This window comes from Hyperolius riggenbachi, chromosome 2 (assembly GCF_040937935.1).
Source record: "Hyperolius riggenbachi isolate aHypRig1 chromosome 2, aHypRig1.pri, whole genome shotgun sequence".
NCBI lineage: Eukaryota > Metazoa > Chordata > Amphibia > Anura > Hyperoliidae > Hyperolius > Hyperolius riggenbachi.
Window position 1 is genome coordinate 38,729,196 of NC_090647.1, and position 71,907 is coordinate 38,801,102.

The following is a 71,907-nucleotide window of genomic DNA, read 5'->3' on the forward strand; positions in this document are numbered from 1 at the left end:
GTAGGTTAGATTAGGTAGGTGCCCCCCAGTATAGTATAGATAGGTAGGTGCCCCCCAGGGTAGGTTAGATAGGTAGCTGTCCCCCATAATGGAGGGGGGAGCCGGAGCCGCTGGGAGGGTAGCCCGACCTCTCTCTCCCTCTCCTGGGCCGCCCTCCGTGCTCCCCCCTCAGATGCAGAGCGCAGCAGCAGCAGCAGCCAGGGAGGAAGCGCTGTAAACAACATACCTCCCTGCGTTCCAAGCGCTGCTCTCTCGCCGCCGGTCTCTTCCTCTCTGCCTATACGATGATGCACACGCTGGTTCCTGTTAGCCGGAACTGGTGTGTGCATCATCGTATAGGCGGCAGAGAGGAAGAGACCGGCGGCGAGAGAGCAGCGCTTGGAACGCAGGGAGGTATGTTGTTTACAGCGCTTCCTCCCTGGCTGCTGCTGCTGCTGTTGAGCTCTGCATCTGAGGGGGGAGCACGGAGGGCGGCCCAGGAGAGGGAGGGAGAGGTCGGGCTGCCCTCCCAGCGGCTCCGGCTCCCCCCTCCATTTCAGCGCCCACCTCCCAACAGCGCCCCGGGCGGCGGCACGGGCCGCACGGCGCTAAAAACGGGCCTGCCTCTGCCCCTGCTTATACAAGTTTAAAAGCCATTTTTCTTTGATTTTTTTCAAATCAATATTCTCAAAAACTACAAGTCTAATTTGAGAACTTTTTTTTGACTTGTTCCCATGGAAACAGAGAATCCATGCCGTTTGTATCGGCGGGTCATTCGTAAGTCGGGGACTACCTGTATCTATAGAAGTGATTATTCTGAGAGCAGGACCAATAGAGAGCCAATATTGAAGTTGAGGGAGCGCCCTCCTGGCCCAAGGGCCCCGATGCGGCCGCAACCTCTGCACCCCCCTATTTCTACGCCCCCTGAATGCGTAGAAGTAGAAGTGTGAAAAGTACCAAAAAGAAGCAGAACGTTTGCCCCCCAAAAAATTACCCAGAATAAGGAATGTGGCTTCCAATATGATTCGTTCAGGTTTTATTACCAGTAGATGAGGAGTACAGGAATCCAAAAAATTCACGAATGGGGCCATAGCAGATCTGTGGGGTCTTCTCTTCACAGCAGACAGCAGATAATTCCAGGCATGCTGGCTTCTGTATGAGACGAGACATCAGATGGGTTGGATAGATACAGCTACTGTGATAGCCAGGCACAGCGAGTGCTTTATGACATTTTCCCACCAGCTTAGCCTGAGTAATACCACAAGTAGCACAAAATTACTATAAAAAGAAGCAGAGGAGGTGTTGGGCTGAGGAGCCCACACAAGCAGTTTCATACCATATTTGCCCTGCGTACCGGGCGCAGGCTGCTACTGTCCATTTACTAGTGATAATTGAGCACACATTTCGCATAATCGTAATTTGGTATTGTAATTCACGATAACAATGCAAAAATCGTAATGTGAAATTTCTGGTAAAATTGTAATTTATTTTGTAAACATATTTAGGAACCTTTTTTTTTTAATTTAATTTTTTTGCAATCTTGCATAATCTTCGCGAAATTTCGTGCCGACGGGTAATAAGCAAAGCCCTCATACATGCCATCGTCACCAAAATTGCTACGTATTGTATGGGGAATAGTGGGAACCAGGTAAAAACAAAAATTAAACATGCAGAATGCGGAACTATTTTTCCTTTGCATTTTTAAAATCAATTTACTCAAAAACAACAAGGTCTTTTTGAAAACTTTTCTTACCTTGTTCCCACCCTTCTCCTTAACCTTCCTGGCGGTAACCCCGAACGTGGTTCGGGGTAAGCCGCGCAGGAGGTTATCTCAGGCCCTGCTGGGCCGATTTGCGTAATTTTTTTTTTGCTGGACGCAGCTAGCACTTTGCTAGCTGCGTCAGCACACCGATCGCCGCCGCCCCGCGCCGATTCGCCGCTATCCGCGCCGCCATAGAACCCCCCCCTAGACCCCTGCGGTGCCTGGCCTATCAGCACCAGGCAGCGCTAAGGGGTGGATCGGGACGCCCTTAGACGTCACGACGTCCATGACGTCATCCCGCCCCATCGCCATGGAGACGGGCGAAGCCCTCCAGGATTTTCTAATTGCCTATAGCCGGAGGCGATCGGAGGGGCTGGGGCGATGCCGCTGAGCAGCGGCTATCATGTAGCGAGCCCTAGGCTCGCTACATGATTTAAAAAAAAAAAAAAGCAAAAAAACGGCAGCGCTGCCCCCTGGCGGTTTTTAATATACCGCCAGGTAGGTCAAAGAGGAACTGTCGTGAAAATCTTAAAATTAAAAACACATACAAATAAGAAACACATTTCTTCCTGAGTAAAATGAGCCATAAATTACTTCTCTCCTATGTTGCTGTCACTTACAGCAGGTAGTAGAAATCTGACATTACCGACAGGTTTTGGGCTAGTCCATCTCTTCATGGGGGATTCTCAGCATGGCCTTTATTCTTTATAAAGACTTTTATGCACACTATTTTGGCAGTTGGACGGAGCAACTACAATTTACTAAGTGCTTTTGAAAATAAAGAAAACCGTGAGAACCCACCTATGAGAAGATGGGCTAGTCCAAGACCTGTCAGAATTCTACTACCTACTGTAAGTGACAGCAACATAGGAGAAAAGTAATTTATGGCTCATTTTACTCTGGGCCTCTCCAAAACCACAGCCGACAATTTGTCAGGCTGTGGCTGGCTTGCGCCTGCGCAGTAGATCGGACCTGATTGGGATCAGCTATTTCTGCCTTAGCCTGAACAGAGAGCCGCTACTGCACCTGCGCTGAAGCCGGGAAGGTAAATATTTCAGGGACATCTAGCGCTGCCGCCGTGGGACACAGGAGGACGGGGGAAGCCTCGATAGGATCCAGAGGCTTCCCCCTCCCGAAGTAAGTACCCCCAAGGGGCACTTTTTATGTTACAAATTCTCTTTAATCAGGCACTGAAACGACATATAGTAGAATGCAATAAATTATTCAGGTTACCCACAGGCGTCCTACGCGGTGCGGCTGCACTTGTTCATGGATGGGAGTGCAGTTCCGAACTTCAAGAGGGTCCCATCTGGATTACAGTGTCCCCGAGCCAGTATACCTACGCCCGCAGGACTTCATCTAAAGTCCCAGGGAAGCAGATATAAGTATGCTGCTGCGATCGCCCGCTGCAAACACACTCATGTTCTCGTCTCGTCGCCATCTAATTGGTGGCAAAAAAAACAAAACAAGATATAGATCATTTTGTAGGGATAAAGTTATTGGCAAATGAAAGGGGGGAGTGCTAGAATGTGAAAAATGCTCTGGTCCATAAGGAGGAAAATCCTTAGATGTGAACTGGTTAAAATTTATAAAATGTGAATACAGAACTTGGAACTGGCCAAACAGTAGTGTCCTGCAGAAAAAAAAAATATTTTTACTAATTTTTCTTTGAATTTATTTTAAAATTCATTTCCTCAGAAATTACAAAATCTTTTTGAAAAAGTGTTTTTACCTTTCCCCTCAGAATCAGATTTAACATTTTCGGGCAGGCCGTATTGGCGGGTCCTTTGTAAGTCAGGTGATTGTTAAGGCTCGTACACATGTCGGATTTTCGCAAACTACCCGTCGTTTGGACGTTTGAACGACCGGTCGTTTGCACGTCAAATCGGGCATGTGTACAGTCTGTCGTTCAGCTGATAAGACTGGACTTGAGCGATCCGTGTGTATGTACCTTAAGGTACAGACTAACCAGCAAGCTCATGGTGACCCAGAACTCATTGGAGTGTGTAAGGGACTACAATGGTCCTAAAAGCCCCCTTACTAAGATGTTAAGAAAAACAAAAATTTGCTTTCCTAAAACAGAAAGAATTTGCGATAATTCAGGTTGGAGTGAGCTCGAGATGTCTCCCAGAGCACCACTGCTGAATATATGCAAACTAACCATTGTACCCTTAGAAGCTAAACACACCTCCAGAACCGCTGGATTGCAATGATGTGTCAGCTTGTTAAATTGTACAGAGCCATAATAATCCAACATGCATACAGACTGTTTCGGATTGTTTGATCCTCATCAGTGCATGGCATGGATTAATTTGGCTCTATGGAGTAGGGCTGTCTGTATGCATGTTGGATTATTATGGCTCTGTACAATTTAACAAGCTGACACATCATTGCAATCCAGCGGTTCTGGAGGTGTGTTTAGCTTCTAAGGGTACAATGGTTAATTTGCATATATTCAGCAGTGGTGCTCTGGGAGACATCTCGAGCTCACTCCAACCTGAATTATCGTAAATTCTTTCTGTTTTAGGAAAGCAAATTTTTGTTTTTATGTACCTTAACTCAGTGTATGTGCCTTAAGTATTTGTTTACACACGTGATGCCGACTTAGTAGCCGGATATAAGCGTTACCAGTTGCTATGGTATTGTGGAGCGTTAAGTCTACATCCCCTAGTGACGAGCGGTCACATGATGTGACGTCATGGTGACCCTGAGGATTCAGGAAGCGGCTGTGGGCGAACTCACTCGCAGAGGAATACCACTGCCAGCACATGGTGAGATTCTGCACAGGAGCGCATATTTTTGCATATAGAATGAACGGTTTACATTCTGGTTTGCTCTTTAGCAGTATAATATATTCGGTTGGGGAGGAACTGGCCTGTTATGGGATAGTCTCATTTGCATGTTAGGGGCTGCAGTTCTCCTTATAGTCAGCCTGGCCACCGTCTGTGTTGATTGGCTAAGGGAACTAGGTGCCGATTGGTGCTGGGGTTTTGAAGGCACTATTTAAAGACATGGGGCCTGATTCACAAAGCGGTGCTAACAGTTAGCACGCTGGTGAATGGCCCTTTATCACGCCTAAACTCAGTTTAGGCGTGATAAGTTTAGGCGTGATAAGTTTAGGCGTGATAACTATAGCACCAACTGGGTTAGCACCGCAGTGCACAGCTGATCAAAAGTTTTGCGCTAGCAAAGTCTGGTGCACTTCGCTTAGAGTTTAATGGCGCTGCTTTGCGTGCGGGACTTTGCGCGCGATCTAAACTTATCTAAACTTATCACGCCTAAACTTATCATGCCTAAACTTATCACGCCTAAACTGGCTTTTCACCAGCGTGGTGCAATGGTTATCACGCCTAAAGTCTCTAACTGGGTTAGCACCGCTTTGTGAATCGAGCCCATGGTGAGTGTGTGTTATGCTGGGCATACACGGGTCAATCCGGCGGCCGATTAGCCGCCGGATTGACCCCCGCCGCGTCCCTGCTCATCCGCGCATGTGCGCGGATCGATTCCCGCTCATCCCCGCTGGCGCTTCTTATCACCCGCTCGCAGGAGTCGAGTCCTTCGTGAACGCGGGTGGACAACGTCCACTTATTTTTATTGGAGGGTGGACATCGTCCACCCTAGCACCCCGGAGGGGAGCAGTGCAGTGGAGAGGAGCGTTGGGCAGAGCAGCGGGGAAGGGCGGACGTCTCCCCCCCCCCCTTCCCTCACCTTGGGGCTTCTCTCCCTGGCTCTCCCCTCCAGAACATTTGCGGCGGTGGCTGGCAGCGGGCGGGACTTACCTCCTCCTGTTCCGGCGAGTTGACGCTGTGCGTGCCGCTAGTCTGGTCTAGTCAAGACCAAAGCAGCGGCACGCACAGCGTCAACTCGCCGGAATGAGGAGGAGGTAAGTCCCACCCACTGATGCCCGCTGCCACCAACCACCGCTGCAAATATTCTGGAGGGGAGAGCCAGGAAGAGGAGCCCCAAGGTGAGGGAAGGGAGGGGGGGGGGAGACGTCCGCTCTTCCCCACTGCTCTGCACAATGCTCCTCTCCACTGCGCTGCTCTTCTCCTGCTGGGGGGACACCTGGCTACCTATTTTGTGGAGGCCTATAGACTGGCTATACTGGGGACACCTATACACCTGGCTACATATACTGGGGACACCTATACACCTGGCTACATATACTGGACACATATACACCTGGCTACATATACTGTGGACACCTATAAACCTGGCTTCATATACTGGGGATACCTATAAACCTGGCTACATATACTGGGGACACCTATACACCTGGCTACATATACTGGGGACACCTATACACCTGGCTACATATACTGGGCACATATACACCTGGCTATATATACTGGGGACATCTATAAACCTGGCTACATATACTGGGCACACCTATACACCTGGCTACATATACTGGGGGCACCTATACACCTGGCTATACTGGGGACACCTATACACCTTGCTACATATACTGGGGGCACCTATACACCTAACTACATATACTGGGGGCACCTATACACCTGGCTACATATACTGGGGACACCTATACACCTGGCTACATATACTGGGGACACCTATACACCTGGCTACATATACTGGGTACACCTATACACCTGGCTACATATACTGGGGACACCTATACACCTGGCTACATATACTGGGGACACCTATACACCTGGCTACATATACTGGGGACACCTATATACCTGGCTACATATACTGGGGACACCTGGCTATACTGTGGACACCTATAGACATGGCTACCTATTCTGGGGACATCTATACACCTGGCCACCTATTCTGGGAATATCTATACACCTGGCCACCTATTCTGGGAATATCTATACACCTGGCCACCTATTCTGAGGACATCTCTACACCTGGCCACCTATTCTGGAGACAGCTATACACATGACTTCTTATACTGGGAACACCTATAGACCTGGCTAGCTATACTGGGTGTACCTATTTTGGGGGAACTGCTGTCAGATCTGTATTTTTGGGGAACCGCTGATGCCAGATTACGTGTATTTTGGGGAACCGCTGCCAGATTGTGTATGTTGGGGGACCACTGCTGCCAGATTACATGTATTTTGGGTGATCTGCTGCCAGGTTTCGCGTATTTTGGGGAACTGCTTCCAGATTATGTGTATGTTGGGGGAACTGCTGCTGCCAGATTGTCTATTTTGGGGGAACCACTGCCATATTATCTGTATTTTGGAGAAACCTCTGCCAGATTATGTGTATTTTTGGTCAAATGCTGTCAGATTACATCTAATTTTTGGGGATACACTACAGCAGAGCTCAAACTTCCCCTGGCAGACCTTTTATACCACTGCTAAGGCCATGTATATTTGGCCCCACCCATGACCACGCCCACGCTATGCTTAACCCCGCCCATTTTTTAGGGTGAGTCCGCTCACCTCTTTTTCCAGGACTAGACTCATGCTCGCTCGATTCGCCGCTATTGTCTGCCTGTGGGGATCGAGCGCGGAATTGATTCCCGCGGTGATCGGACACATTGGATATTATCAATTGAGCCATCAGGCTCGATTGATAATCCTCCCCTCGACGCCGTGTATGCCCAGCATTAGCATGACATTTCTCTTATGCAGCTTGAGAAAGGTCTATTGACCGAAACAGCGATGGTGTCGCTGTTGATGATGTCTGTTATGCTACTTATCCAATAAAGAGCTTTAATGCAACGGATGGTGCTGACTTGACTGTGGAGGTGACATAACACAAAGCATAATAGTATTACTAGATGGGCATGTGTGCTGTCCTCATGCCATTTGCTGCCACTTGCTCGCGAGTGACTCTGAAGGCTTGTACCCACATCGCCATTTTTTGTGCAATTCTTCCGATGTCTGGTGATTTTTTTTTTTTAACGGCGAGCAATCATTTCTGCGATCTCGTGACTTGGGTACATGCGGGCGATCACACCAATGCTGTTTTGCAATGTGCTGCGATTATGACCGTCATGGCAGATCTTTACGATACTTGATGACTCCCGTGCAAAGTACTGCAATCGTTTAACCTCTCATTTGTGCCCGTCGTGTGCCGTCACGTGATCCTTGGGGAATGCTCTTCGTCGGGTGGTGTCGCTGAAAGGTTCCCCAATCTACCTTTCAGTTGAGTATTCAGCTTAAAGGATACCAGATACGAATAAAAGATACCAGACAGGGGCGTAACTAGAAATCACTGGGCCCCCCTGCAAAACTTTGAATGGCGCCCCCTCCCCCCCTCGCTTTCTGCACAGGTAGGTTCATCAGTTGGCTAGTGCACACTTGAATGTGTTTTCCCCATACAGATAAAAACAGACAGCAGTCAAGCACTGCACACATTTTCTCTATGAATTACATGCATGTTTTCACACATACAGACACACGGTGTGGGGAAAACGCATACAGAAAACTGACAGACAAGTGTGCTCCCAGCCTCAGCTTATTACACTCACTCTGTCCATCTCTGATGGAGCACAACTGGCTCTGCAGACTCCTCCAGCATCACTACACTATACACAAGAACCTGCTGCACACTGAATAGGGGCTGTCTCCTTTTCTATGCATCTGGTATCCATTAAAGCCACCATGATAGATAGGCTGGTGAGAACATGACCTCTGTGTCACCCGATGACTCATCTGCTCGTGGTATATACCAGCCGGCTGACTTCCCCATTTGACTCATTTGTCTGTCTGGGCCCTGAATGGGTATAACGATTTCATTCTCACACTCTCTCTGACCCTAATTTATATATATCTGAGTTTCAGAGCGAAACAAGCCACCCCCTGAACACGCCATGGGGCACAGCTGAACTTTCCAGTCACCCCAACCGGGAAAAAATATCACACCAATGCCACATTAAAGAGAACCTGTCCGGGCAGAAATGCAAGCATTGGCAGCAACGATTTATTGTACAGTAAAAGACAAGGACAAATACTGTAACATTTATATTGCACTTTGCTCCTGACGGGTGTCGAATCGCTAGGGCTGCTGCCACTAGGGGCGCGCTCAGTAGGCAGAAGCAGTGTTAGGGAGTCTTGCCTAAAGTCTCCTACTGAATACATGCTGACTTTCTGAACAGAAAGAGCCAATATTTGAGTCCAGGCTTCCTATGTCAGAATTAGAGCCCTTAACCAGTACACTATCCAGCCAACCAGCAAGCTTTAGAACTGTCAGTCTTAAAGCTGCCACACACTACGCAATTTTTGTGGGGAGATAAACAGGTAGAGGCACGAGACAGAGATTCTGGTGGGAGAGGAGAAATGGCAGGAAGACCTCTCGCCAGGACTGCAGACATCACCAGTACTGTTTGGCAGGGACATGCTGTTAAAAGAAGCTGCTAAAATCTGAAAAGAGGAAAGGGTCAGGGGGAAGGACAACAGGGTGGGAGGGGGAGCTGGGAAAAGAGATAAGATTACCTACAATCAAGCTAATCTAAATTGCCTGGAGCTTGCTTCTCTGCTCACTACAGACGTCGGCTGTCATCCTGTATCACTGGCTTCTGCTACAGCAGACTGCCCTGCATTATTGATTAATTACTCTGATCAGGGTATATAATAGTCTATGGCACTGGGGCATTACAGCAGCCAGTGCACCTGGCTACTAATGACAGGCATCTTTGAAAACAGTAAACACATCCTGCCACCTTTCCCTGCTATTGTCCGAGATGCAGCACAGCAATCATTCTCTCTACTCACCCTGCTGCTCTGCACATTCACTCACTGCAGGTTGTGTGTAGAGAGCGAGGAGACATTGCCCACGGGACAGGAAGGGGTGCTACATCTAGTGCAGGAAGTAATACAGTCCCCTCCACTGCCTGCTGCTATTTTCCCGCTTGTTGCCCAAACTATGAAAAAAAGGTCCCAGGTGGAAGAACGCAGTGACTGAGCACCACAGCGGCACCCCTAGCCATGGCTGCACCCGGGGCTGTGAGCACCTGCAGCCTTATGATAGGTACGCCACTGGAAAAGGACAATATTTGAATCCAGGCTTCCTGTGTCAGAAGCAGAGCCCCTAACCAGTACACTATCCAGCCAACCAGCAAGCTTTAGAACTGTCAATCTTAAGGTCACCACACTTTACACAATGTTTTTACTTGATTCAATATAAATATTGTATGTAATAAAAATATGTTGAAACTTTGGCATTTTTGATCAATCAGTATTACAATCAAAATATATATGTATTGGGCAGTACAATGAGGACCTTGCTGACACCACACTGACATCACTTCCGCATATGCAGCACGGTGTCCACGGGGTACCGTTCGCCCGCTCTCACTGGTTGCCGGCGCCCGGCTGATTTTGAGTTCTGACGCTGGGCTGGCTGCTGGGACTACAGTGAGTGGGGTCAGTCACTAAATACACTGGGGGGCAGCTGTCACTACCTAAACTGGGGGGCACCTGTCACTACCTAAACTGGGGGCTCTTGTCACTACCCAAACTGGGGGCAGCTGTCACTACATACACTGGGGGGCACCTGTCACTACCTAAACTGGTGGGCACCTGTCACTACCTAAACTGGGGGGCTCTTGTCACTACCTAAACTGGGGCACCTGTCACTACCTAAACTGTGGGGCGCCTGTCACTACCTAAACTGGGGGGCACCTGTCACTAACTAAACTGGGGGGCACCTGTCACTACATACACTGGGGGGCACCTGTCACTAGTACTACATACACTGGGGGGCACCTGTCACTACATACACTGGGGGGCACCTGTCACTACCTAAACTGGGGGGCACCTATCACTACCTAAACTGGGGGGCACCTGTCACTACCTAAACTGGGGGCTCTTGTCACTACCCAAACTGGGGTCAGCTGTCACTACATACACTGGGTGGCACCTGTCACTACCTAAACTGGGGGGCAGCTGTCACTACCTAAACTGGTGGGCACCTGTCACTACCTAAACTGGGCAGGCACCTGTCACTACCTAAACTGGAGGGCACCTGTCACTACCTAAACTGGGGGGCACACCTGTCACTACCTAAACTGGGGGGCACCTGTCACTACCTAAACTACCTGAAACCCCTTCTTCAGTGTGATATCATGACCATGGCCCTGACAGTTTGCGGTCTGTGAACCTCATTGCATCGTGGGAAATCACAGCTTTTTCCAATTACCAAGCAAGCAGTATCTCCCTCAGATCACCTGACAGAACAAAAGATGTCACCACCAGTGATAAATTTCAGAATGTAAATAAGGCTGTGAACGCACGTTTCGTTTCCCCGCTCGATAGATGCGTTCGATTGACAAATTCCGTCATGTCCGATATTCCTCTCGATCCTTTTACCGTTTGATTCCTGATCCCCCCAGAAGATCTGCCAACCTTAGACCATGCCTTCATCACATCCCGACTGGACTACTGCAATGCTCTCTACACTGGCCTTCCAAAAAAGGTCTTGTACCGCCTACAGCTGATACAGAATACTGCTGCCAGACTGCTAACCAACCAACCCCGTCACTGCCACATAACGCCAGTCCTGCACTCCCTTCACTGGCTACCTATAGAATGGAGGGTCCTATTCAAGATCGGCCTACTGACATTTAAATCACTGAATAATCTGGGCCCTGGATACATGAAAGATATGTTGCAGCTGTGTAGCAATCCCCGCAATCTCAGATCCACAGGTTCTAATAATCTAGTCATACCCAGAGTCCACTTGGAAACTTTTGGTCCCAGAGCCTTCTGTCATGCTGCCCCTACGTTTTGGAACTCCTTACCTCAGCAGATCAGTACAGCTCCATCCCTGGACGTGTTTAAATCCAGACTGAAAACTCACCTGTTCTGTTTGGCATTTGCAGAATTATAACTTTTGTTGTGTGAATACTTCATCCTACTACCAATTACTGAATCTGAGAGAGCCTAAGCGCTTTGAGTCCTATGGGAGAAAAGCGCTATAGAAATGTTATTGTATTGTATTGTATAGAAATAGTAAAGTGTTGTACCGTGTTAGCCATGAGTAAAAGCAAGAAGTTTTGAATCAGGATGATACCATTTATTGGCTAACTTAGAGATGGATAAACAGTGAGCTTTCGACTTATAAAAAGCCTTCGTCGGACTGGTTCCTGACCAAAAAGGATTCTGAGGATTCTATTGATCTTATCAATTTAGATAGGATGCCTGGGAAAGCCTCCTCAGTAACAGTTAGGGCATCTAATTACATTTATGTTTGCTAAAGAATGTTTCTCCTCTGTATGTCAGTGTATATAAGCTGTGTTTTTCAGTTTTGGTCAGAAACCAGTCCGACGAAGGCTTTTTATAAGTCGAAAGCTCACTGCTTATCCATCTCTAAGTTAGCCAATAAATGGTATCATCCTGATTCAAAACTTATTGTATAGAAATGAATGGAAAAAGATAATAAAAATGGGTGGAAGATAACAGAATCGAACGCAAAAAACGTATCGTGTGTTCCCAGCATAAGAGAGAGGAAAGATTTTCCAATGGGCAAACACTGACTAAATAATCTATTAATGAATAATGTAAACAATATGCAATTTTATTCATTGTGCTATTTTCACTACAGGTCCTCTTTAAAACTGGTAGATCTCTCATTTATGCATCGATAGTCGATGGGAGAATTCCCCACCGTGGTCTGGCAGTGGGTGACCCCCCCATTGGAAGGTTGCATGAGATAGTGACTCATCTCTCTTTCAGCATTAGTGTCAGGCAGGGCTGGAGTCATATCATGAAAGTACCCAGGTTCACGGGAGGGACAATCAGTTCCCTCCAATAATCAGCAGTGTGGGGGAGGAAGGGGCGGGGTTACTGAACATTGGCATCTGTAATCTGCACTTCCTCAGACCCCCCTATCCCCAGACTGACAAGCACAGCTCACTTCTGCACTACTCAGACTGGCAGATCTTCATGTGGTTTTACCGAAACCTCAGCTACAGACTTTGAGAGACAGGAGATAAGTGTGAGAATTCACGGCTCAAACCTCAGAAATCAATATTCTCAGCTCTGCGCGAAAGCTGCGGAACTCATGATAATACATCTGACCCTTTATCAAAGGAGGATGATCAACTAGGCAACTTAGGCAGGTGACTGGGGCCTAGTCGGTGTCAAGGGGCCTCCCAACCACCTTCTCTGATCTCCCTCGACTACAGCTTACCAACGAGACCACAAGGGGCCCCAAATCTATTACCCTGCCCAGGGCCCCATTATATCTAGAACAATCTGAACCTTCATGATGGCTTCGTGACCGGTGACCATTACAGGAACTAAGGTGAAAGCAATATGGGGCTGACATGTTTAATACCTTTAAAGGGAACCTTAAGTGAGAGACATATGGAGGCTGCCATATTAAAGTGGTCTGAAAGCCAGCATTTCTACTTTGCTCTAAAAGATTCCTCACAGCTTGAAAGCTACTATCCCAGAAAAAAATGCTAGCAGAACATCACTGAAATGGTTAAACAAAGCATTTTCTCCTGCCCTTCAGCTTCAAATCCGCATCCAAACTAGAGATAACAGTATATTTTTTACTTGTTAAACAGAAATGTATCAACACTGGAATGTAAACAAACACTCTCCAGAAATTGTCTCTGCTTCAGGCACACACAGTGTTCAGAATAGCTCATTAGAAGGATATATATATATATATATATATATATATATATATATATATATATATATATATATATATATCACTTATAATAGAAAAAGAATAAAATGCAACGCCAGCTTTCAGGGCAAGAAAAACGACACTTTGGAAACTTGTAATTTGTAAACAGAAAATATTAGATGTGCACAAAAGCAAATATGATAACTGTATGAGTAACACAAAGTAAGAAAACACATTTTTATTGAATTTTATGTCAGAGTTTCAGACCACTTTAATTTCCTTTTAAGCAATACCAGTTGCCTGGCTGTCCTGCTCATCCTCTGCCTCTAGTACCTCTTAGTCATAGACTCTGACCAATGAGACAGCTAATTTTGGCGCAGCTGCGCCGATCATTTAGGCGCCTCCATAGGCCATAATGAGAATTACAGGTATAGCGGTGCTCAATGATTTGGACGCCAGCGATCGCCAGAGCTCAAATTAGAAAAATAAAAAAAGGTACTTCAGCAGCCGTCTGTAAGGGGGACCCAATAACGACTTCCCTCCCTCTGATAAAGGGGTCCATCCTTCAGATCAGGTGTTTTTGTGGCTACACTTGTTCTGGGCCCACACTTGTTTTATGACCCTTGCAAGATGGGCAAGACTGAGAAAGTGACTGCCTGGGTTTGAGAGGCCGTTGGCGATCCTCAGTACCCTAGAGTGCAGTCTAGAGTTGTAAAGGAGGCAGGGCCATTTCTTGGGCAGGGCGAGCGCACTGGGCGCAGACCTGCAAGTTGAAGAAGGGGGGGTGCAGGCAGAAGAACATAGGGAGCTGGTGACGCGCGGTGCAGCCAAATGGAAGAAGAAGATTACCAGCGCGATCACCTTACTTGACTCCTCCTAGGTTGCCTGCGTCAGACATCACGTCACCACCGCGTGAGGACACCTGATGTCCTCTAGCGGTACTGCAGGCTGTCAGTGTGCGACACCCATGGAGGAGTCGGCTTTCCAGGCTCTCTGTGCCTGTGTTTTCCTGGTCCCTGCTTCCTCCTGGATGAGCGGCTGGTCACCAGTAAGTAGGCAGATCTACTTGTGACCTGTGGCTATGTGACTCTCCCTAAAGAGTAAGGGTCTGCGAAACCCTTAGCCAAAGAAACTGCCCTGAGAGGAGGTCCGGGGGAGGAGGGGAGGAGTGATTTGCTGATGATCCTCTCCGCTAATTTGATGACCTTCTGTACTGTGTCCCGGGCATTTCTATCAGCACAGATACATCAGTGTAGTTCTGTAGTTGGAGGCGGCTTTCGGATACTTACAGACAGATGGCTTGCTTTGTGTCCTGAGATGGAAATGATTCCGGGAGATGACAGCATTCTTCTGGGCAGCATTTAATTGGCTCACAATGCCAGCTCGGACTTCTCAGCTTGTCTGACATTCCAGCATGCGGTTGATCATCCAACTCATTATTAACATCTCGCCATTCAGTGGCTGCAGACCGCATCTAATTCTAGAATCTAATCCTTTCGTAAGTGGTGGCTTATAGAAGGCTCAGTCCACAGCAACAGTTATAGACGATAAGAAGTGCCAATGGGGTGAGAAGAAACAAAACGAACGTGCAGCTATTCCCTGAAACGTTTATCACTTGCTTTAAAGAGACTCTGTAACAAAATTTTAAACCTTATTTCTTCTATCCTATAAGTTCCTATACCTGTTCTAATGTGCTCTGGCATACTGCTGCCTTTTCTAGTTGCACTGTCTCTGTAATAAATCTTATCTTCTTTCCTCTGTCGGCTCTGTCGGGCTTAGGCTGGAATGTGTGGAATGTGCAGCACTGCTTGTCATAGTCAGAAGCTATACACACCCTCTCCAAGCTCTGCATGAGTCACACAGTGAGCTGTTCTCACTCTGGTTAGAAGCAATGTTTTTTGTTTGTAAACACTGCATAAAAATGGCAATTACAAGACAGGATTGCAGCAGGGAGTGGCAGAAACAGGACAGAGGGGCCTAGGAGAACATAATGAATAGAATGGTATGCTTTTTATTGTAAGAATTTTAGAGTACTGATTCTCTTTAAGGACGTTTTGGGCAGCGCGGTGGCGTAGAAGTTAGCACTCTCGCCTTGCAGCGCTGGGTCCCTGGTTTGAATCCCAGCCAGGGCACTATCTGCATGGAGTTTGTATGTTCTCCCCGTGTTTGCGTGGTTTTTCCCCGGTCACTCCAGTTTCCTCATACATCCCAAAAACATGCAGGTAAGTTAATTGGCTTCCCCCTAAATTGGCCCTAGACTATGATACACGCACTACACGATATAGACATAGAACTATGGTAGGGATTAGATTGTGAGCCCCTCTGGGGAACACGGAGACGTGTTTTTTTTACTATACTGCAGTTTAAGGTTACTATGTTGTTGAAGGGGTTCTGTGGAATGATTAAAAAAGAAAACCTGACACTTACCTGTGGCTTCTATCAGCCCCCTGTAGCTGTCATGTCCCGCACCGTCCTCCTGCGATCATCTGTTCCCCGCCGCCGGCACCGGTGAATTATTCGTCTTTCCTTGTACTGCACCTGTACAGTAAGCTCCCGGAGACGCAAGCTGGAGCAAGCACGCTCACAGCCACGGCCGCGCAGCGGCCATCGAGTTAAATGGATAATTACACCGGGACTGGCGGCGGGGAACGGAGCATCGGAGGAGGACGGCGCAGGACATGACAGCTACAGGGGGCCGATAGAAACCCCAGGTAAGTGTCGGTTTGGGTTTTTTTTTTTATCATTCCACAAAACCCCTCAAGGGTCCTTTTCCACTAGCGGTGATTGCGATGCTGAATTGCAAAATCGCAAATCGCTAGTGATTTTAAAATCGCTACGGTTTGTATTTTAACATAGCAATCGCGGTAGATAATTTCCAGTACCGCAATTCGTTTTTTACTTAATCGCGATCCCGCCGCGGAACGATTTTTGCCGCGATTTTGTTATGTAGTGCATAGCGTAGCAAAATCGAAAACTCCGGGAAAATTTTTAACTGTTGAATCGCAATCGCTATCGTTTAGCGCTAACGCTAGCGATTGCTAGTGGAAAAGGACTCTTAAACTTCTAACAATTTTCAATACAGTGCCTCTTTAAAATGTACATAAAACGGCACTGAATATGTTAGGAACATTGCTAATTGCAGGACTAATGCCAGCATTCTATGCTCACAATTGTGATCAGGTAGGATTACCGCGATAGAAATATATTATATAATCCTACCTGTTCACAATTTATATAATATAAGACTGTAAAATGGGAAAACACTTTGCGGTAAAAACGGTTAACAATACAAGACTGATTACTTCCAGAAAACACACAATACTTTCCGATCTAATGAAAAGGTTAATAGTGATGTATTGGCGTTCAGCTACAATAGGACAGGCAGTCATTTGTTACTGAGCGACGCACTCTGGACTGCGTTCAACTGCTGCTCAACTGCTAACTTCATTATATATTAGCCGAGTTTCCCTAAATTCATTATCCTGATGAGTCACTGCAACCTGGCCATTCATTCCTCAGTTGTGCGCAATATTAGCTTCACCCACACAGGAATAAACCATCCGTCTGTTCTATCTATCTATCTGAAAGGTATCTGACAGGCTCTAAAGCTGGCCATACACTGGCCCGATTTGCCGCCGTTTCGACAGCAGATTCGATCACTGGGATCGAATCTGCTGCCAATCGTTCGCGCTAAACGCACCCGCCGATCCGATTTCCTCCCGAAATCGTATCGGTCCATCGATCGTGCCGTGTGGGAAATTACCATCGATCGCCCGCGGGTAGGGAGCGCGTCGCTAGCGGCGGCCAATCCGATACAGGCATACATTACCTGTGCTGGCTCTTCTCCGCGCTGCACCGCTCTGTTCCTGCTTCCATCCCAGCGTACATTAACTTCCTGTGTCACGCCAGTGACCAGGAAGTTCAAATAGAGGGTGCTCTATTTGAACTTCCTGGTCACGGAGTGACAAAGTGTACGCTGGGATGCGGTGCGGGATGCGGTGCGGCGCGGAAAAGAGGACCCGAAGCCAGCTTCAGGTAATGTAATGGGGGGGGGGGGATTAGGGGGGGGACAGGCGGCAGGAGCAGCTCAACAGATTGTAATCGGTTTCAGGCTGAAATCGATTCACAATCTGTTTGCAGTAAAGGCAGCCATATGATCCCTCTCTGACCAGATTCGATCAGATAGGGATCTGTCAGTTGGTCGATCTAATGGCAAATCGACCAGTGTATGGCTACCTTAAAGGTGGCCATACACTGATAGATTTGCAGCAGATTCGACCATCAGATAGATTTCTGTCAGATGCCTGACAGGAATCTATCTGATGTGTCCCACACACTAGGAACAGATTTCCAATAGATTTCAGAATTTCCATCCAGTCCGATAGATCTAATCGATCGAAAATCGCCTGCAAATTGATCGATTGGCTGATTTGATAGAATTGATTTCTAATTGATCGATTAATGGCTGAAATTGACCAGTGTATGAGTCCCTTTACTCAGATCAGACCTCTTCTCCACATCCTTTGTCTGTGGGGGTACCTCAAGGCTCTGTCCTTGGTCCCCCTCCTCTTTTTCCATCTACATGCACGGCCTTGGCAACTTCATCAACTAATTTGGTTTTCAATAGCATTATAGGCATATGATACACAACTGTACCTCTCAGGCCCAGACCTCCTGCAATCTCAGATCTGCATACGACCTTCTTTTGTCCTCCTCTAGAATCACCTCCTCGCATTCTCGTATACAAGACTTCTCACGTGCTACAGCCCTTCTTTGGAATGCCCTTCCACCACACATCCGTCACTCTCGAATCTTTGATATCTTTAAACGCTCCCTCAAAACTCACTTTTTCCGCGGCTTAGTTTCGTCGGCGGGCGCCTACGCGTTCATGTCAGCAAGTGCGACCTGTGCAGGCGCTCAGGTTGCGCTCAGCCAGGGCCGCACAGGCGCACGGCCCCGCCTACTAATAAGTTGGCAGAAACGAAACTAGCACAGGACGGCTGCAGGAGGCTGGTCAAAGCACCAGGTAAGTAAAACTCTTTTTCTTTTTTTTCAGTTAAAGGGAACCTTAACTGAGAGGGATATGGATGTTTCCTTTTAAACAATACAATTTGCTTGGCAGTCCTGCTGATCTCTTTGGCTGCAGTAGTGGCTGAATCACACACCTGAAACAAGCATGCAGCTAATCCAGCCTGACTTCAGTCAGAGCACCTGATCTGCATGCTTGTTCAGGAGGAGCTGCGGCTAAAATAATTAGAGACACAGGGTCAGCAGAGAGACAGGCAACTGGTATTATTTTAAAAGGAAAAATCCATATCCTTCTCAGTTTAGGTTCCCTTTAATTCGGGGCATAACAATAGACCCTGCAACGGAGGCAGCTGCAGGGGGGCCCAGAAGCCATAGGGAGAAGTTGCTTTTCCCTTTCCTGAGAGACTGACAACTAAGGGCACAGATAGAAAAAAAACTTTCTGCTCTCTGCACAATTGTTCTAATGACTGCATCTGCACAGCCACTGACAAGGAATCATACAAAGTTTTGCAGACGAAGATTTGTAGACAGTCCCTATTCAGTGTGCAGCAGGCTCTTTTGTACAATGCCCAGCCCCCAACCTCTCTAAGCCTCCCCAAATGCTCTGTACTGTAAAGATGGTGGAGGAGTCTTCAGAGGCAGAGCCATTCTGCTCCAACAGAGATGGACAGGGCTGGTGCACACCAAGAGCGCTTGGCTAATGTATGTGAATGGGATGGAGCACACCAGAGCGATGTGATTTTCTCCCCAAACGCAAACTCGGGTCCTGCAGCATTTCTGCTGATTTCTGAGGCGATTCTGCCTCAATGTTAAAGGAGAACTGTAGTGAGAGGGATATGGAGGCTGCCATATTTATTTCCTTTTAATCAATACCAGTTGCCTGGCAGCCCTGCTGGTCTATTTGGCTGAAGAAGTGTCGGAATCACACCAGAAACAAGCATGCAGCTAACCTTGTCATATCTGTCAAAATTGTCAGAAACACCTGATATGCTGCATGCTTGTTCAGGGCCTATGGCTGAAAGTATTAGGGCTCGTTTCCACTTGTGCGGCGTGCGTCTCGTAGACGCACGCCGGCACTGAGCAGGATCGCAGGCGAATCCCATGAGCCGTGCCATCCACGGCTATGGGAATCGCAGCCTCCGCCGCGAATTCTGTGGGGGGTTCCGGCCGAATCGCTACTGCAAGCGATTCGGCCGGCGGCGTCGTTATCCCCTATGGCAGAGTTTCCCCACGCGATTTGCCTGCGGGGAAACTCTGCAGATTTGCGGCCATTTCCGCAACAGTGGAAACGGGCCCTTAGAGGCAGAGGATCAGCAGGATAGCCAGGGAACTGGTATTGCTTAAATTAAAATAAATATGGCAGCCTCCATATACCTCTCACTACAATTCTCCTTTAAGTACAGGAAAGTGGAAAATCGCTCTGAAAAGTGCTAGATCAGAGCGATTTTCCAAAAGTTTTTGTTACAGAAGCTGTTCAGTTCCAGCTCAACTGTAACAAAAAATTAAAAATTCTACAGAAAAACGCTCCAAAAATCGCTAGGCATGCTTAGAATATCACTAGGCACGCTTAGAATCGGAGCAGTGCTTTTCAGCGCTGCTAGATTTGGGCGCAGCCGGCGCCTCTATAGACTACAATAGGAATCATTCCTATTGCAACGCTCAGTGAGTAACGTCGGCTCCGTCAGAAGATGGAGCCGAGGTTGCTTAAAAAACACAATAATTCGGCCTCCAGCAATCGCTAGAAGCCGAATTATTTCATTCCCCCACTATCCATGGCGGCCTGGAGGGGGAATAGTAATTAAAACGGCCCGGACTTGTGCAGAAGCAGGATCAGCCATATACCAGCTGTATTCTGCGCCCAAGTCTACCGGCGCCGATTTCAAATGTACTCCTTAGAATATCACTAGGCACATGCCTAGGATCGCTCTGAAAAATCACTACAAAAAGCGCTGAGCGTTTACGATTAATCTTGCGCATTTTTGTGTGCACTGGAGCTTAGTGTAATAAGCTGAGTCTTGGAGCACATTTGTCCGTTGCCTGCAGGGTCGGACTGTGACACTGGGGGCCCACCAAAGAAATTTCATCCTGGGGCCCACACATCCCATGATTGCGGTGAAAAAAGGGCGTGACCATGCGTCAGAAGGTGGGCGTGGTCATGATGTATTAAGGACAGGGTCAAATGTACATGATCTTAGCAGCATTGTAATTCAGAGACACTGCTGCCCAGCAAAACTTTGCATAGAGTCCCCTCCTTCAATATAAAGTAATGTCCTTCTTTGCAGAGGTTGCGAGCGCATCGGGGCCCTTGAGCCCTCCCTCAACTACAGTATTACCTCTCTATTGGTCCTGTGCTCATAATAATCACTTCTATAGATACTTTGAATAGTGGTAATCATTAACAGGCTATTTCCCATCCCCTTCTTGCACCTCTGACACTGTAGTTGCCATTGGCAGGTTTTGGTGCGCCGTATCAATTGTTATGTATAGATAGGGTTGCCAGGTCGGCTGATGGAGAAAACCGGACAGGGGGTGGAGTTAGGGGTGGAGTTAGGGGCGGAGTCAGAAGCGCACTTTTATGTAGAGTGGGGCTAAGCAATGGGCTTTTTAAAAAATGTTTTTTGCAGTATTTATATCGCACTGACATCTTCTGCAGCACATTACAGAGTACATAGCCATGTCACTAACTGTCCTCACCAGTACATGCACATAAGAGACCACTTTTGACCAGTAAATGCACATAATAAGAGACCGCTTTTCACCAGTAAATGCACATAATAAGAGACAGCTTTTCCCCAGTAAATGCACAAGAGACAGCTTTTCACCAGTAAATGCACATAATAAGACACAGCTTTTCACCAGTAAATGCACATAATAAGAGACAGCTTTTCACCAGTAAATGCACAAAAGAGACAGCTTTTCACCAGTAAATGCACAAAAGAGACAGCTTTTCACCACTAAATGCACATAATGACAAACAGCCAGTGTTCCCAGTATATGTAGCCAGGGATATATGTGCCCAGTATATGTAGCCAGGGGGTATATATGTCCGAGTATATGTAGGCAGGGGTGTAAATGTCCCAGTATACGTAGGCAGGGGTATATATGTCCCAGTATATGTAGCCAGGGGGTATATGTGCCCAGAATAGGTAGCCAGGGGCTATATGTGCCCGGAATAGGTAGCCAGGGGCTATATGTGCCCAGAATAGGTAGCCAGGGGGTATATGTGCCCAGAATAGGTAGCCAGGGGGTATATGTGCCCAGAATAGGTAGCCAGGGGGTATATGTGCCCAGAATAGGTAGCCAGGGGGTATATGTGCCCGGAATAGGTAGCCAGGGGCTATATGTGCCCAGAATAGGTAGCCAGGGGCTATATGTGCCCGGAATAGGTAGCCAGGGGCTATATGTGCCCAGAATAGGTAGCCAGGGGCTATATGTGCCCAGAATAGGTAGCCAGGGGGTATATGTGCCCGGAATAGGTAGCCAGGGGCTATATGTGCCCAGAATAGGTAGCCAGGGGCTATATGTGCCCAGAATAGGTAGCCAGGGGCTATATGTGCCCAGAATAGGTAGCCAGGGGCTATATGTGCCCAGAATAGGTAGCCAGGGGGTAATGGTATATGTGCCCGGAATAGGTAGCCACTAGCCAGGGGCTATATGTGCCCAGAATAGGTAGCCAGGTAGCCAGGTGCCCCCCCGCAGGAGGAGAACAGCGCAGCAGAGAGAGAGCTGGGAGCAGCGGTGGAGAAGGGGGGCAATCTCCCCCCCCTTGCCTTCCCTCACCTTAGGGTGCTCTCTCTCCCCCGCTGTCTCCTCCAATATGATGTGCTGGCTGGCTGGCTGAGGGGGGAACTTACCTCTGTGTCGGCGTGTCGCAGGCGCCGGAAGTTCGGGTCCCGCAGCCGCTGAGCCTGAGATTCGACTCAAAAAAGATCCGGATCAAAGATCCGAATCATTCATGAGCCGGACAACACTATTCAGACTGATTAGTGTTGTCCGGCTCATGAATGAGATTCTCAGCGGCTGCGGGACCCGAACTTCCGGCGCTGGAGCGACACAGAGGTAAGTTCCGCCTGCAGCCACTCGCCAGCCCTGCACATCATATTGGAGGAGACAGCGGGGGAGAGAGAGCACCCTAAGGTGAGGGAAGGGGGGGGGAGATTGCCCCCCTTCTCCACCGCTGCTCCCAGCTCTCTCTCTGCTGCGCTGTTCTCCTCCTGCGCTGCGGGGGGGGGGCTCTAAAACCGGACAACTTAATTGTCCGGTTTAGCATGACTTTTTCAACCGGACACAGAGAACAAGAACCGGACTGTCCGGTGTAAAACCGGACACCTGGCAACCCTATGTATAGAGAGCTTGGGGGCCCCATTGTAAAATTTGCATCGAGGCCTACAGCTCCTTAGCTACGCCACTGCTCTCAGCATGAGTGATTACAGCACTGAGAAGAGAATTTTTGTGCTGCAGGCAGCAATTGGAGCTCTGTCAGACAAGGAGGGGGGGGCCCACCAGAGACCTGGAGGCAGGGCCCACTGAGGGAAAAAAACTGTACTGTGGCCCAGTCCGACCCTGGTTGCCTGTATGCGTTTTCTGCACTCTATGTGTGAAAACATGCACATTTTTATCACAGAGGCGAATGTAATTGAGAGATAAAATGCCTGCAGTGCTTCACTGCTGGAAACAAACAAAATCCTTGCGCTCCCACTGCAGAAATCAGTCACTTCCACAAATCCGCTCTATCCTCTTGGTTATATGCACTGCGCTGCTCCAATTTAGGGATACAGAGAAATCTAGACAGAGAAGGAGCGCTCCATAGTGCATTACCATAAAAAAATCACTTTATTTGCAAGACAAATACATACTCACAAGATGTGCAGGTTAAAATCACTTATCAGCGGTAAGGCTAGTCGGCTTAACACCCCGGCGGCAGGTACACTCGCACTGTGGCCAGCAGCACGGTCTCCGGTGTCCCAGGAGCTCGTCTCGCAGGGGGATGAGTGGGGCCTATTCTCGGCATGCGAGTGACATCATTACGCGTTTCGGCGCTCTGCGCCTTTGTCATCTGTTAAGCGGACTAGCCTTAGGCCCCATTCACACCTAAAACCGCAAAACACCGGCGATTACCGCCAGCGTTTTGCGGGAGTGATTTTTCTGCGATTAAAGTGGAAAAATTACTGGACACTGCATAATTTTGGGAGCAATCGCGATTAGCAGTGCTATGCTTGCTCATCGCCATCGCCGGCAAAACGCTGCATGTCACGTGCAGTTAACACTAACCGCAAATACTGCCATAGGCTTACATGGGCTAGCATTTTTTTAAAACCGCTAGCGTTGTGCGCTGAGCAGGAATCGCGTGATTCCCGCTCAAGTGTGAATGAGGCCTAACTGCTGATAAGCGATTTTAACCTGCACATCTTGTGAGTATGTATTTGTCTTGCGAATAAAGCTGAGTTTTTTATGGTAAGGCACTATGGAGCGCTCCTTCTCTTGTCTAGAGTGCTTCACGGCGCTCTGTTTTGTATCTGCATAGGGAAAACACAATGAAGTGTGCACTAGCCAATTGAATAACATTGGTTCTCAGCTTACCTGTGCAGAAAGCTAGGGAAGGGAGGGGGCCCATCCAAAGTTTTGCAGGAGGGGGGGGGGGAGTGATTTCTAGTTACCCCCTTGTAAAAGGTTCACTTAAAATAATTAGTGTTGGGGTCATATCATGAATCATGGGGTATACACTTCCAGTAGCAGTAATGCAGGAGCTGGGTCTGTCCCCATCTTATTACAGCACATGAAGCTAGTGTTGGATTGTACGTAGCTGCACCATGAGGCCCCTGTACCCCCACCGCTACGTGTCCACCTCTCATCCTCTGCTGCTGGGGAGGGAGGAGGAGACCACAGGGTGGGGCTTACTGTGCATGGGAGAAGCCAGCCCAATATGATAATACAGAGGGGAGGGGCGTGACTGCAGGAGGGGGCGGGGGATTCAACAGCTGGGAAGTAAGTAATAAAAACTTCGGCAAGTTTTGAAAACTGCACTTACTGTATCTGCCAGCAGATGGCAGTCACACTTTCAATGTAATTATATCAGCAGTAGCAGAGATTCTAGTAAAATGTGTTGCTTATTATCCAATCCCCTGCAATGAATTGTCTACAGTAGGTTCCTAAAAGCACAACTGTTGCTAATAGCAACAACACCGCTTTCTCTATGCCAGTTATTATGTATGTATACATGCCTTGCCGTCCGGATTTCGGCAACGTGTGCGGGAGGCAGACCTCAGAAGTGCATACATAGACTGCACTGTCCAATGTGCACACTGCATGCATTACGGACCTGTGCGGTGCGCGAACGCATGCTGCGCGCATTTTTTGCCTAAACGCATGGCTGTCCCATTTACTACAGTGAATGGGAATCAGCCATGCAACACATGCAAACGCAGATGGCGTGCTATCGTACGCGTTGCGTTCCGATCGCACAGCCATCTCCATTTAATAATGTGAACGAGGCCTTATACTTGGGACGTTTTGCTGCATTTTTCCATCTGTTTGTAATTGCACCAATACCACACAACTCAAAGACATCAATAAAACGATCACAGGGCAATGTAGTGAATGGGGTCAGCAGTGCATGGTGGTGCAGATGGCTTGCGATCGTGCACGCTGCGTTCCAATTTGCACGGACGGACATTCTGCATTTAACAATGTGAATGAGGCCTTAGGCCTGGGACCCACTACGAAGCACTATCGCTAGTGATTTGTGATAGCGTTTGTAAGTGATTTTGAGAGAGATTTCCCCGCTCCTATACAATGGCCTCGATTCACTAACCGGCGCTAAGCCGGTTAGGAGGCCTTAACAGATAAGGACCACCCACATCGCGCGCAGCGCCACAGGACAGTCATAGTGTGCGGTGCGACGATAACGTCATTGATGCGCCATTTCGGGGGCACCCGATGTGCCGTTTTTATTTACAAGGCAGCGGGTGCGATGTTATCGTCGCACCGCGCACTGTGACTGTCCCGCTGCGCCGCGCGCGATGTGGGTGGTCTTGTGCGCGATGTAGCTTTGAGGGACTATTAGTGCCCGCAAAGCTACTTATGGGACACTAAGCGGCTGTTCACTCCGGCGCTATCACTTAGCGCCGGTTAGTGAATCAAGACCCATACATTAGAATGGAAATGCTCCCAAAATTCTGCATGTCCTGCGATTGTGATCCTGCGTAACCTCCTTGGCATTAATCCCGAGCTATGGTCGGGGCGGTAAACTGAAGCTCAGAGCGGTAATCCCGACCTCTGCTCGGGGTAGCCACCGGAGAGCAATGCGCGCAGCGGGAGCGTTTCTACATACCTCCCAGGGATCCCGACGTCGGCCGCCATTCTCCTTCCTCTCCTCCGGGGCTCTGCTTCCTGCTGGTGAGATCTCCGCCTGTCGTCATAACGACAGCCGGCAAACTCACTTTAGAGTTGCAGCGCCACCGGAGGATGGAGGCATAACTGCAGCTCAGGAGCCAGGGAGGTGAGTGATTGCAGAACTGCTGCAGATCTCCCTGGCAGCATGACTTTTCCAGGTCTTAGGGTCTGAAAGGGTGCAAAAAAATTGCACCGCTTTTAGACCCTAAAATCCGGAAAGAATCATAACGCCAAGGGGATAAATCGTAATCACTCTAGTGCAGCGTTGGCGAACCTATGGCACCCGTGCCAGACCCAGCACACGTAGCTGAATCTGCTGGCACGCCAACGCTGCATGAACTGGCCGCAGCGTCTACTAGACGCCACGCCAGTTCATAGCCCGCAGCCCCGCTCCAGCCCGCAGTCTCCCGGGAGGCAGAGCAGGGCTATGGGAAGATGGCGTCCGAAGCCATGTACTGGAGACTATTTGTGTCTCCAGTACAGGGCTTCGGGCGCCATCTTCCCATAGCCCTGCTCTCTGCCTGTCAGCGTGGGAGACTGCAGGAGGATCGTCCGGGGAGCTGCGTGCCAGAGGCTGGCCGGCAGAGGAGACTTCTGTCAGGTGAGTACATTCCTTTTTTTTGCAGATGAAATGTTGCCCACTGCGTTTATATTCTGCTGAAATGTTGCCCACTGCATTATTTTCTGCTGAAATGTTGCTCACATTGCAGTGATTTCCTGCTGACATGTTGCCCACATTGCGTTTATTTTCTGGTGTCCGGGGTAACTGTTGCCGCATTTATTATTTAACGGTCATAGTTGGCTATATTTGCTGCTTTGGGGTTACGGCGGGTATACGAATAAATAACATTACACAGTTTCTGCACACCCATGATGCGAATCCTCGTTTCACCACATCATGGCGGAAACACTGCTTTCTTATGCCTCGCTGTTACATCATTATGTTAGCTCCGCCCATACAATGCCATGTCCACGCCCATTTTTCAGTGCGGCACGCAACCCCCCCCCATTGGCACTCAGTGATAAATAAGTCGATGTTAGGTCGCAGTTTGGGCACTCGGCCTCTGAAAGGTTAGCCATCACTGCTCTAGTGGATCCTGTCCCATCCATTTACATTGGCAGAGTGTTTAGGGAAATCGCTAGTGATTGAAAGCGATCCCTAAATGCACAAAAAAGAGCTCTAGTGGGTTCCAGCCCGCAGCCAGGGGTGCATATGGTGGTGAGAGGCCAGTAGTAATTACCTATTAGTCTGTAATAATTACCTTAAAGAGAACCCAAGGAGATGAAACACATTTGTGTTTATGATAAGACATTAACCTGCCTGGCGTTCTGATAAGATCGCCAGGGAGGCTGCGGGAGGGTTTTTTTTTAATAAAAAAAAAACTATTTCATGCAGCCAACTGAAAGTTGGCTGCATGAAAGCCCACTAGCGGGCGCTCCGGAGGCGTTCTTCCGATCGCCTCCGGCGCCCAGAATAAACAAGGAAGGCCGCAATGAGCGGCCTTCCTTGTTTTGCTTCCCATAGCGACGAGCGGAGTGACGTCATGGACGTCAGCCGCCTCCGATCCAGCCCTTAGCGCTGGCCGGAACTTTTTGTTCCGGCTACGCTGGGCTCAGGCGGCTGGGGGGACCCTCTTTCGCCGCTGCTCGCGGCGGATTGCCGCAGAGCGGCGGCGATCAGGCAGCACACGCGGCTGGCAAAGTGCCGGCTGCGTGTGCTGCTTTTTACTTGAGCCAAATCGGCCCAGTAGGGCCTGAGCGGCAGGCTCCGGCGGTACTGGACGAGCTGAGCTCGTCCAGACCGCCCAGCAGGTTAAAGCAGCCCTCTTGCACAGGACACAAGGGAAACACAGAGAAATCCTCCGTGTGTGTTTACAGAGAACAGCCTAATTCTCCCTTTTCTGACTGCAAGTAAACATCAAGTGTAAATTAGGGCTGTCAGCCTGGCTGAACTGTGCTGTTCAGGTAGGCTATTATGTAGACACAAGAGGTTAACCCTTTCTGTGCCCCCAGGAAGTGAACAGTGCAGGATCTCTGTTGGTAGTTCTATAAGCTGTAACAAAGAAATGTTTTTTTTAACTTCTTGCCGACCGCTCTACGCCAATCGGTGTGAACGCGGCAGCCCCAGGACCACTCCACGCTGATCGGCGTGAAGTGCTAGGGGTGGGGATTGCAGGGGATCGCGCGTACCGATGCGCACGCATCTCCGCATGAATGACGGAGCTCCGCTCCGCCATCAGTTTCCCAGCGCCAATCGCCGCTAGGAGACTGTTAGACGGGGAAACAGCACCGTCTATTTACATGGTACAGCGCTGCGATCTAGGGCATCACTGTACAGGGGACAGCTGTGTCTCTCGGCTGTACCCTCCAGAGGCACAAAAGTGCTGTCATAGTCTAGCAGGGGGAGGGAGGGTGGGGATGTTAGAAAATAAAAAATAGAAGAATTTATTTAAAACATTTTTTAAAAAATAAAGAAATAAACACAGGAGCAGGAATCAGACCCCACCAACAGAAATCTCTGTTGGTGGGAAAAAGGGAGGGGGGGGGGAATCACTTATGTGATGAGTTGTACGGCCCTGCAGCGAGGCCTTAAAGCGGCAGTGGCTTAATTGGTAAAAAATGGCCTGGTCATTAGGGGGGGTTTAACACCTTAAGTGTCCTTAAAGTGAACCAGAGACGAAGCACCCTTGTGTATTTTACCATAGAAATCAGTGGGAACATTAGAGAAAACACTTACCATGCTCTCTGTTCCATCCTCACTGCTAAAAGTGTCTGTTATCTAGCTGAGATAAGAATCCCGGACTGAGCATTGAGTCTGGCTTTGCTATAATGACTCAGCTATAATGATTCCTGAGCAAAGCCAGCAGGGGGCAGGCTTGGACTTGAAGACAGCAAAGAACACAGTCTCAGCTATAATTATTCTGTAGCAAAGCCAGACCGACTGCTTAGTCGGGATTCTTATCTTAGAGGTGATAACAGGCAAATTAAACAGAGAACAATGTAACAAAGAGCAGATTAGGTGTTTACTGTCATGTTCCCACTGATTTATAAGGTAAAATACATGAGGTTGCTTCATCTCTGGTTCTCTTTAAGTGGTTAAAGGACAAATGTAATTAGAGGGATATGGAGGCTGCCATATTTATTTCCTTTTAACTGATACCAGTTTCCTGGCTATCCTGCTGATCCTCTGCCTCTAATACTTTTACCCATAGCCCCTAAACAAGCATGCAGCAGATCAGGTGTTTCTGACATTACTGTCAGATATGACAAGATTAGCTGCATGCTAGTTTCTGGTGTCATTCATATACTACTGCAGCCAAATAGACCAGCAGGGCTGCCAGGCAACTGGTATTGTTTAAAGTGTAACTGTCGGGCATAAAATCAATTCTTTATTTTTATCTGGTAAACAAGTAATAAGGATGCTAACCAGGCAATCCAAAAGTTAAAATCACTATTACTGTTCTTGTTTATAAATGATCATTCCCCAGTTTACCTGACTCTCATTTGGTACGTTGCCACAAAAAGGAAGTTGCAGGGCATGCTGGGTTGTCCTTTTTTGCTTCTGTACATTAGTTAAGTCTGAGGGGAACTAAAGAAGCAAAAAAAGACAACCCAGCATGCCCTGCAACTTCCTTTGTGCGGCAACGTACCAAATAAGAGTCAGGTAAACTGGGGAATGATCATTTACAAGAAAAGTAATAGAGATTTTAACTTTTGGATTGCCTGGTTAGCATCTGTATTACTTGTTTACCAGATAAAAATAAAGAATTAATATTTTTGATTTTATGACCGACAGTTACACTTTAAGGAAATGAATATAGCAGCCTCCATATCTCTCTCTTTACAGGAAAAGGTTATTATGCTGTTGCTTATCTTTTATAGTTAGGCTTCTTGCACACCAAGACGTTGCGTTAGGTGCTACGTTAAGGTCGCATAACGTGCACCTAACGCGACGTATGGTGCTGCAAGAAAGGACGGTAGAGTGAGCCGCGTTAGGCGGCTCTATCCCTATAAGGTCTCCCAGAGTGGCGCTGATTGGCCAGCGGGACCACGTGATGCGGAGCGAGACACTCCGCATCACGTGGTCCCGCCGGCCAATCAGCGGCTGCCAGTGCAGTGAATATTAAGTAGCCATGTGCGCGGCTACTGTAGCTGGCTCTCCCCGCCTCCTCTCCGCCCCCCACTGCGCATGTGCAAACAGTCTAACGCGGCTATAGCCGCTCTAACGCCGTAGCATGCTGCACTTTCGGCAGAACATTCAGCGTTACATGTAACGCAACGTGGGCTGTGTGAACAGCCCACTTGTGTTACATTGCTGTGCGTTGGGGGAGCGTTACAGGCGCCTGTAACGTCCCTGTGTGGAAGCAGCCTTAGAGCACAGTTCTGAGTTTAGGTCCGCTACAAACCCATGATATCCACAGAACAAAAAGTTTGATATTTGAGAGAAGCCTTTGGATCCAACAGAGGCTTCCCACGTCCTCTTCCCAACTACCGATCCAGTGCTGGGACCTACAGAAGCTTGCAGCGGGTATGTGAACGAAGCCACACTGTGCAGGCGCAAGTCAGCTCGTGCCTGTGGAGAAGCAAGGTGCTGCTGCTTGAAAAAAGCCAATCCTGTTCAGCTCCGTGCTACTGCTTAGGTGAATCCAAGCTGTCGATTAGCCTTGGAGGGTACCAGCGCTGGAACGGCAAGGAGGAGCGGGAAGGGGGAGGCCTCCAGATTACGCAGACTTCCCTCTACTTAGGTAACTGCCCACTTGTGGCTCTTTTTTCCCTTCAGGTAAACTTTAACCAATTGTCGCCAGTATATCTACACCCCTTGAGACTTCATCTGAGCTCCAGGAGCTTAGATATACGTACCTTGCTGCGGCTGAAAACGGAGAAATAATGAACTTTTTCATTTTTTTCCTTATTATTCCCGTTAAAATGCACATAGAATAAAATAATTCTTAGCAAAAAAAAAAGTACCACCCAAAGAAAGCCTAATTGGTGGCAAAAAAGTGGGGGGAGGAGTGCTGAAATGTGAACATTTCCCTGGTCCATAACAAAAACACCACCTCTAGTGGTCAAGTGGTTAAGTACCCTCTGAGAGTCCTCCCTTTCCAACTTCAAGAATAGACAGCATTGTTTTTTTTAAACAACTTTATTGCAAAATGACAGCACACAAACACACATAAAACTCTCGATCGCTTTGTAACTTTTACAAAATAAAGATTTTGTGAATCCACATGGTGAAAGTAACTCAAAATCCGCACTGATATTTTTTTTTTTTAATTTTAGTTTTTATATTTAAATAAGAACATTTCACCACCCCTTGCGAACAAAACGCGTATCCTCATAAATTCCAAACCAGCACCACACACGGTACCAGAGGTGATTGCATAGTCATCATTTACCCGCCGGCCCCTCGCATGACGCATGCAAGAGGCCAACGCACACAAGACAAAACCCCCTGAAATAGGGGGAAAGAAGAGCCCCGGCTTCCTGCATCTAAAAGGACATCCAAAGCAAAGCTCAGAGGTAGTGGCTTTTATGAGGCTGGAGAGTACAATATAACTAAGGTGGGCTCAGGGAAGGTGGACAACTCCCAGCTTTTCTTGTTCTAAAGTAAGACGTCCTTAAAATTATCTAAAGGCCAGACGTTTAAGAACAATACTTGGCTCTTCTCATCATTTCCCAGACTCCTCTTGGCTAAAAACAGAATAACAGCTTCACTAAACCAGACCTTCAGAATAAAGCACCATGTTAGAGCCAATAACTTCACACTTAGCTTCTGGAGCAAACCAATGTTGGTGGACTTAGACCACACTTTGGGCATGATCTGCTGAGGACCTTTTAGCAGGAAGACACTGAAGAACAAACCTGGCTTGGATTTGATAAAAACTGTCTGCTATTTGGTTAGGAAGAATTTGGCTGATCTACATCATAGCAGAAAATGGCCATAGTTGCTGAAAGGGTAGAGAAACAGCTTACGCGTAGTCGTAGTCTGTTAAACACACCCGCCCTGAGAACATTGAGGATAATTTGGGTGTCCTGCAAAAGTCTTCAACTTTTTGTATGCAATAGTGTAAATACCATTTCACTAAGCTTTCAGAAGACCCTCACAATGATATATTCTATGACCCAAGATAATGTTGATAACTTTAGACACCAACATTAGGGAATTATAACTGCATCCAAGCAAGGATTGTTGGATCACTGAAGACCTCCAGCCTTGGAGAACCTCCACAAACAATCCACAAAGTGCAGCATAAGCACACCAGCCATTCACATTACAATGAGAGCAATGTGAAATGTTGGACTCTTTCATTAGATCTGGAAAGCCCCGCTGGACATAGAGTTAAGGATCTGGGTGAGAAGCCCTAACAAGGCATTTTGGTGAAAGACCCTCCAGAATCAGCTTTGCTTTGGTGGAATGTTTCTGTAAACAGAACTTGGTATTGAATGCCAACATTACGTTTTTGGACTTTTTCTGTATCATCGTTCCTTTAAAAAAGAAGAGAAAATGTATTTAAAGCTACTCAAGCCCCCAGCGTTGGCTGCTACTATAATTCATCTCGCATCTTGTCACCCTTTGGCCTGACTAGTCTACCAATGAAGAGAATGGTGTCCGTCTTGTTGTCCTTGATGACGAAGACGAAGGGGTGGTCAGCATAGAAAAGCTTGGGTGCTCTAAGCTCTTCTCTGGAGTAGATGTCGGCATCAAAGGGATTCCCCTCAGTGTCCCATTCGAAGGCAGCGGCATGGAAGAGGTTGGCCAAATAGAGGTCCTTCTTCCCAGAGATCTTGGAAAGGTCGGCTTTAGATTTGTCGATAGCTTCAGTAAGGCCAAGTTCTCCCAGGTATTTCTGCAATAAGAGGGAACAGCAAATGCATAAGATGAAGTTGCTCTAAAGGTGTCAGGGTTTTTTGGGGCTCTATGGAGGAACAGAGATGGTCAATGATGCTAATACTGTATTTCTGGCTTCCATGCAAATTGTAGCCAGCTTGGAACTGGGCCAGTCACGTGCACTTTCTGCCCATTATGACTGGACAATTCCAAATTGCATACGAATGTCATCTAATCTGCATGCAAGCTGGAAGTATCATTATCTCATTGATCATCTCTACTGAGGAGCATTCTTTAAGCAGGCCTGAACTCTTGCACAGCACACAATGAAAAGTCTTTATTCCACATACAGCAGAATAAATTCACTTCTTTGTGTTATGTGTTCATTAAGGCAGATCAACCTGTCTAATTAGTTCTTATCAACAGCTGTAAATAGACTACAGGAGCTCTGCTGAGGCAGCTCTCCATATAGTAAACACAGAGGCTTAACCCTTTCAGTGCTCCCTGCAAAAGTGAAACCAAGTAAAACTTCAGGTTTTTTTTAGGATTTCCATAAATTGTAATGAAGATTTTTTTTTTTCCCCATAAAGGTTATCATGCTGTGGCCAATGTTTAAGAGCAGAGAAGACATTTTGAGTTTAGTTCCATTTTTTTTCAAATTTGTTCACTTGCTGACCAGGTCATTGGGCTTATCTCAATAGGAAGCGACGGCAAATCAATATGTTGGTAAACATTAAAAAAATTAAAGAACAATAAACCTGAGGTCTAATCTCGGCCTGAAGCTACAAGAGAAACTCCCCATTCTAACATCTAAATTATATTGTGTCTATAAAGGACCACTATCACGAACAATTGTAAAATTGTAAAACACATAAATAAAAAGGACATTTCTGCCAGAGTAATGAAATGTGATATGAATTACTGCTCTCCTATGTTGCTGTCACTTACAGTAGGTAGTAGAAATCTGACAGAACTGACAGGTTTTTGACTAGCCCATCTCCTCATGGGGCAAGCTTAGAGTTTTCTTTATTGACAAAAGCACTAGTGAACAGCACTTGCTTAGTCCAACTCTCAGAATAGTGTACAAACAAGTGTGTGTGTGCGTGCGTGCGTGCGTGCGTGTACGCGTGTGTGTGTGTGGAAGGGGGGTGCTGCATCTTTGTATAGATCCTTTACAGGGAGTGCTTTTTTTAAAGAATAAATGAAATACAGAGAATTCGCCATGAAGAGATGGACTAGTCAAAAACTTATCAGTTTTGTCAGATTTCTACTACCTACTCTAAGTGACAGCAACATAGGAGAAAAGTAATTTATAGTTCATTTGACTCAGGAAGAAACATACTTATTTGTATGTTTACATGTATTTTAAATTTTAAAATTTTTCAAGGGCTGTGAAGTCGGTCCAAAAATCATCCAACTCTGACTCCTCAGTTTATGAAACCACCGACTCCGACTCCAGGTACCCAAAATGGCTCTGACTCCGACTCCTTAGGCCCGGTTCACATTAGCGGTCGCCGTCCGGAATCGCCGTGCCGGAGCGCATGCGGAACGGACGGAACGGACGCACGGCATAGCAATGAAAGTCTATGCGTCCGTTCACATGTGTCCGTTTCGTCCGGACCGGAGCCGGACCGGATCCGGCGTAAGATCCAACATGCGCTATTTTTTGGTCCGGCTCCTCCGGCTGACGTATCCGGAGCGGAGCCGGACTGTTGCATCCGGCCAATACAAACCAATGAGAACCGGAGAGCGCACAACACACTGGCCGTAAAAAACGGACGCTCCACCCCACCTCCCATGCTTCCTCCATGCTACAGCGGCCATCCTGGACGGGGACACATGGGCCCAGCGCCCACAGAGTGGAGCAGCAGCGACCTCACGCTGGAGCTCCCCGGCAGCAACATGTCCGATACGTCTGATAACGAGGAGGTGAGGCCCTACAACGACCCCAGAGCTTCTGCCGACCTCCCAGACCCCAGGTATTATTTTATACAGCTTGTTATCTCAAACGGATCCGGACCGCAACCGTGTTCATACCGCACAGAAAACGGATGCAAACGGACCGGATCCGGACCTGATCCGGATAGGAACCGTACGGATTAGGTCCGGTCCGGATCCGGTGCGGTCCGGACATCCGTTCCGGTTTTTACAAAACCGCAAGTGTGAACGGGGCCTTAGTCTAATACTTAACAGAGCTGTGGATTTGGTACAAAAATCACCCGACTGCGACTCCTCGGTTTATGAAACCTCCGACTCCAGGTACCCAAAATTGCTCCGACTCCTACTCCACAGCCCTGAATTTTTTGCGATGGTGGCTCTTTAATTCTGACTGCAGGCTAGACTTTGTTGATAAAGTGAGATCGGCTGGGACACAAAGGCCCATATGCAATTCACCTTTTCTCCTGAGTTTTCTCCCAGGTGATATTTTTAAACTTGTAAATAAAATGCCTTTAGAGCCACTAGAAAGCAAGCAAATACTCAAAATGATTTTAATAGTACTTTTTCACCTACTTTTTGGTACTTTTTTTTAGTTGAAAAGTTATTTTAAATCGAAGATGAAAAATTATCTATCAGGAGAAAACTCAGGTGAAAAAGTGAATTGCATATGGCCCAATGTCAGGTTCTTTCTTGTGTCTGTAAGTTCACACCCTAGCGTCTAATGTGCTCGGTTATCATCAAGACAAGAATTGAGCGGCAATAACATGCAGAGCAACATAATCTAACGGTGAAACTGCAAACTAGACTTGAACCTTCAGAGGTCATGAAGATGGACTCACCTGAAGGTCGTGGCTGACTTCCAAGCTGATTTTGGGCAAAGAAACGGCAACGGCTTTCTTCTGCATCTTTCCCACCCACGTCTTGATCTGCTCTCTGGTCAGGAGCTTCTCAACCCTCTCCAGGGGCTCCACATGGTAGGGCATAACCACGATCATGCTGGACAGCTTGTGGGCCAAGGGCATCTCCAGGATCTGAAGGGCACTGGTCTCATCCTCATAGTAATTGTACAGACCTTAAGGACACAGGGTTAAACACTGGTTACCTCAAGATGTTCATAGCATATTTCCCAAGAAAATAAGACAGGGTCTTATATTAAGATACACTAGAGCTTATCACATTCATATTCTGTAACACCATCAAAACTTTTAAAACTCTAAATTTCTTATGACACTATTTCTTTTTTGAATATTTTTTTTTTCTGATGGGTGGGTGGGGTATTCTTTTGAGTGCACTTCTTTTTGGGGATTCTCTGCTCTCCTTGGTGTAGGGTCTTATCTGTCCTGCTGTATTCTACCATGTTGTCAATACCGTAGCTGCTTGGACACTATTTTCATTGACTTTTTTTATGAAGTGGAACGAGGACTTTTTTTTTTTTTAAAGTAGATTTTATATATAGCATCTAAAACCTTAAAAATCAAGCCTGGGCTTATTCTCAGGGTTTTCTTTTTTTTCTGGAACTAGGGTTCCCTCAATGTCTCTAAGAGCTGTAGGCTATTGTGCTGTGTACATATTAAGAATTCTAACCAAAGTCATGTGATTAGATGGGACTTTATATTGTTGTGGAGAAAATTGAGACCTTTGGACTAGACAACATTTATACAGTACTGTGTTTTTCACCTGGCGGACTAAAAGTACTTGAGCTGCAGTCACTAGGGCACACTCAGTAGGCAGTGTTAGGGAGTCTTGCCTAAGGACTCCCTACGGAATAGGTGCTGACTTACTTAACAGAAGAGCCGAGATTTGAACCCAGATCTCCAGGGTCAGGGCCTAGTGCTGAATAGTCCGCCCCCCCCCCCCCCCCCCCCCCCCTGAAGTAAGCCTATCTGATACTGAGTGAGACTTATGAAAGCAAGAGCAAGAATTGATGTAAGTCTGGTGCAAAACAAGAGGGAGAAGTTGCTCAGAAGAACCAATCAGAATCCATGTTCTAGACGTCTGCTTCATTTTTGCACCAGTTCTGCTACAGTTTTCCTTGCACTAGTTTTGATAAATCTGCCCTAGTGATCCATGGTGCAGCAGTTATTGTTAACCTTGCATCTGAACTTAAGAGATGTGATCTATCACAGAGAACATATGAGCTGCAACAACTCATCCCGAGTTGTCCATGATATGCAAATAATTTCCAGTTGATGCAGCATTATGCACCTTTGGTATGCAAATATATGCAGCTTGAACATGAGCCAATCAAAATCCCGCTGAGAAAAAATTTGATTGGTCCATTTTCAAGCTGCATACATTTGCATACAAAATTTGCATAGTCCAGCATCCACTCAAAATAATTTGAATCTCACTGAAGATCCCAAGCAACAACCAAGTAATGCCTATGAAGTATCTAGAAACTTAGGCCCGGTTCACTCTTGCGCTGTTTTGCGGAGTGCAGCCGGACCGCAAGGTCCGCAAACGGAATGGACGATTAAGGGTCCATTGTTAATCAATGGACCCGGCGTGCGCACTCGTCCTTTCCTCCGGATCTGGATGCGCTCCGGCCTGCGGTCCGGAATTTTCCAACCTGCTCCAATTTTCCGGTCCTCCGTCCACCGCCGCCGGACCGGATCCGGACAAGAATTCCAGCACAACAGGAACTGAGGGGAAACGGAAGTGCACAACACACTTCCGGATGAAAGCCCACTTCCTGTGGGGTTCTCTATGGTGCAGGCGGCCACATGGACGTACCCAGCGCCGGACAGCCCCCAGCCTCTCCACAGCCACCCCAGGACACAGCAGAGGAAGGAAGGACCCGACCATCCAGAGGCAGGGCCCCGCGGGACGAGGAGGATGATGTCCGCACAGCTGGTTCTCCCCAAGAAGGACTCCAGCCCTTTTCCAGACCTTCCAGGCCCCTCTTTGAAAATGGAAACGGATCCAGGATGCATGAAGAACGTAAGAAGATCCAGATGAAAACTGAACGTGACCTGACCGGATCCTGATGGCATACGGATGTTCTCGGAACAGACCGGAACGGACCCATGCCACCGATAAGTATTTCATCAAAACGCAAGTGTGAACCGGGCCTAAGTGTAATAAAACTCATTTTTGAGTTAATTTGCCCAAATGTCATCACTACAAATGTAGCGTGGGTGTACCTGTACGGTGCATCATGGGGACAGACACGGTGAAAGAACGAGTCACCATGAAGCCACGGTTGTCTACCATCTTGTGGTGGAACTTCTCATCCCAGTGAGCTGTAATAGGAAAAAAAATACACCCAATATTAAATATCACAAAGAATCTAAAGAATAAATGAATGGACACAGTAAACCATTTGTCTGGTGTACTTACGTTTGAAGAACATGGCGTTGACAATGAGGGCTCCATCGGTCTTCTCCACATCGCTGGTCACTTCTGGAAGCTTGCCGTCTGTGGTCTGAGCAGCCCACTCATTGATGGACCTCAGGGCACTTCTCTTGTCTCGGAAGTTGATCTTGGAGTGCTCATAGTTGTAGTGCTTCTTGCTGCTCTTTACAAAGTCATCGGTGAAGGTAATTGAGCTTGGCCCGTAGAGACGGTTCCCCATCTTCCAGGTGACATTTCGTGTGGTGGAGTTACTGACTTCATTGAGAAGTTCAGCAAGGCCAGCGTGGATGTGGTCATCGCTCAGCTTGTCTACACTGAGGACTGCCTTGGCCTGGGCAGCAGTGCTGGCTTTCCCGGCAAGGTTCACCAGTCCGAGAGAAGATGCCACCACGACAGGAGAGAGCAGGATGTTCTCCACCTTCTTGTCCTTTGCCATATTTTGGTAGAGGTTGAAGGCCAGGTTGGCACTTCGATCGGCAAGGGTGTTGGCATGTTCACTGATCTTCTTCTCTACAACAGGCTCTTTCGTGGGTTTCTCCACGGCTTTCTCTGCGGTTTTCTCCACGGCTTTCTCTGCGGTTTTCTCCACGGCTTTCTCCGCAGCTTTCTTATTTACACCGGCATCCACGGCAAGCAGGAGGCCAAGGGCTAGGAACTTGATCATCCACATGGTCCTATTAGTGGTAGACAACAGTGATGCAATTCTGCAAGGAAAGAGGATATTCACAATAAGTATACTTTACATATTTTATTACAAACATATTAAATGACAACTTTCCCATGGCCTTATCACCATTAGTAAACTGGAAGTGAAGGAAGAAAATATTAATCCCTTGAATTTAATCTCAACAACTTTTTTTTTTTCTGCAACTTTTTTCCCTCAACTTTGGTTGTCCCTTGGAGCAGTAGACTCCTTGCTTTGTCCATTGGAGGGATTTACCAACTTCCTCTCTAACCAGGAAGTTGGGAAAGTTTCTCCAAGAGGGAGGCACAAACAATTTCTGGTCCCTTTACGCACTTAAACACTTTTGCAATTTTTTTTGTTACTAGTGGTAGGTTTTTAATAATGAAAAATTAGCAAAGTAAACTTCTGTCAAAAGCTTTAAAGAAATGAAGTCACTTTCTGTCTCAGATTTTTGTTATTTAATTTCCATGTTATCTAAAATAAAATAAAAAAAATATATAGAAATCTACTTCCATAAAATGCAGCAATTTGGAACTTTTTTTAAGGCAAACTTTTAAATAAGTTTATATTTTGACATCATTAACCACTTAAAGGAGTCATCAGGGCAAATCTAGTAAAATGAGTGGTACTTACCGGGGGCTTCCTGCAGCCCCAAGCTCCTAGGTCCTCCCTCGCCGCAGCTCTGCCCACAGCCGTTCGCTGCAGGTCCGACCTGGTCCCCGGCAATGACGTCCGAGCGACCTGCGCAGTCCGCTCCGTCCCACATGGCGGTGATTGACAGCGCCGATCGCGCAGGCGCAGTACAGAGCGACCTCCAGGTCGCTCTGACGTCATCGCCGGGTACCGGGTCGGAGCTCCGGCGAACAGCTGCAGGCAGAGCTGCGGCAAGGGAGATCCTGGGAGCTTGGGGCTGGAGGAAGCCCCCGGTAAGTACCACTCATTTTACTAGATTTGCCCTGATGACTCCTTTAAGGCCAAATAGAAGTTTATAAACGCTCTATTTGTGCACTAATTAGTGCAAATAGAGCATTTAACAAAAGTTTATTCTGCCAAAATGCGTGCGCATGCACCCGTTTTAACCCCTCAAGGAAGGGGCGTTAAGTGGTTAAACAAGTAATGCCAACGAAAGCACTTTTCTCTCTACTCTGGCAAGCGACTAGTTAAATGCGTCACATACCTCCGCCCACAGCACAGGCAGGCCACCATGCCAGGGACAGGAGGGAGGGGGGTGTTTTGGGGAAGGGAGGGATGCAGCCAGGGCCGGATTTAGGCCTAGGCCACCTAGGCCATGGCCTAGGGCACCACAGGAGGAAGGGCACCAAAGCAGCAGGCTAATCTGGTGCAGTATTTGCAAGCTTGAAAATGCTGCAATGCAGGGAGATCAGGCTAGCTCCTGACCGCGGTACTCTGCTGCTAGCCACCTGTGCAGCAGCCACCATGCTCTCTGTGCACATTTGCATTGTGGCAGACGGCTAAGGACTTGGGCAGCATTGGAGATGGAAAGGAAGAGGAAGCTTCTGCATTGGAAACGAGCTAAGAAATTAATGACACTGATGGCTGCTGTGGTGTGAAAGCGAGCTGGCTACCTATATTAGAGGGAAGGGGAAGGGGTCGTCTGGCTACCTATACTGGGGGGCGTGGGGGTCATCAGGCTACCTATATTAAAGGGAAGGGGAGGGGTCATCTCGCTACTTATACTAAAGTGGGGCGGCTGGTGACAGTGGCCTAGGGCGGTAAAAAGTACAAATCCGGCCCTGGATGCAGCTTTTCCCTGATGAACTGTGCTTAGTCAAGAATTCTCTAAGAAACTAGGTAATAAATTATGAAAGTCAATCATGCAAACGCAAGGCTTGCCACGGAAATCATGGCCTAAATCAAGAGAACAGGCAAGGGGGGGAACATAAGAAACAAGAATTTGCCTGCACTTGTTCTATGCTAAACACTCCTCAACCCTATATACCTCATCAGGAATAGTCTGAACAGGTCATTGTTGTATCAGATGCTGCCCCACCCCACCTGGCTGCTGAAATGTATAGCCTGAGGCTGCGGTTCTGCAGTGAGTCACTGTGTCTGGCTTGTCTCTGTTACATGCTTGCAGCCATAACATTACTAATAATAGCCGAGAGAGATGTGTAGTGATGGGTGGATACCAGAAAATGCAAAGATCTTCTGGCGCAAGTCTTCAAGAGACTCCAAGAACATGGCAGATGGCTTAAAGGGCACCTGAAGTGAGAGGGCTATGGAAGCAGCCATATTTCCTTTCAAACAATGCACATTGCCTGTCTGTCCTGCTGATCCTCTGCCTCAAACTATTTTAGCCGTAGACCCTGAACAAGCATGCAGATCAGGTGCGTTGACTTTATTTTTTGTTTGTTTCAGGTGTGTGAGTCAGACACTACTGATGCATGAAAGATCAGCAGGGCTGCCAGGCAACTGGTATTATTTAAAAGAGAATAAATATGCAGCCGCCAAGTCCACCCATAACTGTCAAATCAATTTTAAGTGGAGTTCTGTGACATTGAGCTTAAATGGGCAGTTTTTAAAAGTAACCTGAGGTGAGAGACCTATGGAAGCTGCCATATTTATTTCCTTTTAAACAATACCTGTGGTCTGGCATCCTGTTGATCTTTCTGGTCAGTGGGGTCTAAATCACACACCTGAAACAAGCATGCAGCTAATCTTGACAGATTTGCCATAGACATCTAATCTGCATGCTTGTTCAGGCACTAAGGCCTAAAGCAGTGGTGCCCCTTGAGTAGATCGTGATCTACCGGTATATGGTGAAGGACTTCATGGTAGATCCTGACCACACTACATTTTCCATACTGTATATACAATTGTGCTCCATAAATTGTACATGGGTAGATCATTTTGACTTGCTAATTGTTAAAGTAGCTCACAAGCCGAAAAAGTGTGGGCACCTCTGGCTTAAAGCATTAGAGACAGATGATCAGCAGGACAGCCAGGCAATGTGCATTATTTAAAAGGAAACAAACATGTCAGCCTCCATATCCCTATCGCCTCGAGTTCCCTTAATCTGAATTCTGGCAAATGTAAGATTAGAGTTTGCCAATTTCCAGTTGCAGGCATCATACTTATGCCTGGCAGTTTCATCCAGTTTTCGGCAATGCCTGTAGTTTCACTAAGTTTTGTTTGGACCGCTAGGAATGGGTAACAAGTTGTTAATAATTATGAGCTGATGCAAATGTCATCTTAAGTATATGCAGGTTGGAGACTCCAAAGTGCATACATTTGCAAAAAAAATAAAATAAAAAATGAACATAAAATTTACATCAACTTGGAATCATTAGCATAACTCGATAACCATTCCTGTTAACCCCTAAAGTCGCTGAAGACCAAGTTTGCTTGCTATTTTTAATGTCTAGAGACTGGCCCCCATGTGCAGGGCCCCTCCCAGGACCCCATAAGTTCAGGGCCCCTCCCAGGCCCCCACGTGCAGGGCCCCTCCCAGGCCCCCACGTGCAGGGCCCCTCCCAGGCCCCCATGGGTTCAGGGCCCCTCCCAGGCCCCCACGTGCAGGGCCCCTCCCAGGCCCCCATGGGTTTAGGGCCCCTCCCAGGCCCCCACGTGCAGGGCCCCTCCCAGGTCCGCATGGGTTCAGGGCCCCTCCCAGGCCCCCACGTGCAGGGCCCCTCCCAGGCCCCCATGGGTTCAGGGCCCCTCCCAGGCCCCCACGTGCAGGGCCCCTCCCAGGCCCCCATGGGTGCAAGGCCCCTCCCAGGCCCCCACGTGCAGGGCCCCTCCCAGGCCCCCACGTGCAGGGCATCACACTCAGTATGCAAAAAGAGATTAGAATGTGGATTTGCGATACCTTTACAGAGTTTCATAGTGAGGTCAACTTTTGCAATTTTCATTCTGAAAGAAACAGACAAATGAAGCAGATTCCTATACAACACAATTGAGCACTTTGTAGAAGCAGGGCTGTAGGAGTATTGATAACAGAGGCCCTTTGTGGTGCTGCCTCCTAGCGGTGGGCTGTGCTTGCTGAAGGAGGAGGAGCTCTCCTATGGGAGGAGGGATGGGGGGATGCTGATGTGGCAGTCTGCATGTTTCCTAGGCTCTGTGTATGTCTATCCCATTCATAGCTACAATGTGTCACTGCCATTGTCCCTAATGTCTGATCTCATAGGATGTAAAATGCCATAGGAAGAGGATGTGTATTATTATCACTAACAATAGACAAAACACAGCAAAACAGCAATCTCCGGTGTAATGCAAGTAACCCTAGCTACTCTACAATGTTTTTTTCTGATTTTTGTTCTGATTTTTGGGCAGCACGGTGGCGTAGTGGTTAGCACTCTTGCCTTGCAGCGCTGGGTCCCCGGTTCGAATCCCAGCCAGGGCACTATCTGCAAGGAGTTTGTATGTCCTCCCTGTGTCTGCGTGGGTTTCCTCTGGGCACTCTGGTTTCCTCCCACACCCCAAAAACATACAGATACGTTAATTGGCTTCCCCCCTAAAATTGGTCCTAGACTACAATACATAGACATATGACAATGGTAGGGACAATATTGTGAGCTCCTTTGAGGGACAGTTAGTGACAAGACAATATATATATACTGTACAGCGCTGTGTAAGATGTTGGCGCTATATAAATACTAAATAATAATAATAATTTTTCTAACAAAAAAATAAAAAATAAAAAACACTACTTGGGTCATGTTATAAAGCTGAAGTTAGTATGTGAAAAGCAGAGATTATCAGTAAAGCCTGGTACACACTTTCAATAATAAATGGCCAATCACTGACCAATTTTAGCATCTCCATGTTTGCCTACACAATCTGCTCTAAGTGTTCAATATATGTTGACCTTCATAGAGGCGGTAAAATTGGTCAGTGATTGGCCAATCATAATTGAAAGTGTGTAGCAGGCTTAACCGATACGATCATCCTGTATTTCCTGACACCCCTCCACTTATCAGAGGTCCAACTGTATTGCTGTGGGATTGCTGTACTCTGTTAGCATTGCAAAGCCGATCTAAGAACCCAAGTGTGGAACCATAAGTCCCAGGATACCAGCAGTAGACATGTTCAGATGAGGCAGTGCAATCAGCAGCTATTCAGTAAATAAGCTTACTGAAAGTGGGTCAGAAAATCTGCACCCTGTTTGCAAATAAATATCAAATATTTTGCAAATCAAAGTAGTACTGCAGCCAGGATTGGGGTACTGCATAACTGCAAAGGCATGCCAATGTAGGGGTGGGGTTTGCTGCAGAACTACAGCTCCCAGCATCATCAGCATGCCTTGAGAGCCAAGATCTACATTGCTTATGTTTAGTATACACAATGCAATTTCCCGTTGACAGTCGAATCGATTATTTTGACAGGCCTGATCTGATTACCAAATGCTTTTCTGATCGATTTTGTATAGAAGTGATCAGAAAAACGATTGGGAATCAGATCGGACCTGTCGGAAATAATCGATTCGACCGTCAATCTGACAGAAAATTGCATCATGTGTACTAAGCATTGCGCAACAAATGAAACATTGAGCATTGTACGGTGCTGGCCACCAGATCACACACCGTGATATGATACTGAGTTTCCAAAGACAACAAAAGTCGTTTAGGTGATACCTTTACAGACTAACTGTACAAGATTTCTCTGCAAGCTTTCCAGACTTTACGTGTGTTCTTTAGGCACTATACAGAACTGGATCGGAACCGTATAAAAATACCGTTAACCGTAAAAATATAAGATGCATTTCTGTATCTTGCCTAAAGAAGAAGTTCCAAGTTTGGAAAGTTTGCAAGAAAATCTTATAGTTAATTATGAAAGATGTCACGTTTCCAAATAAATGGCATAATCCTCTATTCAGAACGTTCTGCTAGAACAATAGAATGTGATGCATTCCGATTCTTCTCTATGCTTATGCTAAGCTGTATAGTAACATTAGTCAGTTGTTGGCTGATCCGAACCTCTGCAGTTAGATCTGGCAGTTATGTGTCTACGTGTCCCACCCAGCTTCTCAGGCCATCACTGCTTGACAGTTATATACTGCCACGTTGGAAAGGACCCCCCCCCCCCCTTCCTTGGGATAGGCATTAACTTTAGGTGCCCACTAATGATACAATCTTGATTGTACGATTTGAACCAATCTAAGTTGTAGAAGGGTGAAATGTGTGAATACACTTTGAAATGATACTAAGACTAGTACACACTTTCAATTATGATTGGCCAATCGCTGACCAATTTTGCCAACGCCATGTAGTATGAGTGCTTATCTACAGTCTGTTCATATACTTCAATATCTGTTGAGAGTCCTACTACGTGGAGGTGGTAAAATTGGTCAGCGATTGGCCAATCATAATTGAAAGTGTGTACCAGACTTTAAAGTTCAAGTTACAGTACATAGCAGTGTACAATAAAGATTGTATCGCTGGGTGGGCAACTTTGGGGTGCATACACACATCCAATTTTGATTGGCCGATAATTGTCTAATTTTATCACCTTTATGTAGTATAAGGGCCAACAGATTTTGAATACTATGAACAAATTGTGTTTGTAAGCTCTCATACTACATGCAAGTGGTTAAATTGGCCAATCAAAATTGGATGTGTGTATGCACCCTAGACTGTAAGCTCTGTTGAGCAAGGACCTTTTGCAGTCAGCTACAACAGTTTGTACTTTATGGTTTATAAATGAAAGATTATAATGCTAATACGACTCAAATACGCATTCTTATGCCAATTTAATATGCCAACAGTGTACCAGGATAAAAATATGCTCACAGTCACTAAATCCGTACTGGGACAGCTCAGACACAGCTATAGTTCCAAAGGTCTATAAAAGATCATAGATTCTGCACAGAAATAATCTGTGCGGCCGGTAACCGGTCTCAGAATAGCGCCCGCCACGCTGGCACCCGCGACAACTATATAACTGCTGGCAGTGTTCTGATCAGCATCCCTTCTCTCTGCAGGGTTATCAATTTGTATGTTCTCCCCCTGCCTACGCGGGTTTCCTCCGGGCATTCCGGTTTCCTCGCACATCCCAGAAACAAACAGATAATTAGCTTCCCCCTAAAAATTGGCCCTAGACTACCATACATAGACATATAAATAAGGGATTAGAGTGTGAGCTCCTCTGAGGGACAGTTAAGTGACAAGAGAATATATTCTTCTGTACAGCGCTGTGGAATATGTCGGCGCTATAAAAATAATCCTATTACACAGCTCTGTTGATTAGTAATAGGGATATATCACAAAAGCAAGACAAAAAAAAAATGAAATGTAAGGGTGTTAGAATCCTGGCACTAGAATTAGAGTGTCACTATCATTCTATGCACTGCATTGTGTATATAGCTGTGTTGTGTGTATATGTAGGTGTGCAGAGCTCAGATCTGTACAGTAATGGATTTACATGAGCTGAATCCTGGATTGCTGCACACAGATCTGTTCTGCATTCCCAGCATTGCCTCCCCCCTGCTCAGCATCCCCAGCCCTGTGTATGAAGACAGAGGATAAGGACATACCTCTCCTGCAGAGGCTACACAGCTGTGCTGCTCTCTGTCTGTCCTCTTCTGTGTCTGTGCCCTGCTAATCCACAGCCCTGCCTATATACCCAGCTGAGGAAAGTTCTGGAAGTTTGGAAAAGTTTATTTAAATGAGTGTGGTGCCCCCCCCCCTCCTCTCCCTGCTGTGACGTCACCTGCCCTCCTCTTGTGTATCCAGCCCCCTCAGCTGCTGGAGACAGCCCCTAACATTCCTCTGCTAGGCAATGCAGACTGGGGGCTGGGTGCTTACAGTGTGATGTGGCCTGCAGGCTGCAGTGACAGATATATCAGATTATTGCTATTATTACCGCCTGCGTTCCATACAGGTAGCCAATACATCAGGCGATGCTGGGCAGATTCGCCCAAGAGATATCTCACTCTGATCAAATCTGTAGCAGTAGGGTATTGTACTGTGTTAGCCATCAGTAAAAGCAAGAAGTTTTACATCAGGAATCAGGATGATACCAATTTTTGGCTAACTAAAAAGCAGAGCAGGGACAAGGTCCTCCAGCACTAGTGTTGGGCGAACATCCAGATGTTCGGGTTCGGGGTGGTTCGGCCGAACATGCCCCCGATATTCGGCATGTTCGGGCCGAACCCCGAACCCAACCCGAACATGTCCCTTTGGGGCCCCCTATAGGGTCCCAGCATAAAGGGAGAGCATGCCCCGAGCGCGGGGGGGGGGGGGGGGGGGGGGTCGGAAATGCCCCCCACACCTCCCCGCTAAGCTCTCCCTTCTGCTGGACCCTATAAAATTACATTGAGGTCCCCCAAAGTACCTGGCAGGAGGAGGGCAGGAAGCGGGCAGCCGGAGATCACAGGTGCTAGTACCATCTGGTACTTCCGCCCTCTCTCTGACGCACTTCCTGTTTACATTTGTAAGTCGCGTCAAGAGAGAGCAGAAGTACCGCGATGACGTGTACGAGGGTACGCGTCATCTACATGATGACACGTACCCTCGTACGCGTCATCTCGGTACTTCTGCTCTCTCTTGACGCGACTTACAAATGTAAACAGGAAGTGCGTCAGAGAGAGGGCGGAAGTACCAGATGGTACTAGCGCCTGTGATCTCCGGCTGCCCGCTTCGGAAATGCCCCCCACCCCTCCCCGCTAAGCTCTCCCTTCTGCTGGACCCAGAGCCGGATTAAGACTAAATGGGGCCCTAAGCAAAGTAACTGATTTGGGCCCCCCATCATGTCGTAATAGAATCAGAAGATGCAGCTGCACAGCAACATGCCGCACACACCGGGGCAGCCGCTTTCCTCTGTGGGTGCACAATGCTGGGAATAGCAGCAGCAAAATGCAGAGTGAGAGATGAATAACTGGGACATTTGCACTCAGGGGCTGGGGCACCCCTGTGAAGAGGGCGCCAGATATCACAGCAGCAGCACTTTCCCCCTCCTGCATCTCCAGCCTGGCAATAGCAGAAAGATCTGGACACCGCCAAACCGGAAGCCGTTCCCCAGACAGAATTACATAACCACCCCCACCACTGAACAACCGATTTCCTCCCAAACTAGACAGCCACCATGCAGCCTCCATCCCAGTGAGTATGATAGTCCAGCAGAGAAGGCAGCCGCAGTCGGGGAGAATGACAGCACCAGATGACTCACATTCACCTATTGCGATCCAAGAAATAGAGGTCCCGTCATCCGGAGCCCATCTGTCTCCTCTAGAGTGCTGCCGCTCTGTTACTACTACTATTACTACTTCCTACTTCCTGTCTGATCTGAGAATCAGGAAGTTCAGAGCGAGCGGCTGCACTGTAGAAGAGACAGATGGGTTTCAGATGACGGGATCTCTATCGTTTGGATCATGGATAGGTGAGTGAGCGTTTGCCATCTGCTGCAATGTGGGGGGCATTTCAGACCCCCCCCCCGCGCTCGGGGCATGCTCTCCCTTTATGCTGGGACCCTATAGGGGGCTTTGTTCGGCCGAACACAGAAGGCCTGTTCGGGTTCGGGCAGCGTGGCCGAGCACCCTCCCGAACACCATATGGTGTTCGGGGGGTGCCGAACCGAACCCGAACAGGCCAAAATCCGGGCGAACCCGAACAGTGGCGAACACTGTTCGCCCATCACTATCCAGCACCCAAGGCTGAGACACCAAAGTGCGCCCCTCCATCCCTCCCACCTCAGCCCTTCACACACTGATTGCTCTCAGACTAAGAGGCACCCCAGGGCCCCCAACACCTTCATTTCTAGTTATCTGGCTTGTAGTCACTTCCATGTATCTCCTTTTCTTATTTCTTTCTGCTTCAAACACAATTAGGAATGACAGCTGAATGAATTGTGCGCCCCCTCCTACACTGCGCCCTGAGGCCGGAGCCTCTCCAGCCTATGCCTCGGCCCGGACCTGCTAAAAAGAATAAGTATAAGCGAGCTTTCGGCTTTACAGCCTTCGTCAGGCATACAGGATTGTAAACCCGACGAAGGCTGCAAAGCCGAAAGCTCGCTTATACTTATTCTTTTTAGTTAGCCAATAAATGGTATCATCATGATGTAAAACTTGATCAAATCTGATTAAATGGGAAATCTGTCGGCTGCCCATACACTGCAGGCAGATTCTCGATTAATTTCATCATGACATCTCTCTGGAATCGGCCAAGTCCGCCGCCTCGCTGCTGCCCCCTGATGTTTAAATGTGCCCCTGTTTGTGCATTTATACATTACCTGTCCTGTGTCGCGGCGCCCATCCGTCTTATGAATCCACCGCTCTTGTATTAGCGGTATACACGCTGCCAGCGTGGCGTTTGTGTGACATCACATACGCCGCCGGCTATGCGCCAGCATCGTGTATATCGCTAAAGGCCCATACACACGGGGTACGGCCGTCGATGCAACTACGTGGCACGCGCGTGTTGCGGCGACAGGTCGCCCGTGTGTATGACGCGCGCGCCCCGAACCGTCGCCCGTCGAAGCTGTCGCCAGGCGATTGACATGTTCAATCGCCGGCTACAGCTGTCGCCGCAACTTCGCCGGAACTGTCGCTCCCTGTTCGCGTGCGCGCATGCAACGGGGGACAATTTTCCCCCGTGTGTATGTAGCTTATTGGGCACACGAGGGGTACATTTATACACTGGGAACAGCGCCGGAGGCTTCATCGCGTTCATTGCTTGTCCCAATATCGCTTGCCGCGACCGCCGCACACCTGATCGACCACGGTATGTTGCCACCTTTATGCTGGATACACACAATGCAATTTCCCATCCGATTGACGGGTAATCCGACAGGTAGTTGCATCCTGTGTACTTTCCCAAACTGCTTCCGATCGATAACAGGATCGATTTTCCTGCGATAACTGTGGAAAATTGATCCCGTTATTGAACGAGAGCAGATCGGACATGACGGAAATAATCGTCCGATTCCCGTAGATTGGACAGGAAATAGCATCGTGTGTACACAGCATAAGGGCTCTTTGCAGCGTTTCAGTGCTTTGCTGATTGCCCACGATCAGCAAAGAGCTGTGTACAATAACTCCCTACGGGACCATTCTCACTGCAGAGTTTGCAACACGTGTAAACCACAAACACGCTGCATGTAGCATTTTTGTTTTGCGATTGCAATGCAATTCCCATTCCCCCGAACAGGATCGCAAAGAGCAATCGGCCAAAAATAGTTGACCAAATCATACGTTTGAACCGGCCCTGATCGAATCGCATCAGATTGCTCCCCTGTCCGCCTCTGCACTCCTACTGTGTCTTCTCTCCATCCCCGCCATGACGCCTGTCGTCTGTGGCCACGTACATGGAGTCAGTCACAGGGCACAAGCACCCCGGCAGCGATGGACAGAAAATAACACAGGAGGTGCTGGAGGACAGGTGAGTATATGTTTCACCACCAACACACTGTACAGCCCAGGGGGAGCACATTTCAAATGAGGGGAGACCGGTCAGGGTTGGTAGGGTCAGTCGGTCATCCAGAAATTGATTATCGTTTTACCCTCGATTGGTGGGCCTGAATGATTGTTTCCAATTGATTGCAATGATCTTAATGGATGGTTGATCATTTAAGACAGGGGTCAGGAACCTTTTTGGCTGAGAGAGCCATAAATGCCACTTATTTTAAAATATACAGTGGTTTGCAAAAGTATTCGTCCCCCATGAAGTTTTCCACATTTTGTCATATTATTGCCACAAACATGAATGAAGTTTATTGGAATTTCACGTGAAAGACCAATATAAAGTGGTGTACATGTGAGAAGTGGAATGAAAATCATACATGATTCCAAACATTTTTTACAAATAAATAACTGCAAAGTGGGGTATGCGTAATTATTCAGCCCCCTTTGGTCTGAGTGCAGTCAGTTGCCCATAGACATTGCCTGATGAGTGCTAATGACTAAATAGAGTGCACCTGTGTGTAATCTAATGTCAGTACAAATACAGCTGCTCTGTGAGGGCCTCAGAGGTTGTCTAAGAGAATATTGGGAGCAACAACACCGTGAAGTCCAAAGAACACACCACACGGGTCAGGGATAAAGTTATTGAGAAATGTAAAGCAGGCTTAGGCTACAAAAAGATTTCCAAAGCCTTGAACATCCCACGGAGCACTGTTCAAGCGATCATTGAGAAATGGAAGAAGAATGACACAACTGTAAACCTACCAAGACAAGGCCATCCACCTAAACTCACAGGCCGTACAAGGAGAGCGCTGATCAGAAATGCAGTCAAGAGGCCCATGGTGACTCTGGATGAGCTGCAGAGATCTACAGCTCAGGTGGGGGAATCTGTCCATAGGACAACTATTAGTCATGCACTGTACAAAGTTGGCTCTTAGGGAAGAGTGGCAAGAAGAAAGCCATTGCTAACAGAAAAGTATAAGAAGTCCCGTTTGCAGTTTGCCACAAGCCAAGTGGGGGACACAGCAAACATGTGGAAGAAGGTGCTCTGGTCAGATGAGACCAAAATGGAACTTTTTGGCCAAAATGCAAAACGCTATGTGTGGCGGAAAACTAACACTGCACATCACTCAGAACACAACATCCCCACTGTCAAATATGGCGGTGGCAGCATCATGCTCGGGGGGTGCATCTCTTCAGCAGGGACAGGGAAGCTGGTCAGAGTTGATGTGAAGATGGATGGAGCCAAATACAGGGCAAACTTGGAAGAAAACCTCTTGGAGACTGCAAAAGATTGGAGACTAGGGCGGAGGTTCACCTTCCAGCAGGACAATGACCCTAAACATAAAGCCAGGGCAACAATGGAATGGTTTAAAACAAAACATATCCATGTGTTAGAATGGCCCCGTCAAAGACCAGATCTAAATCCAATCGAGAATCTGTGGCTAGATCTGAAAACTGCTGTTCACAACGCTGTCCATCTAATCTGACTTAGCTGGAGCTGTTTTGTAAAGAAGAATGGGCAAGGATTTCAGTCTCTACATGTGCAAAAATGGTAGATACAGACATACCCTAAAAGCTGGCAGCTGTAATTGCAGCAAAAGGTGGTTCTACAAAGTATTGACTCAGGGGGCTGAATAATTACGCACACCCAACTTTGCAGTTTTTTTTTTTTAATGTTTGGAATCGTGTATGATTTTCGCTCCACTTCTCACGTGTACACGACTTTGTATTGGTCTTTCACGTGGAATTCCATGTTTGTGGCAGTAATATGACAAAATGTGGAAAACTTCAAGGGGGCTGAATACTTTTGCAAACCACTGTAATTCTGAGAGAGCAATACAATATGTTTCAAACTGGCACAGTGTGCATGCGCAGTAGAGGGCTCATGTCCCTGTTGCCATGGTGATATGTACACAGTTGATCCGCTGGGTAGCGGAAGTGTCAGACACGTCTTCAGCTTCTCTTGGGTTTCAGCAACATCAGCAATTTCCCCGATAGCCAGACAGGAGAAATACCGACTAACAGCTTGTACAATTAGCTGGTTGGCTTGGGAGTTGATTCACTTTGTAGGACAAGATCCCTGCACCTTGGCCCAATAGGGTGCCTGTCAAGTGACAGGCAGCCTATTGGGCCAATCAAAGTTCGGAGATCTCGTCCTACAAAGTCACTGGACTTGACAGGGTCCAGGGTGGGACAATTGGAGCAGCTGTTAGTTTTGAGGGTAGTGCAAGTAAGTTTGTTGTGCATGCTACAGCAGTAGTATACCTACTTAGAAAATGTTACTTGCACTGCCACACTAAGCTGCGCTGCTTGAGCCGTGTAGCTTAGTGATCATCCCCTACTGATTTGTCTGTGCGCCAGATGCAGCCATCAAAAGAGCCACATCTGGCTCCCGAGCCATAGGTTCCCTATTCCTGATTTAGGAAATGAAAGCATTACTGGGCACCTTACAATTTTCCCGTCAGATCGCTGGGAAATTTCCCATCGTTCCATAATTTCCAATATGTTTCATCTGCTTCACATTGTATCATGTGTACCAGCCTTAAAGAGAAACTCCGACCAAGAATTGAACTTTATCCCAATCAGTAGCTGATACCCCCTTTTACATGAGAAATCTATTTCTTTTCAGAAACAGACCATCAGGGGGCGCTGTATGGCTGATATTGTGGTGAAACCCCTCCCACAAGAAACTCGGAGTATGTACTTCTGGCAGTTTCCTATCTGTGAACCCCTGCATTGTGGGAAATAGCTGTTTACAGCTGTTTCCAACTGCCAAAAAAACATGCAGCAGCTACATCACCTGCCAGCAGTAAAATGTCACCATGTAATAAATGTCAGAATGTAAATCATGGAGGGGAAAGATTTTCCAATGGGCAAACAGTGACTAAATCATTTATACATAATTATTGTAAAAATGAAGCACTTTTTTATTACATTATTTTCACTGGAGTTCCTCTTTAAATGCTTTAATGGTTCAATTTCCTGAATGATCGACATTAGGCCTTTTCCACTCTGCTTTCACTATTATTATTATTTAGTATTTATATAGTGCTGACATCTTCCGCAGTGCTGTACAGAGTATATTGTCTTGTCACTAACTGTCCCTCAGAGGGGCTCACAATCTAATCCCTACCATAGTCCTATGTCTATGTATGTATTGTGTTGTGTATGTATCGTAGTCTAGGGCCAATTTAGGGGGAAACCAATTAACTTATCCGTATGTTAAGGGGATGTTGGAGGAAACAGGAGTGCCCGGAGGAAACCCATGCAGACACGGGGAGAACATACAAACTCCATGCAGATAGTGTCCTGGCTGGGATTTGAACTGGGGAGCCAGCACTGCAAGGCGAGAGCGCTAACCTCTATGCCACTGTGTTTCCTCTCATGGTCTCTGGCCTCGGTCTGACCTATTGGGAGAGCAGCAGGGTGGTATTTGCACACTATGCTGTGTTTGAACACCTGATGCTCTTTTCCTTTACATACTTGTGCAGAACGTTCTAGACGCCTGTATGTTAGCCCCGGGGGTAAAGAAGGGGGAGTGATTTGAGGACCTCCTTTGCATGCTGGACACACCCTCCCTTACAGCGTGTTATGGTGGGCTGAGCAGAGATGGAAGCCCCAGGAATTAAGCTACTTTTGTGACAATTAAGCATTCCGTCTGGAATCCTGCAGATGGGGATTTGCATCATTTGCTCTTGAAAAGCAACAGATATTTTGTTGAAAACTTCAGCAATTTTACCGCTCTAAAACAAAAGGAATGTCAGGAACTTTCATGTCCACTTAAAGAGAACCTGAGACAGCCAGGGAAACAAAAATTACACATACCTGGGGCTTCCTCCAGTCCCCTCCATCCAGGCTAACAGCTCCCTCGTTGTCCTCCTCTGATTCCTGGATCTTCTGCAATATGCCCCATAAAGTCCTCTGCTCTGGGGCACACTGTGGAAACACAGCCCGGCCAGGTACTATTGCGCATGTGCAGAACGCTCTTGGCTTACCTCTCCAAAAGAGATAGACACCAGTTCAACTGGAAAAAAGTTTTTGTTCAAAAAGCAATCTGACAACACGTTTCACGGGTCATGGCTCGCTTCCTCAGGTCCATACAAAAAAAACCTTGATAGCATAGGGGATAGAGTAGAGGCGCCTCTAATTAGTTGGGCCTACACTCTATTTTAAAATACTTAAATGGAAAACTCATTGAGCACCTCAATCCTACGTACTACTAAACATCCTAGGCTAAACATTACTTGGGGGTGGGGTTACAAACCAATTTATTGCAATATATGAATACAGCAATGTATAGATATAGCAATATATAGATGCCATAAATGAAGACGAATGAGGCACAGAGGGATTTGGCTCCTAAAGAGAAACCCATGCACCTGTGCCTATGGGGGAACGCAGCTTTGTATTGTATCTGTATCGAACTCTGCTGCTCGTCTCATTCATCTCTCTTCCCGCTCTTCCTCTGCTGCTCCTCTCTGTCAAGCTCTTCACTGGCTGCCAATTAACCAGAGGATCCAGTTCAAACTCTTAACCCTAACCTACAAAGCTCTACACAATCTCTCTCCCCCGTACATCTCCTCGCTAGTCTCCAGATACCAACCCAATCGCTATCTCAGATCTGCACGAGCGTCTTCAGTTCTCCTCTAGAATTATCTCCTTGTATTCACGTACACAAGATTTCTCATGGGCTTCACCCCTTCTCAGGAATCCTCTTCCACAACACATCCATCACTCTCCAACCTTTGGTATCTTTGAACACTCCCTCAAAACTGAATGAAAACTTGAATCCCAGCGGGATCAACATCTGAAAGAGTTTGTATGTTCTCCCATGTCTGCGTGGGTTTCCTCCAGGCACTCAGGTTTTCTCCCACACCCCAAAAACATACAGATAAGGTAATTGGCTTCCCCTTAAATTAGCCCTAGACTGTGATACATGCACTACGCAGTACATGCATGGACATAGGACTATGGTAGGGATTACATTGTGAGCCCCTCTGAGGGACAGTTAAGTGACAAGATTCTGTACAGCGCTGCAGAAGATGTCAGAGCTATATTAATAATAATAATAATATCAAGCTCTGCATAATAACCATATAGAAATATTAATGCATAACAATACTACTACTATAAATGCAAAATCTAAAAAAATAATCAATAAACTTTATTGCACTAAAAGAGTCAGTAGAAAGTGTACACGTTTCCCTGTGCAGGGGGAGATCTCGGTTTTCTAGAAGTTTTCTTGGGCTTCTTTCGCCCCTCCACCACCCCCCTGCCACGTCGCCTGTCTCCTCTGCAGGCGTGTGGGATGCAGCACAGAGCAGCCCTCTCTCTCCCTCTCTCCAAATCTTCCCCCCTCCCCCCCCTCCACATGCCAGAACCTCTCTGCAGAATCCATCTCATTCTGTGTCTGGCACTGGAGACCTTCTCAGCTGAAGAACTCTCAGTACAGCTGCCAGAATGTATGGAAGCCAGGAAGGAGGACTTGGCTGCCCTCATTTCACTGCCTCGCTGTCTGAGGTTTAGAAAGGAGTGTCACCATTTTATGTTATTCCATTCATTTTACAGCATTCCTGCTCCCTCATAAAGACTAATACTGCAGAGTCCCCGTTACCCGGATCTCACGCAACCAGAAGTCTCAGCTAACCGGCATGTGTGAGGGGATAACAGGGACTTTTTGAGGGATTCAAATACTTACCTAGACTCCAGCGAGTGTCTTCTAGCCTTCCTGTCGCTCCTACCTTGTTTCCCCGAAAATAAGACAATGTCTTATATTAATTTTTGCTCCAAAAGATGTGCTAGGGCTTATTTTCAGAGGATGTCTTATTTTTGGGGGAAACACTGGTAGTTTTCCTATACAAAATGCATATACTGTATGCCATGCTGAAACAGAAGCAGCATGCACAGAGCTCGTGGTTTGCAGATGTTGGCTCTCACTTACAAGAAATTGATTCTGCTGATCATGTGGATAAGAGTCTATTTCTTGCAGGCAGATAATTCTGTCAGGCTCCCCAGAGCTATGATAGGATAAGCTGTGTGTCCTGTGAAGAGGTGAAGTGCTGCTGATGCTTATCACCACAGATCAGGAGGGCTGGCTCCAACAAAAACACAAATTGCCTGACACATATACAGGACTGTAGAACTCACATTATACTGCTGTTCTCCTGTATCCAGGCTTTGTGTTGAGTTTGACTTGCTGGTGACATGTGGGGTGCTGCTAGAGCTTACATTTGGGGGATGTCTTATATTTCAAGTATGCTAGGAATTCCTGCTAGGGCTTATTATCAGGGGATGTCTTACTTTAGGGGAAACATGGTAGTGGCTTTTCCGGCGTTCATGCACAGCTCCCAGCTTGTCACATGACCAGACGTAGATCAGGTGACTCAACGGGAGCGGTTCACGGCTTCCGACCTTGGAAGGCCGCTACCAGTGACAGGAAGATTGGAAGACGGCGCTGGACACTCAGTATTTTATTTAGCACGAGGGGGAGGGGCTTGTGCGTTCTTAGCCAGCAAACACATGTACCTGACACCAGGCAATCCACCTCCACTGACGGATACCGGGGACTTTGCTGTAGTAGCCACACAAAATCTGTTGTCTCAGGTAATTTGATTTCCCTAGATTTCTTGTTGCAGTACAAAATGATGCAGCGGTCATTGCTTCTTCTGGTCTATCCTCCATTTGATTGTGGCCTTGATTATCTGAAATCAATCAAAAGTTTAGTGATAGATTGGGGTCAATAGATGACTGGGACGAAGCTGGTGATTTCAGCACCCAATCTTGGTGCCACTATCGCAGTAATGCTTTAGTAGTGCGCAAAGGTTATCCGGTTCCGGAAATCGCTGGACCCCAAATTACTTCTCCCTCCAAATTACAACGACATACGCAATAACAATTTGGACATTTAACTGATTTCGTGTAATCCATTCGTAAGTTTGTGTAATGTTTGCATAATTTACGCACCGACTTTAGTGGTTAATTGTAAAGTGTGTGTTAAGGAGAAGGTTAGGAACAAGGCAAAAATCAATTCTTCAAAAACACCTTTTTTTTGAGAAAATCAATTTTAAAAATGCAAAGGAAAAATATTTTTAGGTGAAGATTACCACCACACAGCCACTACTATTGTTAAAAAAAAGAGCCTTTTTCGGCTATTTTTAGCAGATTCCACAAATACATGCAGCGCAACCGTGACACTGCTGCACACAGCTGCTACAGGAACATGTGACCACATCTCGGCTCATTTAGGTTTATGGTCCTTGTAAAGAGAACAGGTCACTGCTTGCCCTGACATCGCTCTCTGCACTGTACAGAGCTATTTCGCCTGTCTGTCTGCAGGAATGTTCTCACAGAACATTCTAGAGCACCAAACAGCTCAGCCGGGACCCTCAGCAAACAAGAACTCATTCTATATCATCAGAGCCCATCAATGCAGGCCATTCATGGGGGCCGCAGATCTTTGGTGGGCTGACAAAACAACACTGCTACTCTACACCATCCGGCGACCAGGGGTCGGGTTTCCAAACCATGTGTAAAAGTTTTAGGGCCGATCGACAAAAATCACTACATTTTTTTTTTGGAAATTTGTATATGAAGATATTGGTAGAAACAGCGGGATTGTGAATCATAACTACTTTTATAAGGAGTCACCATTTTGTGTGTGTGCCACTTTAAGACCCAAAGAGCACCAGTTTTGTGCTGTTCACTGTATCTATAAAGGTGCCCTAACACTTAAAGAGAAACCGTAACCAAGAATTGAATTTCATTCCAATCAGTAGCTGATACCCCCTTTTACATGAGAAATCTTTTTCTTTTCACAAACTGATCACCAGGTGGCTCTGTATGGCTGAAATTGTGGTGAAATCCCTTCCACAGTGTGATGTCAGGACCATGGTTCTGACATCACTCTGTGGGAGCTGAGTTGCATTGTGGGAAATAACAGCTGTTTACAAGCAGCATCTCCTTCCACCGACATCACCTGCCAGCAGTAAAAATGTCACCATGGGATAAATGTCAGAACGTAAATCAGGGAGAAGAAAGATTTTACAATGAGCAAACACTGACTAAATAATTTATACATAATTATTGTAAAAATGAAGCAATTTTTTTATTGCATTATTTTCACTAGAGTTCCTCTTTAAAGTGTACCAGAGCTGAAAAATAAAAAGATTTTATACATACCTGGGGCTTCCTCCAGCCCCATCCGCCTGGATCGCTCCCACGCCACCATCCACCGCTGCCTGCAGCTACGAGAACCAGGTCCCCGCACCTCCGTCAGTCGGAGCCAGTCTAGCGTAAAGAGAAGTGCGCTGTTTGTGTCTCTCCAGCTGCCCGTAGCTGCGGGCAGAGGAGGACGGCAGCATGGGAGCAATCCGAGCGGATGAGGCTGGAGGAAGCCCCAGGTATGTATAACATCTTTTTATTGTTTCAGCTCTGAGTCCCTTTAAGGCCCGTACCCACTACATGATTTCTACGACGATTTTTTCCGACGACCACAGATCGTTTCCGCAATCTCGCAACAAGGGTACAACCCGGGGGTTATGCGAATGCTGTTTGGCAAATTATGGCAATTACAACCGTCACGGTGGATCGGATTCATGTAATGATGTACAGCCAGAGCTAGACATTGGCCGGCTCCCAGCCGCAGTGGTAGTAATGGCCTCCACTCATGCAGACTCATGTTAATAGAGCACTGCATGGACCAGTCAGGTTGCTGCAGGCAGAAGCAAGCCATGTCCTGCCTGTTTCTCCACATGAGTCTTCACGTGACTTTATGAGGCGCTCTGAGGTGACAGGTTTCTACATTCCACACCAAGCTGAGCCAATATTTACCTCATGCCACAGCTGTGGGGTGCTCACTATTTACTGCACACCTATCACAGTCTCATGTCAGAGGGAGAGGCAATTACAGCCCTGCTGCAAGTAAATACAGTGTGGGCCCTGCAGCCCCACCCCATGGCCTGAACCAAATACTTCAGAACCGTAATATTTGCCGGTCACATGACTGCTTCAATTATTATTATTATTTATATAGCACCAACATCTCCCGCAGCGCTGTACAGAATATATTGTCTTGTCACTTAACTGTCCCTCTGAGGGGCTCACAATCTAATCCCTACCATAGTTATATGTCTATGTATTGTGTAGTGGATGTATCGTAGTCTAGGGACAATTTAGGGGAAGCCAATTACCTTATCTGTATGTTTTGGGGATGTGGGAGGAAAGCGGAGTACCTGGAGGAAACCCACACAGACACGGGAAGAACATACAAACTCCTTGCAGATGTTGACCTGGCTGGGATATGAACCGGGGCCCCAGCATTGCAAGGCGAGAGCGCTAACCACTACACCACCCTGCTGCCCGGTGCTTCAACTGTATCTCCCTATTTATAGACTCATTCTGCACAGTGCACCATGGCTTCACTATTGAAGCAGGCAACTGGGGCGCCAACCTGCCGCCGCCGCGCCAGAAGTTCGGGCACCACCATAGGCACCTATTGAAATATCGGTATTGAGGTGTAATTTGGGTGCCTGAGGCACCCCGATAAACAGCTGGTACAGCGTTGACGTTGATTGGCGGCTGCAAGGTTAACGTTAGGTATGGGGGCACTTAGGGTAGGAGGTAGGAAGTTTGTCTGGGGAGGGGGGGGGGGGGGACTAGGGTTAGGTACCAGAGGGTTGGGGGGATGTTTAAAAGGCGTCAGATAAAAAATGCTGCCCGTGTCAGATCTTTCAGCCATTGTTCCTGCACTGCAATAATCCATCAAATACAGAATGAAATGCTGCATGAGGTAAAAATCTACTGAAAATTTTAGGGAATTTAAAAAAAAAAAGGCTAAAACACTGAATGCAGTATTTTATTGCCCCTTTATTTTGTACAGAAGGTGTCTTAGTGAATAGAAGCCACTATGTAAATCCTTGACATTTCCCTCAGTGGACTCACAGAGGATTATGGGTGTTATATCACTATCATAGTGCACTTTCCAGAGCTGGGATGGCAGTACCAGTTATCTCGGTGTGGTGGCAAGACTTTTTTACCGGCGGGGGCGTGGGTAGTGGATTTGCGCCAGGGCTATAGAGTCATTACAAAAACCATCCAACTCCGACGCCTCAATTTATGAAACAACCTACTCCTGATTTGCACTGAGCCATGATTTACGTTGCATTGGATATGTTGGGCGAAAAAAATCAATAATGTCTGCCAGATTCGATCAAATGTGCAGGAAAAAAAAAAGACAACCCAAGTATTGCCGCCTTTAGGCTGTAAGTTCATATGGCCAGTGACTTCTCTCCCATCTCACTGTACTTACTACAGTGTATGCATTGTCTGCAGGGCCGTTTCTTGGGCAGGGCGACCGCCCTGGGCAGTGTGGGCACAGACTGGCAAGTAGAAGAAGGGGGGTGCAGGCAAAAGGATATCACCGCTAGGGAGTTGGTGATGCGCGGTGCAGCCAAATGGAAGAAGAAAGAAGATTACCATTGCGATCACCTTCCTTGACTCCTCCTGGGCTGCCTGCATCAGACGTCACGTCATCATCACGTCACCACCGCGTGATGACACCTGATGTCCTGTAGCGGTACTGCAGGCTGTCAGTGCGCAGCGCCCATGGAGGAGTCGGCTTTCCGGGCTCTCTTCGCCTGTGTGTTTTCCTGGTCCCTGCATCCTACTGGATGAGCAGCTGGTCACTAGTAAGTAGGCAGATCTACATGTGACCTGTGGCTGTGTGACTGTCCCTAAAGAGCAAGGGTTCGCAACTTCGCAAGTCCACGGGGGTAGGGGCACAATTTTTACACCCTCGCCCTGGGTGCAATTTAGCCTAGAAACTGCCCTGCTTGTCTGTCTAACTTTTTTATATTTAGTTGTGCAACATTGAGGATGGTTTAATATATATGCATAATAATAAACAGCTCTTCCTCCTGGGATTAGAGCAGAGCCGGATCATCCACAAAGCAACCCTAGGCAGTTGCCTAGGGCATGGAGAGAGTCTAGGGGCCTGCTGGATGCTAGCCCCTCCAAATCTTACTAAAAAAATTCAGGTGACCATCAGCAGTGGGCAAAAACTGCTGTCTTGCCTAGGACCCTATTTCATTTGCTGCTGCTCCTCAGCTTGGATTGTGGTCCCCAGAGGGAAAACCAGGAAGAATGGATTCCATATGTGAGCTTCACAGATCAGCCTCTGTAGCACAATCCCCCATCTAACAATCCGCTACTGCTGAGAATCATATTACCACTCACCTCATCAACTGCAGCTCCTCCCCTCCAGGTCATACTGCCAGTATCAGCGCTGTCTGCAGCACCAACTGCAGCTCCTCCCCTCCAGGTCATCCTGCCAGAATCAGCTCCGTCTGCAGCACCAACTGCAGCTCCTCCCCTCCAGGTCATCCTGCCAGAATCAGCTCCGTCTGCAACATAAACTGAAGCTCCTCCCCTCCAGGTCATCCTGCCAGTATCAGCACTGTCTGCAGCATCAACTGCAGCTCCTCCCCTCCAGGTCATCCTGCCAGAATCAGCTCCGTCTGCAACATAAACTGCAGCTCCTCCCCTCCAGGTCATCCTGCCAGTATCAGCACTGTCTGCAGCACCAACTGCAGCTCCTCCCCTCCAGGTCATCCTGCCAGTATCAGCGCTGTCTGCAGCATCAACTGCAGCTCCTCCCCTCCAGGTCATCCTGCCAGTATCAGCGCTGTCTGCAGCACCAACTGCAGCTCCCCCCCTCCAGGTCATCATGCCAGTATCAGCGCTGTCTGCAGCATCAACTGCAGCTCCTCCCCTCCAGGTCATACTGCCAGTATCAGCGCTGTCTGCAGCATCATCTGCAGCTCCTCCCCTCCAGGTTATCCTGCCAGTATCAGCTCTGTCTTCAGCATCAACTGCAGCTCCTCCCCTCAAGGTTATCCTGCCAGTATCAGCTCTGCCTGCAGCATCAACTGCAGCTCCTCCCCTCCAGGTCATCCTGCCAGTATCAGCGCTGTCTGCAGCATCAACTGCAGCTCCTCCCCTCCAGGTCATCCTGCCAGTATCGGCTCTGTCTGCAGCATCAACTGAAGCTCCTCCCCTCCAGGTCATCCTGCTAGTATCGGCTCTGTCTGCAGCACCAACTGCAGCTCCTCCCCTCCAGGTCATCCTGCCAGTATCAGCTCTGTCTGCAGCATCAACTGCAGCTCCTCCTCTCCAGGTCATCCTTCCAGTATCGACGCTGTCTGCAGCATCATCTGCAGCTGCTCCCCTCCAGGTCATCCTGCCAGTATCAGCTCTGCCTGCAGCACCAACTGCAGCTCCTCCCCTCCAGGTCATCCTGCCAGTATCAGCTCTGTCTGCAGCATCAACTGCAGCTCCCCCCCTCCAGGTCATCATGCCAGTATGTATCAGCGCTGTCTGCAGCATCAACTGCAGCTCCTCCCCTCCAGGTCATACTGCCAGTATCAGCGCTGTCTGCAGCATCATCTGCAGCTCCTCCCCTCCAGGTTATCCTGCCAGTATCAGCTCTGTCTTCAGCATCAACTGCAGCTCCTCCCCTCAAGGTTATCCTGCCAGTATCAGCTCTGCCTGCAGCATCAACTGCAGCTCCTCCCCTCCAGGTCATCCTTCCAGTATCAGCTCTGCCTGCAGCATCAACTGCAGCTCCTCCCCTCCAGGTCATCCTGCCAGTATCAGCGCTGTCTGCAGCATCAACTGCAGCTCCTCCCCTCCAGGTCATCCTGCCAGTATCGGCTCTGTCTGCAGCATCAACTGAAGCTCCTCCCCTCCAGGTCATCCTGCTAGTATCGGCTCTGTCTGCAGCACCAACTGCAGCTCCTCCCCTCCAGGTCATCCTACCAGTATCAGCTCTGTCTGCAGCATCAACTGCAGCTCCTCCTCTCCAGGTCATCCTGCCAGTATCAGCTCTGCCTGCAGCACCAACTGCAGCTCCTCCCCTCCAGGTCATACTGCCAGTATCAGCTCTGCCTGCAGCACCAACTGCAGCTCCTCCCCTCCAGGTCATCCTTCCAGTATCAGCTCTGCCTGCAGCATCAACTGCAGCTTCTCCCCTCCAGGTCATCCTGCCAGTATTAGGGCTGTCTGCAGCATCAACTGCAGCTCCTCCCCTCCAGGTCATCCTGCCAGTATCAGCTCTGTCTGCAGCACCAACTGCAGCTCCTCCCCTCCAGGTCATCCTGCCAGTATCAGCGCTGTCTTCAGCACCAACTGCAGCTCCTCCCCTCCAGGTCATCCTTCCAGTATCAGCTCTGTCTGCAGCATCAACTGCAGCTCCTCCCCTCCAGGTCATCCTGCCAGTATCAGCTCTGTCTGCAGCATCAACTGCAGCTCCTCCCCTCCAGGTCATCCTGCCAGTATCAGCGCTGTCTTCAGCACCAACTGCAGCTCCTCCCCTCCAGGTCATCCTGCCAGTATCAGCTCTGTCTGCAGCATCAACTGCAGCTCCTCCTCTCCAGGTCATCCTTCCAGTATCAGCTCTGCCTGCAGCATCAACTGCAGCTTCTCCCCTCCAGGTCATCCTGCCAGTATCAGCTCTGTCTGCAACATCAACTGCAGCTCCTCCCCTCCAGGTCATCCTGCCTGTATCAGCGCTGTCTTCAGCACCAACTGCAGCTTCTCCCCTCCAGGTCATCCTGCCAGTATCAGCGCTGTCTTCAGCACCAACTGCAGCTCCTCCCCTCCAGGTCATCCTGCCAGTATCGGCTCTGTCTGCAGCATCAACTGCAGCTCCTCCCCTCCAGGTCATCCTGCCAGTATCAGCTCTGCCTGCAGCACCAACTGCAGCTCCTCCCCTCCAGGTCATCCTGCCAGTATCAGCTCTGTCTGCAGCATCAACTGCAGCTCCTCCTCTCCAGGTCATCCTTCCAGTATCAGCGCTGTCTGCAGCATCATCTGCAGCTCCTCCCCTCCAGGTCATCCTGCCAGTATCAGCTCTGCCTGCAGCACCAACTGCAGCTCCTCCCCTCCAGGTCATCCTGCCAGTATCAGCTCTGTCTGCAGCATTAACTGCAGCTCCTCCCCTCCAGGTCATCCTGCCAGTATCAGCTCTGTCTGCATCACCAACTGCAGCTCCTCCCCTCCAGGTCATCCTGCCAGTATCAGCTCTGTCTGCAGCATCAACTGCAGCTCCCCCCCTCCAGGTCATCATGCCAGTATGTATCAGCGCTGTCTGCAGCATCAACTGCAGCTCCTCCCCTCCAGGTCATACTGCCAGTATCAGCGCTGTCTGCAGCATCATCTGCAGCTCCTCCCCTCCAGGTTATCCTGCCAGTATCAGCTCTGTCTTCAGCATCAACTGCAGCTCCTCCCCTCAAGGTTATCCTGCCAGTATCAGCTCTGCCTGCAGCATCAACTGCAGCTCCTCCCCTCCAGGTCATCCTTCCAGTATCAGCTCTGCCTGCAGCACCAACTGCAGCTCCTCCCCTCCAGGTCATCCTGCCAGTATCAGCTCTGTCTGCAGCATCAACTGCAGCTCCTCCCCTCCAGGTCATCCTGCCAGTATCAGCTCTGTCTGCAGCACCAACTGCAGCTCCTCCCCTCCAGGTCATCCTGCCAGTATCAGCTCTGCCTGCAGTCATGATAGATTTCCAATATGGCAGCTTTACAGTTCTTCCTTTCAGAATTTTCTCTCACAGTTTTCTTTATCTCAGTTTCATTCTGCTGAAATCTAATGCCGGGTACACAGCATACAATTTTCTGTTAGATGGATGGTTCGATAGATAATTTCTTATATCTAATATCTTATTTTCAATCGTTTTTCTGGTCGATTTCTCATAGAAGTGAATGGAAATTGATTCGGAAAGCAATCGGAACTCTCCCCTTACCCTCCCTCTGATAACCCCCTTATCTTGTACTTTCCTCTTCCCCCCTGCACTTGGCCATTTTCTCTACCCTGCCTGCCTACCTCCTCTCCACCCTCCTGCAGCCCCTCTCCTCTACAGCTTTCCCCCTGCTTCTTCTCTCCTCTATGACCTCGTATCTACCCCACCCATACCCAACCATGCTTCTCCTCTCTCCTACCCCAGTCCCCAAATCTCCTTTACTTCCTCTCCCTTATCCCGCCTCTCTTCTACTTCTATTCCTCTACCCTGCCCTCTCCTGTACCCTCTTGCCTAAACTTCCTCTTCCTCCTTACCCTGCCTCTCCTCTACTTCAGCTCCCGTATCATGTCTCTTTTCTATACCTCCTCTTCCTTGCCCTTCCTCTCCTCTACTTCATCTCCCTCACCATGTCTCTCCTCTACCTCCTCTTCCTTGCTCTTCCTCTCCTCTATTTCCTATTCCTTACCCTGCCTCTCCTCTACTTCAGCTCCCGTATCATGTCTCTTTTCTATACCTCCTCTTCCTTGCCCTTCCTCTCCTCTACTTCATCTCCCTCACCATGTCTCTCCTCTACCTCCTCTTCCTTGCCCTTCCTCTCCTCTATTTCCTATTCCTTACCCTGCCTCTCCTCTACTTCAGCTCCCGTATCATGTCTCTTTTCTATACCTCCTCTTCCTTGCACTGCCTCTCCTCTACCTCCTCTTCCTTGCCCTTCCTCTCCTCTACCTCCTCTTCCTTGCCCTTCCTCTCCTCTACCTCCTCTTCCTTGCACTGCCTCTCCTCTACCTCCTCTTCCTTGCCCTTCCTCTCCTCTACTTCATCTCCCTTACCATGTCTCTCCTCTACTTCCCCACCCTGCCTCTCCTCTACTTCATCTCCCTCACCATGTCTCTCCTCTACTTCCTCTTCCTTGCTTTTCCTCTCCTCTACTTCCTCACCCTGTCTCTCCTCTACTTCATCTCCCTCACCATGTCTCTCCTCTACTTCCTCTTCCTTGCTTTTCCTCTCCTCTACTTCCTCACCCTGTCTCTCCTCTACTTCATCTACCTCACCATGTCTCTCCTCTACTTCCTCTAGTACTCTACCCTGCCTCTCCATTACAATTACAGTGCTGACTTGCTGCTTGACCTAGCTGTTCCCCTCTATTACAAACACTCACTCTCCTCTCAGGGAAGCTTAGAGACAGAGACAGCCCTTAGGGCCCATTCACACTTGCAATAGCAAAACGCCAGCGCTGGCCCCCCTGGTCCCCAAACTCATGTGATTGGGGGGTGGCGAATGGCAGCAGAGAGTGCTCTGCTGTTAAGCAAAGTCTGGAAGCAAAAAAAAATAAAAAAAAAATGTCACACACTCCCGCACATGGTTTTTGTGAGTGGATGGGGAGGTTTTTGTGCTAATTGGCTGCACTTGTGGTTGGGGAGAGGAAGGAGGAGGGACCCCCAGGGGATGCAGGGGTGATTGCTACGCCCATGGCTTCTGCCACATTGGTAGCGTAATATCAATAGACAGACAATAGATAGGTCCAACATTGTGAAAAATTGTAACATTTTAAATACATTGAAAACATATAGAAATAAGAAGTATGTTTCTTTCATAGTACAATGGTACATAAATTACTTCTCTCCTATGTTGCTGTCATTTATAGTAGGTAGTTGAAATCTGACAGAACGTATAGGTTTTGGAATAGTCCATATCATCATGGGGGATTCTCAGTAAACGGCAGTTGCTCTGTCCAACTGCCAGAATAGTGTGCAAACAGGTAGGAAGGGCGACCAGCATCTTTATATAGATCCAGGGCGTGCTTGTGTAAAGAATAAATGAAATACTGAGAATCATCCATGGCGAGATGGACTAGTCTAAATCCTGTCAGTTCCGTCAGATTTCTACTAACTACTGTAAGTGACAGCAACATAGGAGAGGATTAATTTATGGCTCATTTTACTCTGGAAGAAACACACATCTTATGTGTATGTGTTTACTTGTATTTACTAACCAGCAAGCTCATGGTGACCCAGAACTCATTAGAGTGTGTGAGGGACTACAATGGTCCTAAAAGCCCCTTTACTAAAATGCTATGGAAAACAAAAGTTTGCTTTCTTAAAACAGAAAGAATTTGCGATAATTCAGGTTGGAGTGAGCTTGAGATGTCTCCCAGAGCATCACTGCTGAATATATGCAAATTAACCATTGTTGCCCTTAGAAGCTAAACACACCTCCAGTATTGCACTGGGAGACATCTCAAGCTCACTCCAACCTGAATTATCGCAAATTCTTTCTGTTTTAAGAAAGCAAACTTTTGTTTTCCATAGCATTTTATTAAGGGGGCTTTTAGGACCATTGTAGTCCCTTACACACTCCAATGAGTTCTGGGTCACCATGAGCTTGCTGGTTAGTCTGTACCTCTCGGTGTTACAAGCCCTACTCCATAGAGCCAAATTAATCCATGCCATGCACTGATGAGAATCAAACAATCCAAAACAGTCTGTATGCATGTTGGATTATTATGGCTCTGTACAAATTAACAAGATGACACATCATTGCATTCCAGCGGTTCTGGAGGTGTGTTTAGCTTCTAAATGTAGAATGGATAATTTGCATATATTCAGCAGTGATGCCCTGGGAGACATCTCAAGCTCACTCCAACCTGAATTATCGCAAATTCTTTCTGTTTTAAGAAAGCAAACTTTTGTTTTTCTTAACATCTTAGTAAGGGGGCTTTTAGGACCATTGTAGTCCCTTACACACTCCAATGAGTTCTGGGTCACCATGAGCTTGCTGGTTAGTCTGTACCTCTCGGTGTTACAAGCCCTACTCCATAGAGCCAAATTAATCCATGCCATGCACTGATGAGAATCAAACAATCCAAAACAGTCTGTATGCATGTTGGATTATTATGGCTCTGTACAAATTAACAAGCTGACATCATTGCATTCCAGCGGTTCTGGAGGTGTGTTTAGCTTCTAAGGGTACAATAGTTAATTTGCATATATTCAGCAGTGATGCACTGGGAGACCTCTCAAGCTCACTCCAACCTGAATTATCGCAAATTCTTTCTGTTTTAAGAAAGCAAACTTTTGTTTTTCTTTACTTGTATTTTAAATTTTACAATTTTTTTTGCATTTGTGGACCTTCTGAAGTCCTCATGAGACAGAAGATAAGCGACGATCCCAGGAAGACTTTGTGCTGGAAGAGAAGTCAGGGCTCAGGAAGGTCCTCTGCACCAGTTCATGCTAATTACACACAGAAATTCCAGCTGTTGCTCTGCACATCTCGCTGAGTTCTAGAAGAATCCATGGGAAAGATGATGCAAGAGGCCAAACTTCTTACACTCCTTCAGCTAAAAGGAAACCATCTGTGATGGGGATCCTGCCTCCGCCTGCGAGAGAGAAAAATATGCAGCGGATGGGAAGGGTAAAAATAATCCTTATGAGAAATCCAGCAGCAAACAGCAAAGCGGCAATCCACATATCACACGCAGGAATATTACACTTCTCAATATCCCACAGCAGAGGTTTCATGTTATTGGCCCAACATTGAGGTTGTATACTTCTTAAAGGACATCCGAGGAGAAAATAAACTTATGAGCTAAACAATAGTATCTATCCTCCTACTCCTAAAAATGACCTTTTTTTTTTTTAGTGATCTCACAGCTTAAAGGAAACCTAAACTGAGAAGGATATGGATTTTTCCTTTTAAAATAATACCAGTTCCCTGACTCTCCTGCTGATCCTGTGTCTCTAATGCTTTCAGCCACAGCCCCTCAACCAGCATGCAGATCAGGTGCTCTGACTGAAGTCAGACTGGATTAGCTGCATGCTTGTTTCAGGTGTGTGATTCAGCCACTACTGCAGCCAAAAGAGATCAGGACTGCCAGGCAACTGGTATGGTTTAAAAGGAAACATCCATATCCCTCTCAGTTTAGGTTCCTTTTAAGCTTTTTACTGTTTCATGGCTTCTTCTCTATGACACATTCATTGATGTATGCTAGAGCTAAAATCTATGAACTATTGACCTTTTTTATCTCTTTCCTGCTCTCAGAAGCCATTTTCTGCCAATAAAGTGCTTTATGGCTGTAATTCCTTATCAGTGAGGGTTACACTATAGTCAGAACCTGGTCTTAAAGAGGAACTTCAGCCTAAACAAACATACTGTCATTAAGTTACATTATTTATGTTAATTAAAATAGATAGGCAATATAATCTCTTACCCACCTTGTTTTAAAAGAACAGGCAAATGTTTGATTTCATGAGGGCAGCCATCTTTTTGGTTGAAAGGAGGTGACAGGGAGCATGAGACACAGTTCCAACTGTCCTGTGTGCTGATCACCTCTCCCAGTTGCTAGGCAACGTGAATAACAACATAGGAAATCCCATCATGCTTTGCACAGCATCAGGGAAAAAAAGCCAGGCAGTTTTCTTTGTTGGGTGGAGCTTAGCTAAAAATGCAGCTAAAAATGATGCTTTGGTAAGAAAAACTAAGTTCTGATGCTGTGAAACTGTTAAAGAAACACCAAGCCTTTTCAGTTCTGCTGAGTAGATTTTTAGTCCGGAGGTTCACTTTAACCCGGACAGAAACTGATATCTGATTTGTAACTCTTTCATGCAGAGAAAGAAAAAAAAAAGGAACACAGCACAGTAATTTGTGTGCTTGGCACTGTACATACACATGTCTATCTCATCATGCCACCTCAGATGTCCTTTAAAGGACACCCAAACTGAAATGTGACATAATTAGATAGACATGTGTATGTACAGTGCCTAGCACACAAATAACTATGCTGTGTTCCTTTTTTTTCTTTCACTGCCTGAAAGAGTTAAATATCAGGTATGTAAGTGGCTGACTCAGTCCTGACTCAGACAGGAAGTGACTACAGTGTGACCCTCACTGATAAGAAATTACAATTATAAAACACTTTCCTAGAAGAAAATGGCTTCTGAGAGCAAGAAAGAGGTAAAAAAGGGGAATGTATTATCAGTGAGGGTCACACTGTAGTCACTTCCTGTCTGAGTCAGGACTGAGTCAGCCACTTACATACCTGATATTTAACTCTTTCAGGCAGTGAAAGAAAAAAAGGAACACAGCATAGTTATTTGTGTGCTGAGCACTGTACATACACATGTTTATCTCATTATGTCACATTTCAGTTTGGGTATTCTTTAAAGGGGAACTGTAGTGAAAATAATGAAATTAATAAAATTGCTTCTTTTTTTTTACTATACCCGTAACTTACGTATTTAGTTAGTGTTTTCCAGGTTTCTGATATTAGAGGGATGCAGCCTCCCCAGTCTAGGAGGAAGCCACAATATTAGTTAGCAGATGTACCCTGCCCCCCAGTATACGGTGCCCCCACCCCCCATTACAGGTAGTCAGGGAGATGCTTCCCTCTCCCCATTTGGGGAGCCAGCATACATGTAAAAAAGGCACCCAGTAAAAACGGCGCCAGATATTGCTGCTAGTAGAATATCTAGTCATAACGGTTAAATTACTGCTATCCTACTAGTTAATTCCAACAGTGAAATATCGGTAATTTTTATATAATATCGGTAAACTGATATTTAACTATGACCTAACCTAGCCCTACTCTCACACAGAGCTCTCCCTGTCAATGCCTAACCCTAACCGATCCCCCCGAGCACAGCCTAAACCTTAAAAAACCCTGATGGTGTCTGGCCTTGGGACCCCCTGGCGCTGCCCAACCCTAAAAACCCCCTGATGACGCCTCACCTTTAATAACCACCCCCCTCCGTCTCACCCCAAACCTATCTGGGGCTGCATGGCAATTGCCATGCAGCCCCGCTATTTATCAAGCTCTTCAGAAGGCCTTTCTAACGGTAATCGCCACCATAGAATGTGAATAGTCGCATGACCACGCTATTTATCGCAGGGATGGCCTGTGTCTCACTACTGCAGGAATAGCTACAGCAGAGGGCTGATAGTAGTAGTGATGGGTCGTTCGCGAACGACAAGAGCCGGCTCTCAGTTTTAAAAGAGCTGATGCCTCAGCCGCCCCATAGAGCTCTGATTTGCTCTGTAATAAAGGGCGCTGAGGCATGCTGGGAGATGTAGTCCTCCTCTTCCAGCTTGTAGGAGTGTATGGGGCGGAGCAGAGCAGTAGCAGGAGGGATTGCCCCATTCCGAGAAGCAGTCTGGAGTATCCATAGAGACGGGGGCGGGGCTTTTACTCCGATTCTGAGTGGTGTCTAGTGACATTTAATGAAGAGCCGATTCAGAGCCGTAAGAGCTGGCTCTTTGATGGGAGCCAATTCAGAAGAGCCGATTCTCCGAGAAGAGCCGGAATTCCCATCACTAGATAGTAGTACAGCAGAGGGCTGAAACCTAATGCTCTTGTGTACTGTGCAGCAACATGAATATTGTGCACCATCTAGTGGACAGTATAGTTAATGTTTTATTTCTCTGCACTAACAGAAGCCTGGCAAGGGTCTATTAATACTATATTAAAATACTATGAAAATCTGGATGAAGATATGGTTTTGGAATAGTCCATCTCCTCATGGAGTTTTCATTTTCAAAAACACTTCCTGAACTTCAGTTGCTGAGTCGCACTGCCAAAAATAATGTGGAAATGAGTATCCTACTCACTTCAGGTTCCCTTTAAATGACGGGGGTACTCATTGTAAAGGTATGGGATAATAAAACTAGCTCCATTACACTGCAGCCAGTCCATAGGACCCCCGGGTTAGCCGTAACCATTTAATGCACAGGCTATTTGGCATGGTCAATGAAATGGTAATAATCAGGGCCGGTTCTCTCATGAAGCAAGGTGAAACACTTGCATCAGAGATTACAGGGACAGCATGTTTGTACTGTGTTTACACTAACAGCATGCAGTCAGAGTAGGAGGAGAAGTGAGAGGAGAGTTAGGTGAAGAGGTCATCATTGGGGAAAAGCAGCTTGTTGTGCTGTGTGAGGAGTCTGACAGGGAGTGAGGAGGGGTGGAGGCAGGAGAGCAGCAGTGTTTCATTTGACTTGTACAGCAGAAGGGAGGAGGTGGCACTGCTGACCTGACTGAGGAGGAATGGAGGATGGCCAACTGGCTGAGGGTGAACAGTTTGTTTGTCAGCCAGTGTTATTATGTTAAGCTGCAGCATGTCATGTGAGGACATTAAATGAAGCATAGTAAATTGTCAGATGCTGTGCAATCATTCCAAATCGGGAGGGGGGGCAGATCATCACAAGTTTGCCCCAGGCAGCAAAAAGTCT

At 47.4% G+C, this 71,907-nt stretch overlaps 2 protein-coding genes across 3 annotated transcripts; one reads left to right on the top strand and one right to left on the bottom strand.

Annotated features, from left to right (window-relative positions):
- Positions 1 to 30,850: 30,850 nt before the first annotated feature.
- Positions 30,851 to 46,129, bottom strand: SERPINH1 (serpin family H member 1). Of its 2 annotated transcripts, XM_068266661.1 has the most exons (6): positions 46,028 to 46,107; positions 42,365 to 42,408; positions 37,833 to 38,551; positions 37,637 to 37,735; positions 35,333 to 35,565; positions 30,851 to 32,574 (listed from the first exon to the last, which is right to left on the bottom strand). In XM_068266661.1, the coding sequence occupies exons 3-6, from the start codon at positions 38,515 to 38,517 to the stop codon at positions 32,272 to 32,274; spliced, it is 1,320 nt and encodes a 439-aa protein (XP_068122762.1). In that variant the 5' UTR covers positions 38,518 to 38,551; positions 42,365 to 42,408; positions 46,028 to 46,107; the 3' UTR covers positions 30,851 to 32,271. The 2 variants fall into 2 exon arrangements, with proteins under 2 accessions (XP_068122762.1, XP_068122761.1); XM_068266660.1 differs by lacking the exon at positions 42,365 to 42,408 and having other exon boundaries at positions 46,028 to 46,129.
- A 15,484-nt stretch (positions 46,130 to 61,613) lies between these two features.
- Positions 61,614 to 64,445, top strand: LOC137544777 (uncharacterized). Its single transcript, XM_068265867.1, has 2 exons — positions 61,614 to 62,523; positions 62,638 to 64,445. The coding sequence occupies exons 1-2, from the start codon at positions 61,614 to 61,616 to the stop codon at positions 64,443 to 64,445; spliced, it is 2,718 nt and encodes a 905-aa protein (XP_068121968.1).
- The last annotated feature ends 7,462 nt before the right edge of the window (positions 64,446 to 71,907 follow it).

What these genes read in the sequence shown, in the direction of transcription:
- SERPINH1 (XM_068266660.1), bottom strand. Translation starts at nt 38,517, where the DNA reads ATGTGGATGATCAAGTTCCTAGCCCTTGGCCTCCTGCTTGCCGTGGAT. An exon ending in CCCCATGATGCACCGTACAG is followed by an intron (nt 35,566 to 37,636) that starts GTACACCCACGC and finishes TGTGTCCTTAAG; the next exon opens with GTCTGTACAATTACTATGAG. An exon ending in AAGTCAGCCACGACCTTCAG is followed by an intron (nt 32,575 to 35,332) that starts GTGAGTCCATCT and finishes CTCTTATTGCAG; the next exon opens with AAATACCTGGGAGAACTTGG.
- LOC137544777 (XM_068265867.1), top strand. Translation starts at nt 61,614, where the DNA reads ATGCCAGTATCAGCGCTGTCTGCAGCATCAACTGCAGCTCCTCCCCTC. An exon ending in CTGCAGCTCCTCCCCTCCAG is followed by an intron (nt 62,524 to 62,637) that starts GTCATCCTGCCA and finishes CCTCCCCTCCAG; the next exon opens with GTCATCCTGCTAGTATCGGC.